Raw genomic sequence first — 72,089 nt, 5'->3', positions numbered from 1 at the left:
GTACTGGGGTTAACATTTCACAAATCAGGAAACCAAAGCCTTGAGCCATAAAACAGCTGCAGAACCCCAGTATGCACAGCTGCCCGGCAGGACAGAAAGATAAGGCACCTTCCCATCTACCCCACCACATCTAAACAAATCATCTCTGAATTCATTCACCTTTTGACCGACATCTGGCTTGACTTAGTTGTTTCCTGTATGTACATATCAATCAGCCACACTTCCTGACCTTCCCATAGTCAGCTCTAGACAAACCCTTGTTTTTTGTGTGTGTGTGTGTTTTTGTGAAAATACTGTACAGAGGGGTTACAATTACATGGGCAAGATAATGAGTACATTTCTTATCAAGCATTGTAGCCTCCTCCTTTGTTTCCCCTTCCCATCCCTTCCCATCCTCACCCCACCCCCCCATCCAATCCTCCCCACTACCCACCCACCCTCCCTCCCCCCTGCACCAAGGTTGTAAAGTTCATTTTTCAACATAATGACTTGTACATCTCATTGTTGCGATGGGTCCACCTGTATCCCTATTTACATGATTTGTTTTTCCCCTTCCCCTCCACAAATTATACCGACATCAAATACAGTGAAAGCAGGTTTTATACTGTGGGGGAGGGACATACAAAGCAACAAAGAAATAATCTTATAAATGTGTTAGAAACAATCTCATGAAAGAAAAAAAATTTGAATACATATCTTAGGGTTCATTTCCCTAACATCACCTTATCTGACCTTTTCTGCTTGACTCATACATATACTAGATAGTGCAAATAAGGGAAACCATGGGACCTATGTTTGTTTGGGCCTGGCTTACTTCACTTAATATAATTTTTTCCAAGCCTTTCCATTTCCTAACAAATGGGGCAATGTCATTCTTTCTGATGGAGGCATAGAATTCCATTGTGTATATATACCACATTTTCTTGATCCATTCATCTACTGAGGGGCATCTGGGTTGGTTCCATATCTTAGCTATAGTAAATAGTGCTGCAATAAACATAGTCGTGCTGGTAGCTTTAGTGTGAATGAACCTGTGACTTTAAATGAGCATCATTATTCCACAATACTGTGAATTTCCGGAAATTAAGTAATCACTTAATCACAATCAAAAAAAAAAAAAAAAAAAAAAAAAGAACCTTGGGGAAGGGAGGGAGGGAGGGGATGGTAGGGAGAAAACAATGGAGGGGGTAACAATGTTCAAGAGGAAGTGTACTCATTACCCCACTCATGTAACTGTAACCCTCTGTATAGAATCTTTACAATAAAAAAATTAAAAAAAAAAAAAAAAAAGAGGCATGGGAAAACAGTGAAAGAGGCATGGGAAAACTGCACTTATGAAAGATGGTTACAGGTCCAAGTCCTCTATATTTGCCTAGAAAATTCTAGCCTTATTGTAGGAAATCTGACTACTAAAAGCTGTCACCCTGGAACATTGTTCCAGACATCAAAAGGGAATTCTGTAGTAGTAAAAGGAAATTGTGCAGCTGCTACTGTTATAAGGTAAATTCAGTCAGTGAGATACAGAGAAGCCACATTTTGAGAGGACAGATTGGGAGTCTTTATTGGAGAGCCAGTGTCTGCAGGTGGACTCCTGTCTCAAAGACCTGTAGCCAGCACCAACCTTTTTTTAAAATGTTTTTTTATTGTGAACGTACTGTACAGAGGTGTTACAATCAAATGAATAAGGTAATGAGTACATTTCTTATCAAGCATTGTTACCTCCTCCTTTGTTTTTTCCCCTACCATCCCTTCCCTTCCATCTCCACAACTACATTCCCCCCCCCCAGATGCCCAGAACCAAACTTTTAAAGACAAAAACCACATGCTTGGTGTGGAAGCACTCAAGCTTAACAAAACAGACCTTTTATGGGCATATTCAGGTACCAGCAGAACTTTTCCATCTAGTGAAGATACACTTCAACCTTTCCATATAGGGGAAATCTTAGAGGCTACTCAGAAGTGGGTGATTCAAGCCATTTAAGGACATAATCAAGGCAGAATCAGAGCATTCTGTATGAAAAGCTTCCCTAAGGCTATGACATCTCCATTTCTCTGAAGCAGAGCTCTTCCTGCTCATCCTTGAGCTAGGTATCTACAATTCAATGAATGGCCTCTCTCACCTGTAGGCTTTTCAGCACTGGATGGAGAGCTCCCTCCACCCAGCAAGAAGCACCAGGATGTCGGTGAGAAAAGGGTGACATTACTTAGATTCAGTCTCCTCACTTCACTACCACAGCCTAAAAAGCTGCCTTAAAAACCACTGGGACCCCTAAATATTTGTTGACTATTTCTGGCCCCAGCCTACCATGCAAGCCAGCATACACAGAGGAAGCAACCAGGACAGCATTGGGAGATAGATTTAAAAAAATAAATAAATAAATAAATAAATAAACATAGTCGTGCTGGTAGCTTTAGTGTGGTCTTGATCAACTCCAAATGGATCAAAGACCTCAAAGTCAAAGCAGACACTCTGAAAACATTACAGGATGGATTAGGAGAAACCCTAGGTCTCCTTGGCACAGGCCGAAATTTTCTTAATAGAGACCCGGAAACACAACAAATCAAAGAAAAGTTGGACAAATGGGATAACATGAAATTGCAGAGATTCTGCATGGCAAAGGACATAGCTAGCAAGGTCAATAGAAAGCCCACGGATTGGGAGAAGATCTTCACTAGCCATACAACAGACAAGGGTCTCATATCTAAAATATACTTGGAACTCAAAAAATTAAATCCCCCAACAACAAATCCTCAAAGAAACAAATGCCCAATAAATAAGTGGGCTAAAGACTTACAGAGAAACTTCTCTGAAGAAGAAAGAAGGATGGCCAATAGACGCATGAAGAAATGCTCAACCTCCCTAGCCATAAAAGAAATGCAAATCAAAACAACATTGAGATTCCACCTCACCCCAGTTAGAATGGCTAAAATCAAGAACTCTAATAACAACAGATGCTGGAGGGGATGTGGCCAGAAGGGAACCTTACTGCATTGTTGGTGGGAGTGTAAACTTGTTCAACCACTTTGGAAAGCAGTTTGGAGGTTCCTCAAAAGACTCCACATAGAGCTCCCCTATGACCCAGCAATCCCACTTTTGGGCATTTACCCAAATGCTTACAAACCCTTGTTTTATCTCTGCTTTTTCCCTGTCTTAGCACATCCATTTATCCAGGTCCTGAAAAGAAGGCCCTTCAGATCTCAGACCAGCAACCACTTATTAGCTTATCAGCTTTCTTTTGGGGGATTTTTTCCCCCAGTCATGGGGTTTGAACTCAGAGCTTGTCCCTGAGCTTTTTGGCTTTCAGGGAATGTTCTACCACTTTGAACCTCTTCCAGTTTTCTGGGGGTTAATTGGAGATAAGAGTCTCATGAATTTTCTTACCCCAGCTTGCTTTGAACCACGTTCCTCAGATCCTAACTTCCTGAGTAGTTAAGATTACAGGCATGAGCCACCAATGAGTCAGTTACAACTGACTTCCAGTTACAACTAGCCAGTTCTTCTATACATTGAGACCCATGTTCACATGAAAACTCACTAGGACTGGGGCTCCTCTTCTCCATCCCTTGTTAGAACCCAGCATACTTTTCATTTCTCATTGCTACAGACAGGATGGACGATGTCTCACTACATCTGATCTACTCCTAGTGAGGGGGAAATCCTAACACTTGCAAAGCCTTGTCACAGTCTTTCCTTTCGCAGGGGAGCAAGAGTAAAATAAAATTATTCCACAGTAAAAGTATTTGCCCCTCTTCATTGTGAATACTACACATCAGGCATAGTTAAGTACCCTCCTTATACAAATTTCATTAAACCTTACCATTCTGTGGATCTGCTAAAGCAGAGTGATATCTAATAGTTGAACAACTAACAAAAGTCAGCCAGTCAGTAAGTTAGGAGATTGAGATTTAAACCTTAGAGAAAACCACTGCAGGCTTGAAGCTATAAGAACTATGAGCTTTTTCTCTCTTTTCTACAGACCTCCATAAATGTTCAAAAATACCATCTTTAACATGAGCATACTGGCCCCTAAATCCTTCTAAACCACAATGAGATTGTAAGCAAAAGACCTTTTGCTTGGGAAAATTTAGGAAGCCAACCTTCCCTCTTCTCTTGGATTCATTTGCTGCTGTGCATGTTCTGGAAGCTGGCATGGAGCATTGTTTAATTCCTGCCTTGCCCTGGAGAGAAATAAAAGGTTCTCTAGTTCACTTTAGCTGGCTTCTCATTATATAGACAGTCTGAGCCATCTTCATTCAATTTATTGCTACATTAGTCCCAAACTTGGTGAGCGAAACACATTAACTTTTAATAACACGCCTTGGATGACTTGTAGAAATCAGTCCTTGGCAGAACCTTTCTTTTTATCTATCCTTGAAAAATCAGGGAGCAGTGGGGCAGAATGACAAATTAAACCTAGTGTCCTTCTGTAGCCAGGTCAAAGAAAGGAATTTGAATTCACAGGAGAACTTCAAGAAGCATGTCCATTTTTTAATCATCTACCAGAGGCACATGGTAGGAAGTAGTAACTTGTTAGCAAGTTCCTGACACGGAAACATACATTTACTCAAAATCCTGAAGATGGCACTAACTAGGGAGTTATGTAGGATCCCTCTGGGAATTGCTCTTTCTGCTTATGATCCCACTTTTGGAGGTGGAGAGCAATTTTGGTTTTATGCATTGCTATAAAAGACCTGAAATTAATTCAAAACCTAATCATAATTAGGGCCTTGAGAATTGACTCCATTTTTAGTCAACATCATTATCATCGCTGTCAACAAATGTTCACTGAGCATGTAGGATGCTAGATGTCTGGAATACAGAAAAGCCTGAGTCCCTCTTTTTTCCCTGGAGAGGATGCAACTGAGAGAAATTATAATACTTATTTAGAATGTGTTCAAGACGAAAGATGGTTTGGAAATAGGCTGAGCAAGGAGAGAAAGCCAGGACAAAGTGATGGGCAAAGGCAGGAGGGTCAGAATTGAGACAGCACATTGTTAAAGTAAAAATGCTGTGTGTGGAACATAGGGTGTGTACCAGGGTTGGAAGACAAGCAGTTCAGAAGGAGAGCATGTTGAGAGACTATTTCCTTCACTTTTTTGGCACTAGAGAATCATCAAAGGGTCTAGATTTGAGGCGTGACTTCCATAGAATGTATTTAGGAAGATCTTCAATGAGCATGCGTAGTACAAGACAGGAGAGAGCTTGAGGAAAGAAGAATCTTATTTAAAAGTGGTCCCCAACTTAGGTAACACTAAGTTGGCTGTAAACCTATGAAATAAAAGACCACTGTCCACACTGATAAAATGAAATAAAATACCCATAATTCTTCTTCACATGCCTCCAAATAATCTGCCATTCCTTACTTCTTTTTACCTGTGACAAGAAAATAACAAATCTATACTTGGAAATAAGTTCTTTTGTTTCTGCTTTCTTCCCCTGGAGTATTTTACTTTCTGTGTTTTTCCATATTTGCAAAAAGGCCTTGTTTTATGAGATTCTCCTCCCAATGAGATGTCTTTCTCAAGGGGCTTCGTGAAAGTGGCCCATCAAGATGACAATATCAATCAAGTGTTCAGTGCTCTTGTAAAGAAAGATGCTGGCTAAGGAAGAACCAACCACAGGCAACAAGGCTTGGTTTGGTGCCTCGAGCTTTATTCTCTTAATAATCCTTGGACTAACTGTGGCCTGTCAGGGCTGATTAATTCTTCTAAACCATAGCAAAAGCAGCAAACATCATGTAGGCTGACATCCTATGTTACAAACGGGTTATTTGGAAGTGTCTGAATTTGTCATTTGAAGGCAAAGTTTTCTCACAGAATGAGAACAACATTCCCTATCACAAATAGCTTGCAAATACCCAGTGATTACTATGGCCCTACTATGTGACAGGCCCAGTGCTCAGCCACATTATTCCATGTATTCCTCACAGCTAGTCCATTGTTGATATGAGAATCACTTGTGTTTTCCTGAGAGAAAATTTAGATTAAGAGTAAAAATGCAACTGGGTGCCAGCAGCTCTCAGTAGCTCAGCCCCAACTAGCCATATCTGATCTGTTCTGAAGCTGGCCCTGCCCATCCACACATCATACCATAGGGATTGGTCAATCTGTGCTAGCAAGCATTCTTATTTGCAAAACTCACCAAATATGAGTTTCAGAGTCACCTGGAGATATTTGTTAAAACTCAGAATCCTGATACCTACCCCAATAAATTAAGATTCAGTAGGGTTAGAGTAGACTCCATTCCCCTGCTTCTCTGTAGCTAGCCTTCTGACACTGAGTAGAGACTAGATTAGAGATGGGGCAGAGGCAAGATCAACCTGAGAGCACAGCTCCCATTAGGAGAAAGAGATGGAAAGGGAAGGGATGGGAAATCAATTCCAAGCCAACACTGGACATGTGCTATGTGCCAGATACTGTGTCTAACACTGCCAGAAGCCCTATGACATGAGTTTCATTATTCTTTCATTTCACAAATAAGGAAGCTGATCCTTAGAAAGTCAATCAGCTTGGTCCACAAAACACAACCAGTAAATGTCCCTGACTATCTTAACCCTAAATGGCTGCAAAATGTATAATCTTTCTTCTATAATTGAAGACAGAGCTTGATAAACCAAGTATCTTTTCCTCACCTCTGAACCATACTTGCATCAATGAGGTCAGGAAGTAAAGACCTAATGATAAGGTAAATGGCCCCAGAAGAAGAAGAGACACAATCAACCTCTCCCCTTTTTTCCTCCCCTTTCTTCTCTTCTTCCCTTCCTCTCTGGGTGTGTGTAGCAAGGAAGGCCATGTGAGAATGTAATCAAGAGATGGCCTTTGCTATAAGCTAATCATGCTGGCATGCTGATTTTGCTAGTCTTAGATTTCATGCCTCCAAATTTCTGTTATTTAAGCTGCTTGTTTAGGGGTTTATCAGTATTTTATGGATTCTTAGTAGGCCATTGTCTGAATCAGTTCTGGCAGCTCTAACAAGAGTTCCACAGAGCAGGTGGCTTAAACAACAGAACTGGGTTTTTTAAGTCAGTGTTTTTGTTTAGTTTCGTCATTTTTTTTTACGAATACATTCTGTATTTTTGGATAAGATGGCATGACATCTGAGATTTACTTCAAACTAATCTGAGAAACTAGGCAAGATGGGAAAGAGTTAAAGATAGAACAGTACTGGTCACAAAATTACCATTATTGAAACTAGGATGGTTACATGTGAATTTTTTTTTTCAATTCAGTCTTTCTTTTTTATTTTACATCTTTGGTATATTGTTTAGCCCTAAAATGAAATGCCATGACCTTAATAGAACGTGTAGTCTAGAAGAGAAAAAAATTTAAATGAGCAAGATGTAATCACAAAATCAGAGTAACAACAAGTAGGAACTACATCTTGCTTTAGAATTCTTAACAGGAAGACTCAATCTCTTATAGGAAGGTCAGAGAAAACTTTGGCATGTGGCTGGAGCTGAAGACAGAAAATGTTACAGAAATGAAGGGGAAGAGAAATAGAAGGAAGAATGTTCTAGCCAAAAGGAACATAACTGAACGTCTAGAGGCCCAAGAGGGAATATTATTCAAGGGGAAAAAATCATCCATGATTGAAATGAGAGAAGTAAAGAGAGATTAATTTATTTTCACCTGGAGAGTGACAGGAGATATTTTATAGTTCTAAAATTCCATGCTGGCTTCACAAGTGGAAAACTGACTAGAGCGGGAGCAGCTCAGGCCTACGTGGTAACCATATAGGGCCTATTGCGCTTCTTCAGACCGAGAAAGGTTGGTGGCTTGCCCTAGAATGCTATTTTTTTTTTTTCTGTTTAGTACTAAGCATTGAACTCAGGACCTCATGCACACCAAAACTGTACCATTTGAGCCATACCCCCGGCCCCTAGGGTCTTACTACTACTTTTACCCAAACTGTCCATAAACTTCTGCCCCACCTCTCAAATAGCTGGGATTACAACCATGTGCCTCCATACCCAGCTTAGATTGGTAGTCTTTTGTTGTTGTTTTTGTCGGTTGTGGGGCTTGAACTCTGGGCCTGGGCACTGCCCCTCAGTTCTTCAGCTCAAGGCTAGCGCTCTACCACTTGAGCCACAGCACCACTTTTGGTTTTTGGAGTGGTTTATTGGAGATAAGAGTCTCACAGATGTTCCTGCCCTGGCTGGCTTTAAACCACAATTCTCAGATCTCAGCCTCCTGAGTTGCTAGGATTACAGGCATGAGCCACTGGTGTCGCTAGAGTGGTAGTCTTGGGTAAGGAGAATAGCGTGTAGATTCAAGAGATATGGAGGAGACAGAAACCATAAAACTGGGCAAAATATTGTATGGAAGGAGCAGTGAAGGAAAGAAGAAAATCAAGAAAAACCCCAGATTTCAGGTGTCAGTAACTAAGCTTCTATAGTCTGAATGTTAGTATCCCCCAGATTCATATATTGCTACAACCCTAAAGTAATGATGATATTTTTAGTTTGGGGCTTCGAATAGTGATTGAATTATGATGGTGAATCCACTATAAGATTAATGCCCTTATCAAACAGACTGAACTGAGTTGGTTGTAAGAAGGTAGCACTTATGAGCCAGGAAATAGGCCTTTGGACCAGAAGCTGAATCTGACAGTATCTTGATCTTTGTCTTTCCAGGTGAGAAGTACATTGCTATTGTTTCTGAGCCACTCAGTCTGTGGAATCTTGTCACTGCAATCCAAAAAAGACTAAGACACAGGTATCATTTACTGAATGCTGACCAACTAATAGGCTTAAAAGAGTAGATAATGGGTAATGATGTGGTGGTTATGGACAAGAAGTTCTAAGAAGAGGATGAAGAGGGGAAAAAGAAAGTAGCCTTTGGTGGGAAAGAGAGAGTGAAATATTTTAAATTAATATCATCAAAGACATAATATGAGAATTAAAGCAAAATTCTCATATTCCTAGGGATCTAATTTAAAAGAAAAATTAGGAGGACACCCAAATGAAGAGAAGAAGAGGGAGAATTCAGTCAAGAATTCAAGGTATATACAACAAAATTAAGAAAAGTGAGAGAACAGGCAGGTTGGGAGGGATGAATGAGAATGTTGAAAACAGTGTCATCAATCAAGACGCATGATATTCATAGACTGTTTTGTTAACTAGCACCTCCTTTGTACAACTACTGAACAATAATAAAATATTAAAATAAATCAAAGAAATGGTATATTGTCATAGGTGTCGTTCTTGAAAGGCTAATCAGGATTCACTAAGTGAAAGTTTGAAAAACATACTCAGATTTTCTGTGGGGAAGAATGTTCTAACTGCTTGACCTCCTTATGTTTAGAAGGGTTGTCTGAGCACATTTATTTGGACAGTTTCTCTGTCACCTTGTTTAATCTTGGCATCCTCTGAGGTAGCTCTTTCTATCTCCAATGTTTAGATGAGAAAACGGGACTTACTGGCTGCTAAAGCTACTATTGCTGCTGGGATTTGGAAGTAGGCCTCTAAGTCTATCTTCTTTCTATCAACAGAAGAAAGCTGAGCTAAGTGTTATCTCTTAAAGGGTCTACAATCCTAAAATAAGGAAGAAAATATGGTTCTCTTCTGAAAGAACTGCTGTGCTCAACAATTCAGTCCCAATCTTTCATTTCTGAGTAGATGAAGCACTTGAGAAAGCAGTTTTTAATAGACATGCATTTCCTTCTTCTGTATGAGTATGTGTGTGTGTATGTGTGTGTGTGTGTGTGTGTGTGTGTGTGTGTGTGTGTGTATACATACCTCTCTGTGAGGAAAGCTTTTTCTAAAACTACTCTAGGTAATGTTTTGGTATGTCTAGTACACAATTCTCTCAGCTTTATTTGCATGGGAATATAACTGAAAGCATTTAACAAGACCATTTGATGTAAAAGTATTCCTGAAAGGGGGAAAAATCAATAAAGAACAAATTCACTATGTACAAAATTAATAAGAAAGCATCTCTATTGGGCTGCAGGCTTTTCAACCTACTCTTCCAACAAGAAGTTTCAGGTGCCATTTATGGCAATAGATGCAGGGCATTTATCATCTAATTGTGTTTGTGCGTGAAGTGTCACTCTTGTTTCCAGGGCTCATCCACACAGGGAGACAGACTCATGCTAAGACAGTTGAACATTATCACCTTTCCCTGGCATCTTCATCTTCATTTCCTAATTTATTTGGTGACTCTTCAGACATGCAGGCATTTTTTTAACAGCATACGTCTATTACTATAGTGATAGGAAAGTCACATTTTACTCTGAAGCCAAGATGGGTGATATATGGCCTGTCATTCTCCGTTTCCTCTAGAGAAACAGACTGTGGAGTCTGGCTTGCCCAATAACAATGTGGGAGAGCCACTGAGGATTGATAAAGCGTAGTTTAGTGAGTATCAGAATATGAAATGGTAATCAAAAAGTGTAGCCATAGTTCTGAAACCCATAATGTCACCTTGAAGGTGTTCATTATTATGATTATTATTATGATTATTAATCTTCCTTTTTAAATGAATTTATCATGATATTCAAACCTTCTGTGATGGGATTGCAAAAGAGAGACAGTGCAATATGCTCAAATCCTGCCTATTTCCACCTCTCAAATCCCAGGCCACAACCACCGCTTCTTTTCCATGGCTCTAGTACCATACTTTGTGTTATAGTAGTTTTCTCTGATCACATTTGGTGTTTTTAGACTGATCTTGATCTTTGCATTTTAATTGAGAAGGAATAAGCAGATGCCAGCCTTCCGTTATAAACTGGGATTAGAGGGAAATGCAAATCTTATAGCTGGATGTACACAAAAAGCCACTGAACTCTGATACCAATGGGTGAACAAAAGATTCTAAACTACTGGTTTGTCAGCAACATGCAGATGCTTCATTCCTGTTCCCCCTCTGAGCTGGCCATTTCCAGCCATGGCTGCCCGAATTCCCACTGCCCGAACCTGCGGTTCTTGAAGGCCTTTTTTCTGATCCCAGGAATTCCCTCTACTCTTGGTTTCACTTCCAGTTGCCACACCTTCAAAGGCTGATGGCTTTCTCTGTCCTAGAAGGAATGGGAAATACCTGAGATGATTCCACCCTCCTCCTCCAGGCCAAGGGGAGTTACTTGAGAAAATCCCAGATTCCTCAGTCATCCTGAATGACTGAGCTGTGGATGTGGAAGATGAAAGAAAATGTTTTGATTGGTCTGTCCTTTGTATCAGGTATTGTTAGGAACATAAATCTCAAACACTAATTTTATTACTGTTATTATTGTATGCTTCCTATATTATTATATATTGTTATTATAAAGCTGATGTGCAGAGGGGTTACAGTTACATGAGTCAGGTAGAGTACATTTCTTTTTGGACAATATTACCCTTTCCCTCACTCACTCCTGTTTTTCCCTCCTATCCACACCCACAAGATGTAAAGTTCACTTTCAAGATCATCGTGTCCAGTGAGTACCAGGGCTGCCTTTTCAAACGCTGATTTTGAATGACGAAATGCAGGACCCATTTTAAAGCTCTTGCCCAAAATCTAAGACTCTTGGTCTTTCTGACCACATTGCTCCACTCTCCCAGCTGGCAATGTATCTTTCATTCTGGATGCTGAAAATTTCACACCAGCACTGACCCACCCAGATCAATGGCATACAAGGAAAATATCTCCCAGGGAATGGAATGTCTGAGAAAAAAAAAATCATCCCTCACGTTCTTTGTCTTCTCTTTCCTTCTCTTCTCTCTTCTCTACTTCCTCTTCCTCTTTCTCCTCCCTTCCTCCTCCTCTTCCTTCTTCCTCTCTCTCTGTCTCTGTCTCTCTCTGTCTCTCTCTCTCCCTCCTCCCCCTCCCCACTCGTCAATTGAGATAGAACTTGAATATCTGATGGTATCACTTAATAGCCTTAGAACTTCTCTAGGTCCCAACCTAGAAAAAACAAGGATAAGGGACTGAATCCCACACCATCTCCCACAAAAATAGTAGTTCCAATCCCCTACTTGTCTTAGATTGTAGCTGCCCCCAAACATGAGCCTGATCCGCAGCTCTTCACCTGTCTTTTCCCCTGCCCTGCATTGGCCTTACTTTGTAGTGGCTTCATTTGTGACTCATTGCAAATTTTGGCCTGAAGTCTATCTCCATCAAGATCTGAATATGGCCTTAGGATCTAGCCCTGGGCCTGGTGTCTCAAGCATAAACCCCTCTTCTCCTTACCAGAGTCAACAGAAAAGTAAATGTCAAGTAAGTGCTCTAGCCTTTCTGTAGCTGTGTATTCTGCTTAAAGACTCCAGTCATTTGTCCACCAGAGATATCTGTGTGTGTGTGTGTGTGTGTGTGTGTGTGTGTGTGTGTGCATGTGTGCATGTGCATGCATCTGTGTACATGGGCATGTATGTGTGCTACCTGAGCAGAAATATTCCCGCTTCTTATCATGCCAACACATTGATATTTTCTTTCAAGGAAATATCCAAATTTTACTCCATTCACTTCCATTAAAACTCATCTTCCATACAAAATGTACTTTTATGCTGCTGTTAAAATGTCAGAGAAAAGCTTAAGTTGCTATCTTAGAAAACTGCACTTTTAAGGCTTTCCAGCATCTTAACGGACACAAGGTATACTCAAGAACTATAGATGCCAAGGTCCCCGGGTGGAAAGGAAGTTTTATCTCTGAATCTCTGTTCGGGGCTGTAGACAGTTCCCTCCCACACTCACAGCTACCAAGTATAACTGATAACACAGGCAGTCTAAGAGCCTTAGCACAATCTTGAAGGACAAGGCCAAGAATACACACGTTTCTGCAATATCTTCCCTAATCCAAGAGCTTTGATGGCCAATTAGCTTCCCCCACCCCCTAAAAATATACTCAGGTTCATTCATTCTGCCTCCAGATTTGATTTAGAATCTGGAGTTGTTGGTGCTTTGTGACTGGGTGGGGACTTGCTGTGAACCATGCTGAGAACACCATTATTGATGGGCAGGGCATAAGTCCATTATTGGGGAGGGGCATAAGTTGTCTGGCTCTATTCATTACAATATTGGTCCCTGCCCTTGTTGAAGACTGTTATATTCTTAAAGACACGTGTTTATTTCTTGACTCGTGAAAAATGAGAGTCAACAGCAAGTCAGCCTTCCTAGGTCTTTATCACCATCATCATCACTTTAATTCAGCCACCTGACATAATAACCAGGAGTTAATTCCATCCTTGGAGCAACTGACAACATTTCACAGGTACCAGCATACAGAGATGCCAAGTTCTCTGCCTCAGCCAAGTCATCTGTGAAATGTGAACACAATTCAAGTTAAATAACAGAACAGTGGCAGCCTGGATTTCTATTTCTGCATGATCTCTGTTTAGTTCAAATTGGAGCCACTAACACTGTCTGATTTCTCAGCAGGCAGTTTAGCCTGTAGGATACATTCTATATCCAATTAACAAATCCCATTTCCTCAAACTGAAGGAGACAACAAAAGCCAGCTGGCCCTTCAAGGCTGTTCATTATACTCAATCCGATCAAGATGGATGGGCCCATTTCTGGAGTTTTTATTTGCACCACCAGGTGGCGATAAAGTACAGGAAATATGTCTCACAATGACCCTGTGTCACCTGGAGGGACGGGAAGATCTTTCACCACAGGGTGCTGAATGTAAATAAGGCAGTAATCACAAAAGCAAGCCTAGAAAGGACCTCATGTAAGGTCAAGCAAATTCCCACTTATCCTTGGTGGACACTTTTGAGCCTGAGTTTCAGGAGTTTGAGACTGCAGGTAAATAAAGTCTGGAAATTCAAAGCTGAAGGAGCAATTAAAATGTTGGTTCAGCAGTAATGAAGGCAGCCAGAAGCAATAGGCCAGATAGTTAATACAATGGGCAGAGAGCTGAAAGAGTCATAGTGTATGTGTCTTTGCACACCTCATCAAGGTTGGTATAAATTCGTGTGTGTGTGTGTGTGTGTGTGTGTGTGTGTGTGTGTGTGTGTGTGTGTGTGTGTGTGTGTGTGCATGTCAATACTAAAACTTGAGTTCAGGGATGGGGCATTGTCTCAGCTTTGTCACTCAAGGCTGGTACTCTACTACTTGAGCCATACATCAATTTCTGGCTTTTTGGTGGGTCATTGGAGATAAGTCTCACATACTTTCCTGCCCAATCTGACTTCACACCACAATCCTTAGGTCGCAACATCCTGAGTAGCTAGAATTCCAGGCATGAGCTACTGGCACCCAGCAAAGTTGGTATCAATTCTTAACAGTGAAACTGCCAGTTCAAAGGGTATGACCATATAAATTCTGATAGATTGTGCCAAATTGACTTCACAATTTTCTCTCCCATCTGTCATCATGGTATGGGAGTGGCTGCATCTCCACATATTCACCAAATGTGTCTAGCTCAAGTAGTATCCTTTTTGAATTGAGGGCTGTCAAAAATGTATTCCCCTCCACCACCCAATCCCCTTCACACCCTTTTTTCTCTTCTATGACTTCCAAATAATTTCTGCACATACAGAGTTCTTGGCTGGATTGGATGAAGACCACCCAGAGCCCCCAGAGCCTGAGTGTGGTCTTTAAGCTATAGTCTTAACACCCTCCTTCCCTGAGGATGATCTCTGGCTGGCAGAGCTACAACTTCAGGTGTGATTCATGCAGGAATTTCCACCAACCTTCTCCCCACTGACTTAAAAAAGGCTTTAGTAATACGATTACATGTTTACAGCTGGAAAACTGGAAGTTCACCTGGACCTCTGAAACCTGCCATACCATAAGACCCTGCTTTGTTAGGAATCAGACTAGCTCCCACATTCTGCAGACTTTGAGGTACTCTGTGTTTCTGGCAACCCTACCTTGATGCCTTTTTGAAACCATAACTTCTCAAAATAGCAACAATCTGCTTTTTCCCCCTAAAATATATTCAGGTTCATTAAGTCTGCCTCCCCAGTGCCAAATTGCCCCATAATGCCTTCCCATCTACATGTAGCTAGAGACTCATTCAATTTGTTTTGACTGGGCATATTAATGTGTGAATTACATCCTCTAAAATTAGTTCTGGAACTTTCTTGAAAATAGAAAAGTAGTTATATAACTCCAGGAACACAAGATGAAGTACTACCTCTTGGACTAATAATGTCACATCATCTAATGCTCTCCTCTCTTGATTATTTTTAAAGAAGCTGCATTTGATTTTCATAGATGTCAATGGGTCCCAATATAATATGATAGACTTGTCACCTCTTGTTCTAATTTGATATATAGACTGCAGAAAAACTTTAATCTAAGGAGATCAGAGAGAGAGAGAGAGAGAGAGAGAGAGAGAGAGAGAGAGAGAGAGAGAGAGAGAGAGAGATTGCAGACTCTGAGGCAGAGTGAGAGTAAGGTAGCTTCAGGCTGTTGATGTACCACAATGAGGGCCAAATGTTATCTTTTCCTGTGACAGGAAGACTGCACAACAGAACAGCAAATTCAGGCTTCTGTTCACTGAAGCTAAATGCAATAGGACTAAATCAGCCAGGAGACTACAACCAAACAGAACCAACCAAACACAATTATGGAGGCATCCTGGGCAGCTCTAGGCCCCAAGGCAATACCTTAGGCACTGGAGTCCTCTGTCTCCTTCTATGTTTCCTCCTTCTCACCTGCAATGTGGTCATCATGAGGCTCAGATAAGAATCTGGATAAAGAAAGCACTTCATATATCAAGGAGTCCTGCAGAATCAAAGGGGCTATTGTTGGACACCCTTACCTATGCAACTATACAACCCAACAGGTACAACCAGAATGCCTCACCCCAGCTTACCCCACACAATGGAAGTACTTTCTTAGGAAACAAGGCCAAGGATCATTCATTCATTAGACAGACATTTCGAGTTGTTATGCCAGGACTGTCAATATGTTGGTAAAGTCTCTCCCAAGTCATCCCCATTGGGTAATGATAATCAAAGGATGAGCCAAAGCAAAACAAGTTGACCCTGTATTTAAATTTCACAGAGTTGTTGGGTGCTAGTGGCTCACAGCTATCATCTTAACTATTCAAGAGGCTGAGACTTAGAACTTCAAGGTTTAAGGCCAACTTTGGGCAGGAAAGTCCATGAGATGCTATTTCTACAAAACCCAGGGATGGAGGCATGGCTCAAGGGGTAGAGCAACATCTGCACACACAAGCTGAATAAGATCAAAGCCTTGAGTTCAAACTCCAGTACTAAAGGGGCAGGGGATCTCATGTCTGGACAGAAACAGAAATTTTGGGTAAATTTGCCCAAGTCAATCAATAGAGTTATCAATGTTTTCATCATTACATAAGGAAAAAACTCCTTCACAGGTGCTAATTTTGATAGTTTCCAACCACTTTTCCCAGTCTCTCTTGAGCCCACTCTCATGAGGCCCTTCCACGCCAATTACTTGCCCATGCCAATGTTTACAGGGACAAATGGCCCTCCACACCGCTAAAACCAATGATGCGTGTCAAGCCCTCATGCCTGCATCAGCATCGCCAACACAGTGGGTCATTCTCTCCTTGAGCCACTTTTTCCTCTCAGCTTACTGACTCCTTTTCAGCCTACTTTGTGAAATAAACTGAAAAGCCTAGCTCTAGTCCTTCCCTTTTCTCTATCCATACTCCCTTCCTGGTGGTCTCATTCCAATTCTTGGCTTTCAATATTTTTCTAAAGAGCCAATGACCCCCAAATCTGCCCAGGCAGGGAAGTTGGTAAGACTCTGTATTTACATACCAAAAGAAATGGAGCTGTGGCCCCAAATGGTAGAGTGTTAGCCTTGAATACAAAAAGCTCAAGGTTAGTGTACCAGGCCCCTGAGTTCAAGCCCCAGGACTGGCACATAAAAAGTAAAAAGAAAAGTGAGACAAACAGATATTGAACTGACTAATACACAGAGATTGTTTGACTTACCTGATGTCTTTGTTTACTTGTTGATCTCTTGGTGATAGTGGTTCCTTTAGCAAAAGTTAAGCAGGCTGACAAGTAGACTGCCTGGTGATGAACCATAAAGAATATATTATATGTACCTCTGAGCAGATGATCGGCACCTAGGCTCTTGACCAGTAGCGTTGGCTATAACCTGACTGCCGATATTAACACACCAGAGAATAGGAAATGGTGCCACATTCACAACAGAAAGCTATGGAGACAAAGGTACATAACCACCAGAGGGCCAGTCTCTAGAACAACAAAGACTGAGCCAGCCTGTCTTCACACCATACTTAATGAACCACCGTGACCCCATTCCAGGAGCCTCAAATCCCTTCTGGTTACTTTTTCATTTCCAGTTGAACCTACAACAAAAAGGTGGCTACCAAGAGAATGATCAGTCTTCTTGGATGTGCTGGTCTTCATACAAATGAATAAATAAAGTCTTTTGGCCATCACATCCATTCTCAGGCATGAGTCTCAGCATGAATGACTTTCCTCCACTGGACTTTGCTGAAGGCTTACCCCAACATGCAAAACTTCTGGCAGGAGCTGGGGTTTTGTTTAGCACACCACACATTCTTGATTTTCCTGATCAGCTTTGGGGCTTTGACGTGCTCCAAGAGGACAAGGAGTTTGCCTTGCTCATTTTGTTATCCACATTTTAGTGCCTCCTTCAAGGTTTGGTAGATGAAAAGAGGAACGAACTATCCAGACCTGCCAGCAGAGGGCCATACCTCAACCACCTTAACATTCAAAAGACATCTTTGTGGTTTCTTGTCAGACCCCAGCCTTGCAAAGGCACTTATTCAGGACAAGATGTAGCTGGTGAAGTATTTAGAATAACATGAAGCCCACAAGAAACCGTCAAGGAAAACAGCTCCCTCCCCCTGGGCTCTGGTGCCTTTTTGCCTTTATTCCAATGTAATACAGGTGTCTTCAGTGGAGTGAATTTCCGGTGAGAAACAGAATTTTCATGCAGGAAATTAACTAGGGAATACTTTTCCAAAAAATATCTTTCTTCTTTGTTGTTTAGGGTCCCGGAGTTATTTGGTTTGGGCCACTGTTACTGATGCCCTATCAAAGCTGCAAATAGTTCAGAATTTTCACATCTAACCTGGAGAAAATAATCACTTACCTTATTGTTTCAAAAAATTGAAAGGAATAAAAACTGAGCATAGCCTAGTTTTAAGATGACTCACAGCAGGACTTTGACCTTAGTTGATAACTTTTATGAAACATGTTGCTTTATAAAAGTTTTCAGAATGGCACCTAGAAAACTAACCTATTTGTGCAAAGGGAAAGTGTAGGACCAGGAATGCATGTAGTACAAAGCAACTAATGCAGCTGTGATCTGCTAGGAACCGAAATCCCAGAAGACTTGGCAAGAAATTGCATTCCCTCAAGAGGAAATCTCAAAGGCATCCTGGAAAGGCAGCAAAGTAAAGACCCCCCCAACTGAAGCCAATTAGTGTTCAGTAAACACATCAGAGCATTCGGGTTTTCTGTCTGGTTCCAGGCCCACCTTCAGAGCAGCTGGCATACAGCTCTTGCAAAAAAGAAAATGTAAAATAAAATAAATCCGATCTTCCATCGCAATCCAACTGACAGAGTGGCGTCGATTAGATTTGTGGAGAATGGGCCTTTGTTTGCTTCTGAGTCAGAGCTTCTGGGTGGCAAGTCTAGAAAAATGTGCTGATTCATGAATGCCTTAGGATGAAGAAGTTTGACAAGATCATGCGTGGAGAAGGATGCTAGCTGGCACAGTCTTTCAAGTTGGGAATCACAGAAGCCGCATTACTCTCCTCAGAGAAACCCTGCACTACAAACACTTGCCAACGCCTGTGCCCAGGGAGGCTGACTGCTCCCCTCAGCCACTCTCCTGCGAATAATGACAGAAAAGATAATAATACCTAATATTTATTGGACATCTATCACATGCCAGTTACATAATTCCCACAAAAGCCCCATAGTGTGTTTTATTAATGAGGAAACTGAGGCTTTCAGAGACTTTAATAATGTGCTCATAGTCACCCAGCCACAGGGACTGAACAAAGGATCTGAACACAGATTCATGAAGGTTGTGATAGCACAATGTCTTATATCCCTGAATATGATCTACGTGTTCACCGAGGTCTAATTATTTCAACTGACTGTGGTTAAGTCTTTACTCCATGTGGGATCTTTCTAACTGGCATTCTTCAAACACAACTAACTATGTAATAAAAAGTCTCAACATTATAATTCAGAGGAAACACTGTCGGGCACTGCTAGTATTTAAACTGTGTATTTTATGTGCAATATAATACTGCTAAGTAGAGAGAGAGAGAGTTCTTTAAAATAGACCTCTCTTTCATTCTTTTGAACATTCTTCATGCTTCATAATCTTATACAGATTGGTGGCAGTTGAGGTTACTTGAGGTCATGAAACTTCTCCACCAGCACATACCATTCAGTCTGACCTCCCAAAACGAGGCCTCCCAGGCCTTGGGGATTGTTCCCACTGGGCCTTTAAAAGTTGATGACAGGATTCTCTACAGAGAATTAGATCACCACCTGGCTATGTAGAGATGCTGGAGGAGAGAGGAAGGATGCAAAGAAAGCCCCCCAAAATCTGTTGTACAACCACAATCAAGGAGAGGGTTCCTGGCAAACACTCATGCCTTACTTTTCTGAGACTCAGCTCAAGGCATTTCCAACATCCACAAATACCTGTGAGTAGCGAAAGAAAGATTCCATTGTAATCAATGTTAATGTATCTTAATTTATTAAGTGTAGTTTCAATTCTTGGAAAATGGACATCCTAAATTATTATTTGCACAATAATGGAAGCTGATTTTTCATAAAAAATTAATTTGAAGCAACCCTCGTAAGTAGGCATCATTCCTTAGTCATGTTGGAAATCAAAGTGCTTTCCTCCACTTCTACAAAAAGAATTCTCATTTTGTGTCTGGAAATTGCTTGTACTTTTATAATATGATGATCATGCTATTTTGATAATTATACTTTGTATTATAAACTGAGAGTCATAATCTCTAACTCACAGGGTTACTATGAGATATAAACTAAAAGCTTGGAACATCTTGCAAATTCTTTTTTGCTGCTGTTTGGTGGTTTTTGAATTTAGGGCCTCAGACTTGCTAGGCAGGCACTCTACTACTTTGAGCCATATTTCCTGTAGTTGATTTTCAGATAAAGTTTCATGCTTTTGTCTAGGCCAGCCTCAGACCTCCATGTTCCAATTCATTATGGAATGACAAGGCCATGCCCAAATACCCAGCTAATTTGTTGAGATGGAGTCTCAATAACGATTTGCCAAAGCTGGTTTTGAACCTTGATCTTCCTGATCTTCTCCTCCTGAGAAGGAAGATACCATCTAAAGGAAAAAAATCATTAAGAACTTCAGCGAGGAGAAAATCAGTCCCCTTTTCCTCTTAGCAGACTATAGGTCTGATGTATTGGTTTGGGGGAAAATGGTCAAAGTAGTTAAGCAAGTTTCCTTTTGAACAGGTCTTATCCAATAATGAAATTCTAGAGTCAGATCATGTATGCTTACAATTCAAGTGTAACTGAAACTAAAATCAAAGAGGAGAAACAACCATACTGACACAACGCAAACAAAAATACTTTATTGGAACTTAAAACTCATTCCCTAGAGAGTGCACACATCTGGTGATATTAGTAGACATAGTAAAGATACACTTCGACAATTATCACAATGGATGAATGTGGTGATGTCAAAAACTTCCTTTTTTTTTCAGGTTACTTAATATCTTAAATGTAATATTGACGTAAAAGGATTCTCGAGGCATAAAAAGAACAAGTAGACTTTTTCTTTTACATGTCATTTATTTTATTTCCTATCTTTGACAGTAACTAAAGAATGAGGTACAGAAATCTTTCCAGAAGTCTGGAGTATGGAGAAGAAATCCAAAGTGCCTTGGAATCCCATTATTGCATTCGTGAGCAAGGTAACTGCTCCAGGTCTTCTCCACATGAGAAAGTCCTACTATTTCTTCACACAGGTGTTGTGAGGCTTCATGCTAATAAAGTGCTTCTGGTGCCTTTGAAGAAAGGCAGCAGAGTAGTATAAAACTGATTTATTTCAAAAGAAATGAAAAGATAATTTTGGCACAATGGGAAGGTGTCCCTGCCTAAAGAGAACTTAGCTGTTTATAAAACCCTAACCCCATGGTTTATTTTTTAATAAATGTTTCTTTATTGCCATTCTTTGCATGTGTGCACATGGATGGCAAGTGAACCCAGGACCTCACACATGTTAGGCAAGTGCTAAGCCACTGGGCTATACCCAAGTCCCTCTATTACCACGCCTATAATAGCCATTCTTAACCTAGGCAATATTATCAGAATCACTTTGAGCTTGTTAAAAATATAGATCTGTAGAACTGGAGGTATGGCTCAAGTGGTAGAGCACCAGCCTTGAGCAAAAATGCTAAGCATTTTTTGCTTAGTTTGAGGCCCTGAGTTTAAACCCAATACTGACACACACAGATTGATAGGTCCTTGATTATAGCCTACATTTTTTAGCTGGAAACTTCTAAATCCAGGCACCCAAATATATATTTTTTAAGTATACATAGAACTCTGATACACACACACACACACACACACACACACACACACACACACACACACCACACACACACACCACACACACACACACATATATATATATGTATATACATATATATACATATATATATGTATATATATGTATATATATGTATACCAAAGTTTAAAACCCATTCCTCTAGGGAAAAAAATGTGTCAATTTAGTAAATATAATTCTCTTCCTAGGATATGATCCTTAAGCTTACATGAGGTTATGCTTTCCCCGTAAACATATGCACACACACACACACACACACACACACACACACACACACACACACACACACACACACACACACACCACTTACTCTTTACTTTTGCTCCTGAAAGAAATTTTGATAGTAGTAAAATCTGACAGTAGAAAATACATGCTCCATCAAAAAGATAGTCAAGGACTCCTCATCCATTCCCACTGTGCCCAAAGCAAATGGAGTTTCCCATTTGCCAAATGGAATGGTTGAAAAAAAAAGTGCATTTCCAAATTGGAAATGGGTAAAATCAGCACTTCTGGGAAACATCAGCTGAGGGACCGCTGACAAGCACAAGTAAGCAAGGGTCTAGTGGCATACCAGGAAGAAAAACAGCCTGGCTACTCCTCTGTTTGGAGTTCTGCCTACATCTAGGCCAACTCCTTAGGAATTGAAACAGTTTGTGCTCAGTGTATCCCAAACACACTTGGGTGCTTCATGGAACAACAAAAGCAGAATGAAAACTGAGGATGGCCATTTAAACTGCCTTTATATAAAGTGATCAGTTTGCTCCACTGCAAGCCTTAAGAATGTTTTCATAACCACTCTTATTTCTGGAAATGTCAGGGCTTGAGGTCTCCTGCTGATGAACGAGTCTAGCACAGAGTGATTCCTCCCAAGGGGCTCTTCCATTTAGCCTATGGGGAGGCTTACATCAGTCTTAGAGCAGAAGAGACCCTGCGGAGTTTCAGCCTTGCAGTGGCACTTACAGAGTCAGCAGCAAATCCTTATTTCTGTACACAGAATAAAGTCATCTGAGGGTAGTCAAAATCTTACAATATTAAAGAGTAATGAAGTACAGTAAAACAGAATCGTCTCATTTCTTGCGGGGAATGGGGGGAATATCTAAGGGATATACATACAGTACATAAAAATTAGGATTTTTTTTAAAAAAGTCTTTCCTTTAGAATCAGCCACAGAGAAATTTTGCTATAAGAAAACAGTCATGACTCTAGAGAATTTGCTTGAGAATGTTTTGTTCTATGGTATAAAACAGTGCCTTCCAATATTCCTCTAGACATTAGAGGCGACTTTGTACAAAAATGTTGTTGGGCTTGGCTTAGGGAGTTGCTTGTTGCATGTGGCCCAACAGGGAAGAGATGTCAAAAGCAGAATAAAACCTCCCAGCAGGACACAGAATCCACTGAAATAAAATGCTATGTCGTAAGTCTGAGTCCAGTCATAAAACCAACCTGAAAAGATATAAGGAAAAAAGTGAGTTTCATAGAAGAAGCACACTCCCTGATTTCATCATTTTTAGGCACTCAGGATCAGGATATGTATACAGTACCCGGTGAACTGGGTCTAGAGAAAGAGCATCTTCCAAAAACATTCAGCTGAAAATTACCCCAGGCATTTTGACTTTCTCCCAAGTAAGAATGAACAAAAAGGTCAGTTGGCTTTTTCAATGATATCAAAATGATCTTGCATAAATTAATACCTTGAAATATTCCAGACAGATTTCCTTTGTGCCAATCTATGCTCTTATTACAACTTAAACATCACATCTGTAACTGGAGGTTCAATTCTTAAGAACAGTTTAACTGAGTTGACTTTAAGATAAACAGCTTACCAACAATTGGTGGTCCAAGGCTATTCCCGAGTCCAGCAAAGAACATTAATATTCCATAGGCATGGGCCAATTTTTCAATTCCCACAGTCTTCGTGGTCACATATGGGAAGATGGACCAATTACCAGTCAGAAAGCCCATGATCCCAGAAAGTACAGCCAAGGTGACGTAACTTTTGGCAAATGGAATTGCACACAAGGCCAGGCCCATCATTATTAAAGTAGCAACATAAAGATATAAGGTATTTATCCACTTGAAGTCTGCCAGTATTCCTAAAAGGAGTTTACCAACTGCTGTCATAATTCCCAAGATGGAAATTAGAGGCATAACAAATTCCTCTTCTTTCACGTTTGAACTTCTTGCTACGTCTTCCATAAGTAATGAAGGTGGAAAACCTCCAATGTCAAAAAGAAAGATCGCTATGAAAAGGGCTGTGAAGACTTTGTTTTTAAAAAGAGACACAGTTTCACCACAGTAGACTTTATATAATTGCCACTTCCTCTTGGCAAACTGTTTGCAAAAATATGTTTGTTCTGCAACTTTCTTTTTGTATGTTTCTGGCTCTTTTGTGTGTGCCATGGATGGAGAGGTTTTATAAAATAGTATCTCCTGTTTCCAGTCACCATTGGTCAAAGTATTCTTGCATTTTTCCTCACTACTGTAGTTCTTGTCAAGAATGTTTATGTTTTCTTCCAAGTTCTTTTCTTTTTCATTGTAAATGGAGTATTTATCTGGTATATTTTCCATAGCTGTTTTGTCAGGTAAGGGACAGCCAGAGGGCTGGAGGGGTCTCATCAGACTTCCACAGGCTAATATATTTAAAGCTAAAGCACCCACAATCAGAAGGCATCCATCCAGCCCATAGAACTCAATCAGCATCCTCTGCAGAGCAGCATAAATAAAAAGGCCAACACTTGAACCTAGAAAGGAAATGGGAGCTGTTTAGTCTTAATCTCTTCCTTTTCATATAGGGTTCTCAGCACAAGCTATAATACTATGGCAATCCAACTGATTTGTTATACTTGCATTCACATTCGCCTTCAATTTAAAATCACAAGTATATTAGCAATAGTCATCATAAGACATATGGGGTCTGGGAACATGTCTCAGTGGTAGAGTGCTTGCCTCGCATGCATGAGGCCCTGGGTTCAATTCCTTAGCACCACATAAGCAGAAAAAGCCAGAAGTAGTCCTGTGGCTCAAGGGGTGGAGTGTTAACCTTGAGTTGAAGAGCTCAGGGACAGCGCCCAGGCCCAGAGTTCAAGACACAACAGACAAAAAAAAAAAAGACGTATAGGATACTCATTTTAAGAATTATCACTGTAGGGTTGGGAATGTGGCTTAGTGGTAGAGTGCTTGCCTCTACCACTAGAAGCCCTGGGTTTGATTCCTCAGTACCACATACACAGAAAAAGCCAGAAGTGGTAGAGTGCTAGCCTTGAGCAAAAGAAACACAGAAACAGTGCCCAGGCCCTGAGTTCAAACCCAGGACTGGCAAAAAAAGAAAAGAAAAGAATTAGTACTGTAACACACATTGTTTTGCACAATCGTGTTATTCCTTGTAATGATTCTATTGACTTGTACCCATTATTATACCGAATATACATGAAGTATCAATGCCTAGCAAGCTTGAGAAATTTGATACAGATCACAAAGCTGTTATCATAAGTAGAATTCACATTCTGTTGAGACAGTCTGACTCTAGGAGCCCATATTCTTAGCAAATATCATTGTGCAATTACTTTTGCCTTGCATTTATTATATACCAGACTCCACGATATATATATATATATATATATATATATTGCCTTTGGCCAGACAAATTTTCATATTACATTTTGGAGATGAATAACAGAGTTTAGTTTTAAATATTTATAATGGTTTGATAGTTAAAACTGACTGCTGAATCACAAGATTGAGTTCATATTTTTATATTTTTCCTATTTTTTCATACTTTTAATGAATTAATAATTTGATAGAGTATTTCCATTACAAAGTATGCTGATCTGCACACAGGTATCAGGATAACTCTGTCTTTCAGCTTTGACCTCACCAAACACACTGGAATACCAAGTTATGTCGACCCATGTCATTTATACTGTCTTCAATTGGTTCTGATAGCATATTTTTTAAAAATTGACTATTTTGAAATTTAAGTATCATTGAGAGGAAGTATCAATCAGAGGAAAAACTAGATCTATTTTAAAAAAGTCTAAACAAGGTGATTATACATTTCACATGCTTGCTATAAAAACTCATTAAAAATTCTTGCCAATAACCAAATGGCCCTGTGTCTTTCAGTTGTGAGGAAACACTTTTTTTCCCTGAGAATCTGTTGTTCCTTCTTAATATTTTTCCAAGTTAACTCCTTCATTCCCTAAGGGGGGAAAACTTGGCCTGCAGATGTTAATGGATGGCTATGTTAATATACTACTGGTAGTTAAAATACCATCTTCTGGTGGTTACTCAGTCTCTGCTGACGACTGAGAAGTCATACAGCAAATTTAATCCTTCTTTCATTGTAAATGTGGCACATTTTTCTAGTATTAAAAACATCAAAAAAAACCAAACATGAAATAATTGCTAATAGATGGTGGCTTCACAGACTACAGTGCTACCTACATTCACTCATGGTTTATTCATTTGTCTCCATCTTGTCTTTGTTTTGTTTTTTGTGCCAGTACTGATGGCTTGAACTTAGGGCCTGAGTACTGTCCTTTAGCTTTTTTGCTCAAGGCTAGTGTTCCAACACTTGAGTTACAGCTATACTTCCAGATTCGGGGTGTTTTTTTGTTTTTTGTTTTGTTTTTAATGGTTGCTTTTCGTTTTATTAGATAAGAATTCCACTGATTTTTCTGCCTGGGCTGGCTTCAAACTCTGATCCTCAGACCCTCAGTCTCCTGAGTAGCTAGGATTACCATCATGAGCCACTGGGCGCTCAGCTCCATTTGTCATTTTTATCCTTCATTATTCTTTGTACAAGTTTTTAACAAGGTGCCACACTGTCTGACATTTAAAAATGCTCTTAATATTTGGACCTTAAAATGAGAAAACTATTTCCCATTGTTCATCAATCAGTCCATCTGTTGTCAAACACCATTAAATATAATCAACAGATAATTATTGAGCACTTTTGATTCACTAATTGTGTGACAGGGCAAATGACCCTCTTAAGGTCACATCTTACGATAAAGTCTAAGGAAGTTGTTGGAATTCTTCCAGAGTAATGGAGAGTTATTTCAGGGTTGCCTTGTATTATTTGTAAATTGTAAAATTATTTATTAATCTTAAAAAAAACAACCCTGCAACCATAGGTTGTACACTACTACAGGGAGGGAAAATATCAGCCTCTCAAGGAACCTAAAACAGTAAGGGATATACTCATGCATTGGTTAACTCCTGCTTCAGCCATCCAAAGGCTGGGATTACACGCATGAGCCACCGTGACTCCTGGCTTGCATTTACTGCTTTTTTATTTTATTTTTTATTGTTATTGTAAAGTTGATATACAGAGGGTTGTAGGTATATCAATCAGGTAATGAGTAATGAGTACAATTTTTTTTGAACCAAGTCTCCCCTTACGTCATGCTCTCCTGATTTTTCCCTCCTATCCCCACCCATAAGATACTCAGTTCATTTTCCATATAGTGTCTAGTGAGTATCACTGTTGTATTTGTTCATCTTTGTTTTACCTTTTATGTGTCCTACCTTACCCTTCCAAGTACAAACAAACAGGACAAAAGGAAAAGAAAGCAAAAACAGCAACAATGGCAACTAAAAAATGTTGCTTGCTTCCTTTTCTTAGAGTTAATTTCATAGTATATTATTTTATATGATCACCTGTGCATAGCTATTGAACTTTTGTCAACCACTCCTATGCATATCCTCCTTTGGCCTCAGTTTGTGAAGGACTAGAGTCCTATATAATTATTATGCCCTAGTGTGTGTGCATATATATGTATATGTATATATATATATGTATATATATATATATCATTCAGTGTGTTTAGATTAACCCTCCCCCCAAAAACCCCTCAAAAAACCAACAACTTAATCAATAAATGGGTTAAAGACTTAAAGAAAGACTTCTCAGAGGAAGAAAAAAGAATGGCCAATAGACACATGAAGAAATGTTCAACATCTCTGGCCATAAAATAAATGCAAATCAAACAGCATTGAGAGTCCACTGCAGTTCAGTTAGTATAGCAATTGTCAGGAAAACCAACAATAACAAATGCTGGGGGGGGGGAAGCAGGAGGTAGGGGGGAGGGAGAGGATGGGAAGGGATGGGAAAGGGAAACAAAGGAGGAGGCAACAATGCTTGATAAGAAATGTACTCATTACCTTGCCCATGTAATTGTAACCCCTCTGTACAGTATTTTCACAATAAAAACAAAACACAAATGCTGGTGGGGATGTGGCCCAAAGGGAACACTACTACACTGTTGGTAGGAATGTAAACTTGTCCAACTGCTCTGGAATGCAGTATGGAGGTTCCTTAAAAAACTAAACATAGAGCTCCCCTATGACCCAGCAATTCCACTTATAGATATTTATCCAATAGACCACAAACCAGGCCATACTAGAGCCACCAGCACAACTATGTTCACTGAAGCATTGTTTACCATAGCCAAGGTATAGAATTAACCTAGATGTCCCTGAATGGACGATTAGATCCAGAAAATATAGTATCTATACACAATGGAATCCTATTCATACATCAGAATGAATGATATTGTACCATTCATAAGGAAATGGAAAGACTTGGAAAAAATTATATTAAGTGAAGTAAGCCAGAGCCAAAGAAACATAGACTTCATGGTTTCCCTGCTTCTTTTAGCAAAGCTTGTATGAGCAATGACTTTCAGTGTAGTAGCCCAGCATCTTTCTTTTATATGTTACATTGAACATCTCATATGGCAGGGTTTTCATTTATATGTCTTAAGCATTTTTTTGAAAGCTACTTCCAATATTTATGGTTAAAAACAAATCTTCTAGGAGTGTAAAAATCATTTTCTGCTTCATGGGTAATGGTTCATTGAATGTATTGAGGCCTAGTAACTTTTAACTTCATTTAGAAGGTGAATAATGACAATATTGTACTGATTTTGAAAACATACCTGTTGAAATCAGGCCAAGCGCAAGACCTCGGCGGCTGTCAAAATACTGACACGTAATAGTCACTGTTGCAGTGTATAATAAACCACATCCGAGACCTAAGCATAAAAAGACACAGCATGAATTAAAACAGAACATGTGATCTCAATAGGAAAGAAAAGAAAGGAATAATCAAGTATCTTCTGTCTTCTGTAGGGCACTCTTTTTTTTGTTTTGGCGGGGTGGGGATAGGGGGTATTGTTCCTAGGGCTTAAACTCAAGGCCTGGACACTGTCTTTGAGCTCTTTTGCTCAAGGCTAGCACTCTACCACTTGAGCTACAGTGCCACTTCTGGTTTTCTGGTGGTTAATTGCAAATAAGAATCTCATGAACTTTTCTGCATGGACTGTTTTGAATGGTGGCCCTCAGATCTCAGCCTTCTGAGTAGCTAGAATTATAGGCATGAGCCACAGGTGCATGGCTCAGACCAGAATAATTTTAAACCAGCAGTGATTAAAGACTTCATTTGAGTACAGTTTCAGAGATTGCTCATGGGGGCTACAGAGCTAAAATAATTTTCAAAAAACATTAAAATGTTTCTTCCATTATATATGTACACATATGTACATATATATATATGTGTGCATATATACACAAATGTATGTATGTAATATATATTCCATATATATTACACTGATAATGTAAGAGATAGTTGATAAAATTGCAAAATCCTTACCATACAACAAGGTATTTGTGTCAAACTTTATACCTAATGAACTTTATCACCATTCATTGACAGTAAAATCAAACTGTTTTAAATGTTTTATTTGAATTAGAAAAACTGCTGCAAGGAAAAGCATTTATGCAGCTATTTTAGTAGCCAGATAAAATAACCACTTTTTTCATATAACCTGTTGGGTTTTTCTTTATTTGAAGACAATGTCTGACAGATACAATATTTATTCTCCAGTAGAATTGGGCAGACTTTTCCTGCAAAATTAACAAAAGAGCTGACAGAAATTGTCACAAATGATAAAACAAGATTTCCAGCAAAAAAATTGAATTTTAGAAAATATACTTACTACCACAAATTTGACAGCTCCCTAAAACATGAAGATTTTTGTAATGAGCTAGTTGATAATATTCGTGTAAGTGACTTTCCTTATTTTTCTAAGGGAATGTGTCAATATTTTCAAATTACTTCATTACTTCAAGAGACAATACTCTTCAAAAAATAATTTAGGATGTTACAATTAAATTCTAAAACTTTCCAATTTAATGTTTAAATTTATTTTAATACATTAAAATTTAACAAATTAAACAGAAGCACAATCCAAATATTCAAAAGCCTCTTGAGGCTCTAACTAAGAAAGTAAAGGACCCCTTCCCCCCAGTAAATATTTCAAAACTACTTCCTAAAAGCATTCCTTGGTCTCCAGTCAGTTTTGATCATAATCTAACAGTTAAAAATTTCTGAACACCATCCTCCAGTATAAGCACAATAATTTTAAAATTAAATATCCATACTTCTGAATATTTGGATGACTAAAACATAATCATTTCCCTTTATTTAAATAGTTAAAAGTTAAATATATGTCAAATATGCAATATATATCAAATGTGTAATCCTCTCATTTCTGTTTCTTAAGCGCCATAGGCTCCATCATATCTCTTCCACATTCTATGTGCCCTTTCACAGTCTTAGGTGAGACCACAAATCTCTAGGCCTTTTTTCCTCACCTCTGTGGAAGTCATCAGAATCCAAATGGCATCATTTTGGTCAATCTCTAACCAAAACCTAAATAATTAAATTGAAGCATTCACAAAGGGTGGGTTTCATACACATGTGCTTGTAACCATTCTTTCAAAAGCCGGAGAGAACCACAATTTTTCACAAAGGCCACGACAACCTTATGCAGCAAATACTTCACAAGGACATCTGATTAGCAGTGTTTTAATCTTGGACTGACATCACCTTTGTAATTCATCTTTGTAGTCAAGGACCATTATTTCAAAACACCTTATATAATACTCCTCATTGTACTGTAAAAATTTGCCCTTGCTGCAACAGATTTTCTTTTCTGGTTTTTGGTTTTTGGTTTTTGATTTGTGTGTGTGTGTGTGTGTGTGTGTGTGTGTGTGTGTGTGTGTGTGTGTGCGTGCGTGCTGGTACTGGGACTTTAACGCAGGTTCTTGCACCCTTGTTCAGCTTTCTTGCTCATGACTGGTGCTCTACAACTTAAGTCACATCTGTAGCCCAGTATTTTGTTGTTTAATTGGAGATGAAGGCTCTTGGATTTTTCTTTCCCAGGCTGGGCTTCAAACCATAATCCTCCATATCTCAATCCCTGGAGGAGCTAGGATTATGCTCATGAACCACCCACACCTAGTTTCACTTACAAATTCTACATGCTATTCCCACCAACCTCAAGTGGTCTTTGGAGACTCTCTGATTGCTACTTAAGTTTACACATCAAGCACTAAATCACTCCTACTGCCTAAATTATCAACCTCCATCTTTCTCTCTCTCTCTGCATCACTACTGCCTCAGTTTACCACCACAACTTTTCTGATTTGAATGCTGGCAACCTAATAAGTGGTCTCAACCTCCCATATTCCCCACCAAGCTAGGCTGGCTGCCCTATGATGCTTCCCACATCATGTGTCTTTAATAAGGACCACATATAATCACACCATGTCTCATCCAGCCTCCATTATACTCCACTTTGGTATGTTCACAAGCCCCAGGTAACTGGTGCATTCCTTAAGAAATACCTATGAAAATGTTACTGTTAGCCATTGCAGCACATTCTAGAGAGTGTCTGAGATATGGCACATCCTCCTAATGCCATCCTCATTCCTCCTGCCACCAGTGTCTACCTGGCCACATCCTACCTGTTCTTCAAGACTCCACTCAGACAAGTACCTGAAAATCTTCCCCCCACACAGACACAGTATACCAGCTCTGGGCAGCACCCATGTCACAGAATTACCAGGTATTCATTTACAAGTCTATCCTACAACTAAGGAATCAGCTGTAGAATTTTTAAGAAAGTCACTTAGAATCCCACAATGTACCTGTAAGAAATAAAAGACATTCAAAAATGGAAAGATTCAGTATCTATGCCTGGAATACAATACGTTTTAAAGATAGCCATTGTATTGCTGTGATTTTTCACCTGATTATTGTGGCATTGTGTAGATATAGCCTCAGATTAGATTCGAAAGTCGTGGTTCCCAGCTAGGTGCGGTGATGCATGCCTTTAATGTCATCCCTTGGGAAGCTGAAGCTACAGGATCTGGAGTTTCAAGCCATACCTACATAGTGAGACCACATGACATACTGCCTTTGCCATCATTGAATGTTTATGAATATGGGTTTTGTCCACCCTCCCTCCCCATTTCAACCTATTTAACCAGATAGGAAAAAAATGAAGGAAGAGAAACTGGATTTTTCTAGAAAAGCAAGGAATGAACGTTAATAAAATGATAATTGAGTAGTTAAGAAATAATAGATGGTGACAAAGAGAGAATGCAAGGAATTGATGGTGTTGCATTTCTCAGAAATATAGAAAGAAGCAATTTTCAAAAGGGCTTGAGCAATACAATGAGAACACATTTCCTGTTCCATTCCTACTTCCCGCATCATCTTGTCTTACACTGCACTCCTCCTGACTGAGAAAAGTTATGGAGAAAATTAAAGCTTGAGCTACCATATTTAGCTGCATGGTTCACAGTCACTTGAAAACCAGCACACCATCATTTTACTTGAACTATAATGCTGTAAACAATCTAACACATTTTCAAGATGGTATTTTTTGAAAGTTCAGTTAAGTGATAAAACAGAATTGGGCCAAGTATTAGGCTTTAGTGTTATTTTGACAGTTTAGATGGCAATTAAGCATCCATATAGTTGTAACTTCATTTCTGGTACTTTGTTAATATGTTAACACAAATATTTCTGATTCAACAGAACCTCTTTCACAGCTGGAGTCTGAACTAATTGGTTAGAAAGAGCCTTGAAGCCAATGATGGTAGTGTATACTTACAATCCTAGCATTTGGGAAGAGAAGTCAGAATGATCATGAGTTTTGGGCTTTCCTGAGTTCAAAACAAAAGTAAGAAACATTGGAAGAAAAGAACAAATATGGGTTAGGATCACAGTTTGAAGCCAGCACAAGCAGAAATGCCCTTGAGATTCTGTCCAATTAACTAGCAGAAAAGCTGGACAAGAAGAATGACTCCACTGACCATCAGCCATGAGTGCAAAAGATGAGTGAAACTGCAAGCCCCTGAGTTCAACCTTCAATATCAGGGCATGCGTTTTATGCACACATGCGCTTGCACACACACCTGCCCATATGTAAGAATAAGATTCTGTCTGGAATTGGTAATCAGTAGAGGTTACCATTAGACCAAATCTTTCTTGTTTCTATCTAAGGAACTCATGCTAAGCAAGGAGGTAAATTTTGATGGTGCAGTATTTCTTGTCAATGATTTTTTAACTCACTACTCAGCTTCAGATGGGAAAAAGAAGGACATGTCATCCATTTTTATCCCATGTATTTATCTGATGAATATTCTCTGAGCCCCATACCATGAGCTTATGGAAATAAGTCAGGCCCAGGGTGACAAAGGATGCATGCTTTAGCTTACCCGTGGAACCTAGAATTAATCTATAAATATATAAGTAAACATTTCAAGGTGCTATTCAAGTGTAGATAAGTAGTATTAACTGAATTCTGGTAGATTCAGAAGAGAACTCAAAACAGCCTAAGTCCTTAGAAAGGCTGACTCAGAACCCAACAAAATAAACACTAGGAAACTGGTACTTGAAAGGGGGATTGGGATCAAGGGGACGGAAGTAGACAAATGAAGAGAAGAAGGAGAGAGTGTAGTTATAAAATTCACTGCATAAAAATTGGTTAACTACTTGTAGAAAACTAAAGATAGATCCTTATATATCACCCTGCACCAGAATCAACTCCAAATGGATCAAAGACCTCGAAGTCAAAGCAGACACTCTGAAAACATTACAGGATGGAATAGGAGAAACCCTAGGTCTCCTTGGCTCAGGCCAAAATTTTCTGAATAGAGACCCGGAAACACACAAATCAAAGAAAGGTTGGACAAATGGGATTGCATGAAGTTGCAGAGCTTCTGCATGGCAAAGGGCATAGCTAGCAAGATCAATAGAAAGCCCACAGATTGGGAGAAGATCTTCACTAGCCATACAACAGACAAGGGTCTCATATCTAAAATATACCTGGAACTCAAAAAAAAATTAAATCCCCCAACAACAAATCCTCAAAGAAACAACTGCCCAATAAATAAGTGGGCAAAAGACTTAAAGAGAAACTTCTCTGAAGAAGAAAGAAGGATGGCCAATAGACACATGAAGAAATGCTCAACATCCCTAGCCATAAAAGAAATGCAAATCAAAACAACATTGAGATACCACCTCATCCCAGTTAGAATGGCAAAAATCAAGAACTCTAACAACAACAGATGCTGGAGGGGATGTGGACAGAAGGGAACCTTACTTCATTGTTGGTGGGAATGTAAACTTGTTCAACCACTTTGGAAAGCAGTATGGAGGTTCCTGAAAAGACTTCACATAGAACTCCCCTATGACCCAGCAATCCCACTTTTGGGCATTTACCCAAATGTTTACAAACAAGACCACACTAAAGCTACTAGCACAACTATGTTTATTGCAGCCTTATTTACCATAGCTAAGATATGGAACCAACCCAGATGCCCCTCAGCAGATGAATGGATCAAGAAAATGTGGTATATATACACAATGGAATTCTATGCCTCCATCAGAAAGAATGACATTGCCCCATTTGTTAGGAAATGGAAAGGCTTGGAAAAAATTATATTAAGTGAAGTAAGCCAGGCCCAAACAAACATAGGTCCCATGGTTTCCCTTATTTGCAATATCTAGTATATGTATGAATCAAGCGGAAAAGGTCAGATAATGTGATGTTAAGAAAATGAACCCTTAGATATGTATTTTAATGTTTTTTTTCTTTCATACATGTGTTTCTAATGCATTTATAAGATTATCTCTTTGTTGCTTTGTATGTCCCTCCCCCACAGTATAAACCCTGCTTTCACTATATTTGATGTCAGTATAACTTGTGGAGGAGATAAGGAAAAACAAGTCGTTTAAGGATACAGGTGGACCTGTTGCAACAATGAGAAGTACAAGTTGTCATGTCCTAAACGAGCTTTACAATGTAGGTGTGGGGGGGGGGGGAGGAGGGGATGGGAAGGATTGGGATTGGGATTGGGATTGGGAGGAGGGAGGCTGGGAAGGGATGTGAAGGGTAAACAAAGGAGGAGGCTGCAATGCTTGGTAAGAAATGTATGCATTATCCTGCCCATGTAATTGTAACCCCTCTGTACAGTATGTTCACAAATAAAATTAAATTAAATTTAAAAAAATTCACTGCATATTCTACAAAATTAAAATGAATCAAGGGAAGGTTGGGATTGCGAGGAATTTGATAGAATGATAAAAGGGATGACACTGATCAAGGTGCATTGTATTTATAAGCTGCTTTGTTGAATATCAACTTCTTTGTACAACTACTTAAAGATCATTTTTAAAAAATTAGTTATTAACATGATCAAGAAATGAAAATTCTAAATTTTTAAAAGGAAAGAAATGAAAGTTATGAATTTCAAAAAATGAAAACCATGAAGAACTGTCCGAATACTGTTAACAATTTGATACTAAGGAATAATAATGTATTTTCTAGTGTGAGAGCTTTTTAAAAAAGTTAATTGAAACTCAACTGTTTTATTTACTTTTATTTTTGCTTCCTTGTATTTAGTCTCTATCAAGATCCCTATACAGTGGAATTCACAGCCTATCTTCCTAGAGGAGAAAGAGCCATTTGTAGGTTTGTTAAAGATCACACAGCCAACATCTAACCTGAAATCCAGTACACAACCTAACAGCTTTGTCCTGGTCTCTGGGATTCAGAAATTAACAGACAAGAGCTTGGGATTTTGGGGGGAAGAGGTTTTTTGTTTTTGTTTTTGTTTCTTTTGTCAGCTGTGGGGCTTGAACTCAGGGCCTAGGTGCTGTCCCTGAGATCTTTTGCTCAAGGCGAGGGCTTTGAGCCACAGCTACACTTCTGGTTTTTGAGGGATTAACTGGAGATGAAGAGAATGAGAACTTTTCTGCCCCAGCTGGCTTTGAACCATGATCCTCATATCTCAGCCTCCTGAGTAGCTAGGATTATAGGCGTGAGCCACCAGCAATGGCTTCAGCTTCTGTTTTCTGACCCTTTAACTTAAAGAGATGATGGCTGGCACTGTATCATAGAAATTATGCCTTCAGGTTCTGGCTTTTTTGCTTGTTAACTGGATCTAAGAGTGTCAGATTTGTCTTTCCAGGCTGGATTTGAACATTGACTCACAGATCTCAGTCTCCCAAGGAACTAGGATTATAGATGTGAGTCAGATGTGAACCTGGGCGTATAGTTTATCTTTAGCAATAATAGTAAGTGCTTTAAATTCTGCATTTTTTTTAAAGACAGGCTCTTGATTTGTAGCCCAGGCTGTCCTGGAACCATCTATTTTCCTCCCTCAGCTTCTAAAGAGGTATCATTAGAGACATGCATCAGAATGTTTGGCGAAATTCTACTTTTTACTTCTATAACTTTTGACTGGGCCCTGGCAACTCAAAAAGCTATTTGTGAATACAAATGGCTCAACAGAGTGCTGCTTGATTGCCTCGTAGGAAGAGTCACTTCCTCTGTGTGTGTGTGTGTGTGTGTGTGTGTGTGTGTGTGTGTGTGTGTGTGTGTGTGTGTGTGTGTGTGTGTGTGTGTGTGTGTGTGTGTGTGTGTGTGTGTGTGTAGAGGTACTGGAGTCTGAACTCAAAGCCTAGTGCTTGCTTGATTCCTCGTAGGAAAAGAGTCACTTCCTCTGTGTATGTGTGTGTGTGTGTGTGTGTGTGTGTGTGTGTGTGTGTGTGTGTGTGTGTGTGTGTGGTAGAGGTTAGAGGTACTGGAGTCTGAACTCAAGGCCTAGTGCTTGCTAGGTAAGTGTGGCACCACTTAAGGCCCACCTCCTGCGGAGACACTTTCTATGAAATGTGACAGTTGTCCATGATTATCTAGGTTTTGTTTCTCCTCTCTCATTTTCCTTTACTGTGTTTTGAAGAGCCAAGTGCTGAGATGAAAACACTTCCTGTTGCCTTGAAGGAGAATTAGTGCTGACTGTTAAAATGTGCTTACATTTCAAATATTCAAATTCAGGCAGGCCTAGTACTAAAGCAACACTTTTTAGCAAAGTCAGTTATGACAGATCATTTCCACTTCTTATGGTAACTGAAAAATAAGGTTGATATGGTAAAATGAATAGAAAAGTTAAAGTGACCAAGTTCCTTACCTACAACAATGCCATAGGAAAAGAACAAGAAGTAGATATTAGGGGCAAAACTGCTCAGCATCAAGCCTCCAGCCACCATGAAGCCACTGAAGATTGTAACAGGTCTTGCTCCGAAGGATGAGACACAGACACTACAGACTGGACCTAAAAAGGAATTGAATAAATAGAATATTCAACACCTTTCCCCACAATCTCATGAACCATCCATTGTACTTTTAAAATTATATGTCTACCAAAACATCATGACAAAATAAACATGAGCAAATCTGAGTACTTACTATGTGTTAGATAGTATGCAAGGACTTCATATGTGTAATCTTACTTATTTTAAAGTTGCTTTTCATAGGGCTCAAACTCAGGGCCTGGGAATTGTCCTTGAGCATTTTTTTTGCTCAAAGCTAGCACTCTACCACATGAGCCACAGTTCTACTTCTGGCTTTTTGGTGGTTAATTGGCGATAAATCTCACAGACTTTGCAGCCTGGATTGGTTTTGAACCAAAATCCTCAGCTCTCAGGTGCCTAGGTTGTTAAGATTACAGGCCTGAGCCACATGCCCAGCCTCACTTTGTTTTACTTTTACTGTACTGATGGAAGGTAGGCACTATTATTACTATCAAGTTTTTGAAAGGAAATTAAGGGATGGCAAAATCATTTGGTGAAGAAATGCAACTTCCCTGTGTCAGACATACACTACTACACCCAGCCAATGATTGAAATGAAATCTTAAAAACTTCTTTTTGCCAGGGGTGACTTAGAACCATGGTCTCCTAATCTCCCTCTCCCCAGTAACTAGAATTACAGACTTAGGCCACAGTACCCAACTGTTCTTTCTGGTCCCTTCTCCTGGAGAAGTTTAAGGAGTGTTGGTATTTAGTTTTTCTTTACAAGTCTGGCAGGATTTGCAGTGACTCCACCAAGTCCTGTGCTTTTCACCAAGTCCTATGCTTTTCACTGTTGGGAGATTCTTTATTATTGTTTGTCTCATTGGTTGTTAGAGATCAGTTTAAGTAGTTCATATTTGATTCAATTTTGGCAGGTCAAATTCATCTAGAAATGTATTCATTACTTCTTGATTTTCCAATTTATTTGGAGTAGGTTTTCCATTATTTCATGATTCTCTGGATTTCATAGATACTTATTTTTAATTTCTAAGTATTAATTTGGGTCTCATCCTTCCTCTTTTTGGTCACATTGAACATATTTCCTAATCTTACTCATCTTCACAGAGGACAAACTTTATGCTTCATTGATTCTTGGCAGTTTTTTAGTCTCCATTTCATTCATTTGTTATAAGCTGTATCATTTCTTTCCGTCTGCTACTTTGGGGTTTGGTTTGTTCTTATTTTTCTAAGAGTTTTGGCATACATTGACTATGTATTTGAGACCACTCTGGGTTTTGGGTTTTTTTCCTTTGTAGGCACTCATATCTATAAGCTTTATCAAAAGGTGAAAGACCTCTATCACAAGTGCGATAAAATCTGAGCGGGAAAAAAAATGAAAGGAAGACAGAATACAGAAATGCCTCCCATGTTCATGGAGTAACATAATTAATAAAGTGGAAATGGCTACACCACTGAAAGCAATCTATAGACACAATGCAGTGCTCATCCAAGTCCCAACGTCATTCTTTCCAGAAATAGAAAAAAAAATCAATCCTAAAATTCATAGGAAAGCATAAAAGATCCCAAATTGCAAACTTTAACCTCAAGCCAAAGAGCAAATGGATTTCAAATTGTACTACAGAGCCATAGTAACAAAAACAGCATAATATTGGCACAAAAGCAGACATGAAGACCAACAGAATTGAATAAGAGCCCCAAAAATATACTTAGTCCACTACAGTCATGATTTTTGACAAAAGAACCAAAACACACTGGGCCTGTGGCAAGACAGAACATCATGGTAGAAGGGTGTGTTTCCCATGGTTCCCAGGAAGTAGAGAGAGGAAGAGGCCAAGGACAAGGCACCTTTTAAAGCATGCCCTACAGGATGTGAGGATGATCTGGGTACATTTGTCACTTCATTGATCAGCCAGATAGCTTCAGCTGATATGGCTGGTTAGACAGGTATCCCCTTCGTCCATTACCACTCTGTGTATGTTCCTCCCTGAGCTGTTTGTTCAGTTGTACAAGATGACCTTCCTACATAAGAAAGGGACATCTTTAGTCAAGAGTATACAAGTACTCGTGCTTCATTGGTAGAACCTCCAAGTTCTCAAAGGCTGTGACCTTTACCCTCTAGCTAGGCCTCACCTGTCAAAGTTTCCCAAACAGTGCCACCAGTTGGCGATCAAGCCCTTGGCACATGAGCCTGAAGGGGACATCTCAAAACAGGTAGCGTTGAGAAAGAAATTATTCTCTTTGGGGGGAAAAAAGCGTAACCTCTTTACACTTCTCTTCTCACGAACGTTTAAGAGAAGCTGGGTGTTGGTAGCTTACACCTGTAATTTTAGCTACTCAGGAGGCTGAGATCTGAGGATCATGTTCAAAGGCAGCCAGGGCAAGAAAGACTCTTATCTCCAATAAACTACTCAGAAAAAGCCAGAAGTGGAAGTTTAAGAGAGATCCAAGATCACAAGCCTGGCAACATCTGCTGTATTAAAGCCATCAATTGGTGTATGGTATGATAGGCACAATGGCAACCAGGTTGTGGACCTGCCACAACTGAGGATTTCCTGACCGAGGCAATCGAGCCCCTGAGACCACCATCCCTCCAGTTCTCATGGAGGAATCCCACCGCGTGGCCTCCTCCAGGCTGTTTGGTTCCTCCTGTCTTGAGTTAGCAGACATCATGAATCTCAAGTACATTAATATGAGAAAGAAAAAGGCACTCACTCAAATCCTTATTGTGATTGAGTTTCTTGCTGATGGCTTGGTTTGGTGATATTGATATAGAAAAACCAGATATCCCTTTTTCTCACCAGTCCTGGAACTGCCTGGTGTACAGGAAACTGGCCAATGTGATGGAATCCCATGGGCATCAATTCACTGTTCACTCCTGAATGAGTGAACAGTGCTTCAGGTAATGCTCAAGCCCAGCTCCGCTGGCCATACAAACTCATCTTATTTACCTGGGAATAAGTTTACTGGCTCATATGAGCAATCTGAAGGCTGGAAGAATGGAGGTGGAGAGACAGTTAAATCTCTCTTGACTACAAAACTACAGAATGCCAAAAAAATAGACAGAAAGACAGACAGACAGACAGAGAGGGAGGGAGGGAGGGAGGGAGGAAAGAAGGGAGGAAAAAAAGAAAGAAAGAAAGAGAGAGAAAGAAAGAAAGAAAGAAAGAAAGGAAAGAAAGAAAGAAGGAAGGAAGGAAGGAAAGAGAGAAAGAAAGAAAGAGAGAAAGAAAAAAGAAAGAAAGAGAGAAAGAAGAAAGAAAGAAAGAAGGAAGGAAGGAAGGAAGGAAAGAGAGAAAGAAAGAAATTGAAAAAAGAAAGAAAGAAAGAAAGGAAGGAAGGAAGGAAGGAAGGAAGGAAAGAGAGAAAGAAAGAAATCGAAAAAAGAAAGAAAGAAAGAAAGGAAGGAAGGAAGGAAAGAGAGAAAGAAAGAAATAGAAAAAAGAAAGAAAGAAAGAAAGAAAGAAAGAAAGAAAGAAAGAAAGAAAGAAAGAAAGAAAGAAAGAAAGAAAGAAAGAAAGAAAAGAAAGAAAGAAGGAAGGAAAGGAAGAAAGGAAAGAGAAAGAAAGAAAGAAAGAAAGAAAGAAAGAAAGAAGAAAGAAAGAAAGGAAGGAAGGAAGGAAGGAAGGAAGGAAGGAAGTCCCTTTTGTTTCAGCTACTAGGTTGTCTGAAAAGTTACCCTATTCTTGTCTTTGAATTTGAAGTGAAAAGGTGTTCAGGCTTATCTTAAAATACCACAAAACCAAGGTAGTCCTCTAGTTCAGCTCCCTTCCATTTCTCCTGAGAAACAAAACCAACAGGAAACATATAAGAGATTTATTGCAAGGAATTGGCTTAGGCGACAGGCCAGGTGAAACCTGCCTAGCTAGGCAAGTCCAAGGTCTACAGGGCAGGCCATCAGGAAAGGCAAGTTGGGACTCTCAGGTAAAAGCTGAAGCTGCAGGTTTTGGATAGAATTTCTTCCTCTGAGACAGCTCATTTCTGCTCTTACAGCCTTGCAATAGATTGAGTCAAATCCATCCAGATTATCCAGGATAAACTCCCTTTCTAAAAGTTAACTAGTTTCTGACCTTGTTCACATCTATGAAATACCTTCACAGCAATACCTAAGTTAAATTGCATAACCAGGGAACACAGCCTACTCAAGTTGATGAATAAAAACTGTCTTCTCCACCAGAAGGATCGCCTGAAGTGTGTGCTCTCGGTCTTTGCTTTCAGGGATTCTGCATGTACTGTCCTCTCTGCCTATCCACCTGCAGTCTAATCTCCTGTCTGGCCTACCTCAGACTGTCTATAAAATCTGCAAAGGAAAAACAAAATGAGGTAGCTCTGGTTTGGAGCACTTAACATGGCATGGGGAGGCCATAGTTCATCAGCTCTCAGACACACCCATTGACGGCAAACACACCCACCCGAGGGTGCAGTTTGATCTCTAAAACCTTGTTAACCTCTGCTGACCTTCTTTTAATGAACTTCTTCCCCTAAACTGCTTAGAGACTAAGACCACATCCAACCCTTCCCTTTCAGGACTGCCCTTTGCCAGCCTAATCATAATAACTGACTAACAAATGATGTGTCTGAGAGTATTCCAAAGCATGCAAAAGTGAAATCTAAATAGAAAAAGCTTAAGCCAGGCACTGGTGGCTCATGCCTGTAGTTCTAGCTACTCAGAGGCTGAGATCTGAGGAGGATCATGGTTCAAAGCCAGCCCAGGCAGAAAGTCTGTGAGACTCTTATCTCCAATAAACTACCAGAAAACCTGAAGTGGCACTGTGGGTCAAGTGGTAGAGCACTCACCTTGAACTGAAGAGCTGAGGGACAGAGCTCAGGCCCAGAGTTTAAGTCCTATGACTGACAAAAATAAATAAATTAAAAAAAAAAAAAGCTTAAACCAGTGACAGTTTCCAATGAAAAATCTCTTTGAGACTTTAGGAGGGGAGTAAAATCCTGATGCTGGGCTGAGAAGGTGGTTCAGTGGTAGAGTGCTTGCCTTGCATTCATGAGGCCTTGGGTTCGATTCTTCAGCACCATATAAGCAGAAAAGGCCGAAGTGGCGCTGTGGCTCAAGTAGTAGAGTGCTAGCCTTGAGCTGAAGAGCTGAGGGATAGTGCCTAGGCCCAGAGTTCAGGCCCCATGACTGACAAAAAATAAAAAATAAAAAAAATCCTGATGCTGAAAGTATTGCTCAGTGGCAGCAGGTACTCTTTGTCTCATTGATAAGAACTGAAACACTAAGAACAGGTCTACATATGGTCTCTATCTCTAAGCCTGTCCAAGTCTTCTTCAGTGTCAATAGTATTATTGATCTTGTTTCTCCAGAACAGAGTTGTCTTGAAAGTGGATGATCAGAGTGGCTCACATACTGTTTATATGCTGCTTGTTAATATAATACAACCACAATATTCAAGATAACTTCTAATTTATGAGTACAAATAAATAAAGAAGACCAGCATTGAGTATGTCCAGTAGAGTCAGTTATGTTAACAACTGAACTCAGTGTCTGACGTGTGTATGTGCGTGCAAGTACACATGCGCTCCTACAAGTCTTAGCTCTTTGACCAGATCCAAGGGCCTCTTCAGACTAGTAGATGAATCAGACCTAGAAAAGTTAAGCAACTTGCATGAGATCATCTAGCTAAATTGTGGCAGAACTAGGACTTGATTTAGCCTGACTTCACTATAAGTTCTTTGGAGTACTTATTCTCTCCTAAATTTTGGTATGATTTGCCATCTCTCTAGCCCCTACAAACCATCTTCCTTCCTTCATTCCTTCCTTCCTTCCTTCTTTTCTCTTTCTTTCTTTTCTTTCTTTTTTTCTCTTTCTTTCTCTTTTTCTCTCTTCCTTCTTTCCTTCCTTCCTTCCTTCCCTCTCTCTTTCTCTCTCTCCCTCCTTTTTTCTCTTCCTTGGATTTGTGATCTAAGTAGTTGTACAGGGTCCAGATCTTAGAAGGCTCTCACTCTTGGTTTAACGCTCTGCTATCCCTATCTTGAAAGTCTTAATTTTTTTAGGGATCTTGCATTTTGTTTTGCATTTGTCCTACAAATTATGTAACCAATCCTGCTTAAAAAGGAAGGTGGCTTCCCCTGGCCTTCAAGACGTGATTGCTCACCTAGAAGTGTGACAAAAGTATAGAGTTACAGGTCAATTTCTAAGGGATGGTCAGCCCCAGCTCTGACACAAATTTCTCATTCCCCACTACCTTTAACCCTGATATCAACTACTTGATAGACAGATGAAGTCTTGTTCTCTAAGGATATACAAAGTGAGACATCATTTCAATATCTTTGGCCCTTGTGGGGAGGGAGGGGAATTGCATTTCTATTTAAGTCTATGCTAACAGAAATGGTGAGTTAGAAATGTTTCCAAAATTCCTCTCCACAGCCAGGCACTAATGGCCCAGGTCTGTAATCTTAGCTAAAAGGATCATAGTTCAAAGCCAGCCTGGGCAAGAAAGTCCATGCAACTCTTATCTTCAATTCACCATCATCAAAAAAAAAAAAGCTATAAATAGAGCTATAGCTCAAATGGTAAAGCTATAGCTTTGAGCAAAAAAACTCAGTGATAATACCCACGCTTTTAGCTGAAGCCCAAGGACTGGCACACATACACACAAAAAAATTCCTCTCTATGGGTTGGTTTCTAGAAAGCAGAAGTGTACTTTTAGTTCCTTTACAGACATATCAAATTAACATTTACTTGTACTTTGAGAGCTTTGTAAACAATCCCTAGTTTAAAAAACTGTCTCAAATAAATCTTGGGCAATATAGCACTGTTGTTTCATTCGTTTATTATGCTTAGTTCTCTTATTTGGCATGGCCAGCTGCTCTGGCATTGTTTTTCATGTCCTGTGTGTCTTGTTTTTAATTTGACAAAACAGTACAAGAACTAGATGCAATTATTTTTTATTTAAATATCCAAGAAATATTATATTTAAAAGAAGAATGCTATTGTACTTTGTTTTAAGCAGAAAACCCTTAGAAAAACCACATTTGATATTCCTATTTTCTCCACTAGGTGAATATGGTAACTCATGCTTGTAATCCGGAGGTTGAGGCCAGGCGGGACTACATGGTGAGACCCTGTCTCAAAAAGCAAGGACTGGGGCTATAGCTGAGTAATAGAGCATTCACCCAGGGCTGGGAAGGTGGCTTAGTGGTAGAGCATTTGCCTTGCATGCTCGAGGCACTGGGTTCGATTCCTCAGCACCACATAAGAAAAAAGCTGGAAGTGGCTCAAGTGGTAGAGTGCTAGCCTTGAGCTGAAGAGCTGAGGGACAGCGCCCAGGCCCAGAGTTCAGGCCCCATGACCGGACCCCCCCCCCAAAAAAGAGCATTCGTCCAGCATGTATAGGGCCCTGGGTTTGATCCTCAGCTCTGCCAAAAGAACTCAAAACAACAAAAGAATAGTAATTATGATTTGCTCAAGGAGTCAAGACAAGTTCACAGCACACAGGATGAGAATTTGGGTCTACAGCTCCCATCAGCACTGAAATCAAACCAAGTAAGTTAGAGATGAAACCTAAATATTACTATAGAGTTAACACAATGGCTCCAAAAATTGAAGTCACATATAATGGTAACAGGAATGAAAAATCCTCTGCTGTTCTCTCTAAAAATGATAGATCACCATGGTGTCATATGTAACCATTTAGCAAATTGTTATTTGCTAAATAACCAAACCAAAACACATATCTCTTACACATAATTCTGTAGGCTAAACCTTAATAGTACTATCTTTGTAAGACAGGACTATGACTTTTTAGAACATACTTTTCTAATGAAGCCGTAAAAGCAGGGCATGTGATTTGAACCCAGTGTAGCTGGATCAGAAGAGGGGGAGGGGGCAGGGGGGAAGGGGGGCATCATCCAGTCCTTTGTGTACTCACATATCTTGGACATAACTGCCACACTACCTTCATCTCCCTCACTTGTTTGAGTTCATGAATATATATTCCTTACTAGGCAGTGCGCCCCTTAAGCGAAGGAATCATATGCTTTCAATTTATCTTTTCATTTCTAGCATCTTACGTAGTACCTGGTACATAGTAGTAAGTACATGAATAAATGCTAGGCCTGAAAATAAATGTATATGTCAACTCACACAGGATCATAGATATATACACACACATATATAGAACATGTTTGTAACTGTGAGACTATCTGAGGAATTTGGAAGCAGAGGAGAAAAGAATGATAGAGGGTGAAAAATACAGAAATACATCATATCCATAAATACTGATAACAAAATGGAACTCACTGATTGCTATTGAATAATAGAAGCAGTAGGAACGAGGAACATGAGAAGTTGAGAAGCAGTCAATATAATTAAATACAAAATTTGCATGTTTGAAATACCACAGTGAAAACTGGGCAACATACACTTAATTAATCAAAGGATTGTAAGCCAGGTCTTGTCTGAACTGTGAGTACTTGTGGGGGGAGGGGGCAATAGAAAGAGTAAGGAACATAGATAGGCCCAAATGCTCCATGTACATGTGTGAAAATGAAATAATGAAGTTTAATGAGATTGATTTGGTAAGGATAAGAGAGAATGACAAAGGGAGTGAGTTTGATTAAGGTACATTGTATCGTGTCAAGATGATAACCAGACATGATAGCAACTCATGATGCTAATAAAAATATTTGAGAAAAAAAGAAATGAATGAACAAAATGATTGACTACAATTACAGAATTTCTATTCTTTCATACCAATTTATTCAGTAAGACAGTGGTGCTGTAATCCCAATGACATCAGGAAAATATATACTGTTCTTTAATTGTTTAAAGCTTTCTCAGCCTTGTACAATGTTTAATGATGAAGCAAATGTAATTAAATAATAAATGAATATGAATAAACATATATTTTTCCACTTACTTGCAAGCAATCCAACTCCACTTGCCAGAGATCCGACCCAAGCTGTTTTTCCTTTCCCTTCACCAAAGGCATCCAACCATTCTACATACAACACTCCAACAGCCAGTGGGGAGCCATAACACAGGAACTGAGTGAAGAAGGAGACAGCCACAATCACCCAGCCCCATCCACCATCAGGTGACTTTTTAAATTCCATTGTAAGGTACAACAAAGGTGGTGTGTCTCTCTAGGGCCTAGTGAACAAACACACAAAAGAAACAGAAAAGTACATTTAAGACTGTGGTACAGTATTCTGAATTAAAATATCTTCTAAACTAAAAAAGTAAGATTCTCTACACACATACACGACAATCACAAAACCAGGGGCATATCAAGTTCCAAATTTCACTTATGCGTTGTGTAAGTCATGCATTCACTTTGCATTTTAAATGTAAAACACAGGAAGTGAAATGTCTGCTTCCACCCTTATCACCTGCCATCACATTCCTATCTTTTCCCAGCCATGGGAAGGATTTTTTGGTTTTTTTTTTGTTGTTGTTGTTTTGTTTTGTTTTATTGTGAAAATACCATACAGAGGGGTTACAATTACATGGGTAAGATGGTGAGTACATTTCTTATCAAGCATTGTTGCCTCCTCCTTTGTTTCCCCATACCATCCCTTCCCCTCTCCACCCCCCACCCCCACACCTCCTACCACCCCCCACCCTCCCAACCCCCCACCCTGCCAAAGTTGTAAAGTTCATTTTTCAACATAACGTCTTGTACATCTCATTGTTGTAATGGGTCCACCTGTATCCCTATTTAAACAGTTTGTTTTTTCCCTTCCCCTCCACAAATTATACCAACATCAAATAGAGTGAAAGCAGGGCTTATACCCTGGGAGAGATACATACAAAGCAACAAAGAAATCATCTTATAAATATGTTGGAAACAATCACAAGAAAGAAAAAAAACATTTGAATCCTTATCTTGGGGTTCGTTTCACCTAACACCAGCTTGTCTGACAGTTTCTGTTTGTCTCAGACCTATACTAGTTATTGCAAATAAAGAAACCATGGGACCTATATTTCTTTGGGCCTGGCTTACTTCACTTAATAAGGATTGATTTTAGTTTCTCAGTTTTTCATTTCTTGAGCACCCCAGGATGAAGACTAGCAGCAAGCCGGGGACTTGTTAGATCTGTTCTTGAGTAGGTGCACACCACAACCTTCACCAAGTTGAGAGTCTATGCAGTTTCTTTACACCTATACAAGCCAAACCAAGCAAATGTTCCAAGGTTTCCCTCTTTCAACAAGCAACAGCATATGCACCTAACATTCGGCACCTTATTTTCACCTGCTTAATATCCTTACACACAAAATTAGAGAGTCTAAAATGCAGGCACTAGGGCAACACACTTGTGTAAACAGAATAATTCAAATAAGTCAATGATTTCCAGATACAGAAATTCTTTGAAGTAATTAGACATATTCCTGCATCAAAAAAAAGGACTCTTTCTAGTATGTGCTCTATTATAAAAGTAAACCATACAATTCCGGTCCTTCTAAGGACAATTCAGCACTTTAAAATTCCCACTCATAATCTTTCTTAAAAAATATAGTTTCTCTTATTCTTGGCAGTACTCAGGTTTGAACTCAGGGCCTTGTGCATTCTAGGCTGATGTTTTACCATTGAGCCACCACTCTAGGCCTTCTATTCATTGGTTATTTTTGAGATAGGGTCTTATTTCCTGCTGAGCACACACTTGGACTGCCATCCTCCTATTGTTCACTCTCCTTTATAACTAACATGACAAGTGTGTGCCACCACACCCAGCTACTTATAGCTGAGTTGGAATCTTGCAGACTTCTCTACCTGGGCTGACCTGACACTGCAATTCTCCTGTGGCTTCCCACGCATAGCCAGGATGACAGATGTACAACACTGCACACATCTACTGGTTCAAAGAACTGTTTTGCCTGGGCTGGCCTGAAGCTAGGCTCTTCCTGATCTCAGTGCCAAGTTACTAGGATTATAGGCATGAGCCACCAGTATTCAACGAGGTAGCATAGGATAGTAATAGCCAAACATCTGAAGAGATTATGAGGGTGTTTAAAGACAAATGTATATGAGATCATCCTTCATTTCATCCTTTAAATTATAGACTTTGGAGAAAAGCACACAATAACATAGGTAGAGCAACAGAATCATAGAGAACAATAGGATTTTCTGGAAGGTGATCATGTCTATCGCCAGTTCTCAAATCTATGTTGACAGAAATTCCTGTCTACACCAAATACCTTAGCTACACCTTGCTTTGCCATACCATGACTTACATGCCATTTCAACACATTGGATGGGAGCCAGAGAAATTCTCACAGTAAATATTTAGGAGAGCAAACCTTTGAACTAGGAAGTGCCATTATATACTAACTTGTCCTACCAAGGTAAGCTTTTATGAAGTTGACTACTTCCTCCTCATTCATCATGTCATCGTTTAAGACATGTACCATCTTAATAGAACATGCTAGAAATGGCTGAAATCACCACCGAGTGATTTCTTGTTTTCATTTTACTCCTGTAGTTTTCTTTTGTCGCTTTAGGTACCTTTCACCTGCCATTTCTCTCACAGTCTATTCAAGGTAACTGCACAATTAGGCTGGTCTTCTGTATCAGTCAGCTTTGTGTCACTGTGACGAATAGTTGAGAGACTAGCTTAAAGAGAGGAAAGTAACCACAGACTAGCTTAAAGAGAGGAAAGTAACCACAGTCTCAGTCTGTGATCACTGGCTCCATTACTGTGGTCATAGTGGCACCATAGTGGTATAGTTGTGGGAGAATGTAGAGGAGCTGCTCACTTCAGGGCTGCCAGCAAACAGAAACAGAAGTATAGAAAAGGTCAGGTCTCCAATACATCCTTCCAAAGCAAGCTCTCAGTGAGCTTTCTCTAAATAGGCTCCACTTCCTACTTTTCCCCAACCTCCCAATAATACCATCAAATTATGAATCCAACAAGAATTGACCAAGTCAAGCCCTCAGAGTCCAGTCATTTCCCCAAACACATTAACTGGCAGTACACGTTCCCAATACATGCACGAGCCCATGGGGGATACTCAAACCATAACATTTTCATTTCCCCCTTTTTTGTAATGGTACTAGACTTCCTTTAGGAGACATGTCTGGCCCCATGAGTAGAGGGTTGGTAGAACTGTTCATCAAGGGCCTAATCCTTAGGGAGTAGGATGTCTACCTATGAACTGGCAGTGAATATCACAGATATTCTGATCACAGCTCACTCTGCGCCTACCTACCTAGAAGTAGAGGCTAGAGCTGGCTGTTCTGTTAACTTTACCCTGCCATCTATATTGCTCAACAGAAAACTTATTTACACCTCAACAATCTTTACCCATCATCACATCTAGGTTTTAAGTAGAAAGAGAAAAGGCAGTTCTTGCAGGCAGCAAGTTAGGAAAGCTGAACAAGATGCTGATAGGGAATAGCCTCTTGGACTGCTGACCTTAGTAGAATAAATTCTGGCCTACAACAGCATCTTGCTGACCCATAGCTCACAGAAAACGACAGCTCTGGGCTGACCATCCAAAGCCAAGAAAGGAGGACACACCCCCTCAACCCCCATGACAGCATAACCTGGTCTCATAAGGTAAGGACACCCTACCTAGTTTCTCAGGATTCATCTGCTCCCTGCCTGCAGACTTCAGAAAAGCTGGAGGTCTTGAGACCCTCAGCACAATTGCTCCTTCTTGAGTCTGACTGCTCTCCCCTCTGGATAGAGCATTTTTGCCCTGCATTCACTCTGTTTATATTAATAATTAAGTCTCCTCTGCATCTCCTCTGTATCCCTTGAATTCTTTCTGCCCACCCTCAACTGGTCAACTGAATCCTGTGACATGATGACCAAAACAAAAGGTTTTGTCTATAAAATGTTTGGGGAAGGAGGAGGGAGGAGTCAGGAGGTGGGGAGGGAAGGGATGGTAGGGGAAAAACAAAGGAAGGGTAACAATGCTCCATAGGAAATGTACTCATTACCTTACTCATGTAACTATAACTCCTCTGTACAGTATCTTTACAATATGTGTGTGTGTGTATACATATATATATATATAATATATATATATATATATATAATGTTTTGGGAAATGAAGAAGGGGAATAATGTCTGTGATACAAGATTTAAGAGATAAATACACCCACTTATCTGCATATTAGCAAAAGAGTAATGAAAATAGAATAACTAATAGAATTATTAGAACTTTGCATGAGAATATTTTTTTCCTAAGGGCTCTTTAGCACAGATAGTAGTGGACATGGACAGATCCTTCCCTATACCTGGCAGCCTGGAGTAGAAAGCTGTCAGTCCTTTCTTTGATAATTGGCCTAAGTGTTCTCATGGAAGCCTGGATGTTTTGAATCCACTTTAGAGACATTCTAAGACTTTAATTTTGAGGGCCGCCACAACTCCTGCTCCAAAAGACTATATTCCAGTCACAGCTACTTCAAAAACCTTGTTCCAGCCTTGGAAGGCAGCATCCGAGGGGAAACAAGCCTGGGCAAACTTTTAGATGACCCTTCAGCTATTCTTTCTCAAGATAAGAAAGAAAATACCATTTCAGTAAGTCAGCAAGAAGCCAGTGATTGGAGATACTAGACGCTGTGCTATGATTGGTATGAATATAGTCCTTCATTTGCATATCACACCCATGCACACACACTCCTGGGTGCTTAGGCAGGCTGTTCATCTCACTTTTCAAGCCAACCAGAAGTTAATTTCTCTGTACTGCCCCTGTGTTATTGCAACATTAGACCCAAAAAAAGACTTCTCCTGGATGATCTTTTCTTTGCCTACTTCTGATTTGTCTCATAGTGGAACAGTCTGACCTGGTAACAGGAAGAGGAGATAGTGGAGCAGTGAAGCAGCAAAAGTGGTTGCTCTAGTCAGAAGCAGTGGAAGCAGAAGCAACAGAAACAAAGAAAGAAGGCAAGATGAGGCAGAAAGCCAAGAAGGCAGTGGACAAAACACTAGAGCTTTCAGTCACTAGAAAAGTTCTTAGAGCCACTGAACCTTGAAGACCAAGGGTCCCAACACCTAAGCCTCAAGAGCTGCGATACTAACTGATGTAAATGCCGAGGGCCCCAAAACCCAAGGCTTAGGACTATAATACTAGTTGGCACTGGCTGCTGCTGTCCCTAGTTTCTACTTAGAGCCAAGGCTTTCACGAACTACAAAATGCTGGCTGCTGGCAGTCAGAACCCAAAGAAGCAAGCTTCATACCTGAGCATCCAGAATTAGCTCTCTGACTTCCAAGGCCCAGTTGCCATGAAGACTCTAGATCTCCATGAGTGGAGCTTAATGGTCTCTGAGTCTGTCAGCCCAGCTCATAAGCTGTTGGCACTCAAGGACCCAGGACTACCAACAGTAGAAATTCTATTTCTATCAAATTGCAGTTTCTTTACCCACTTATAATTTCCATCCAAATAGAGAAAAGATATACCAGCTAGCTCACTGGGAACATGTCCATTACTAAAACTGTAATGTGCTTCAAAAATTCTAAGAGAAAGAAAAAACTGATTTCATAAATCTATGTCTTGCCTATATAATGCTATCTATTTGAATCTTTAAAGACCCAGCTATTACCCAAGTCTTGTTTTTCCTATAAAGGAAAAGGTCTTGTAAGGAGCAGGAATCCAGTCACAAGCACAAACCTGTGCTCCTCACATCCAACCACATAACCCAGCCTTTGGACCTTCAGGCCCCAGCGGTGAGAGGCAGCTGGAATAGCCTTCTCCAACCTGCCTACTTGACAAATTCTTGTTCTACTTTCAAAACTGAGCCCAATTTTTTTCCTTGACACTGTCATCAAACTCTCCAATAGTTAAATCTTAGTCCCTCTGGGATCTTACAGCAAGGCTGACCTTAAAGAGATAACATTTATTATCATTGATAACTACTATTTTTAAGGGCTCTAACCCTAAAGCCCAGCCTATAGCCCTAGCACTAAAAATAATGATTGATGCATTGTAAAAGCTCAACAAATCTTTAAGAAATGAAAGTATGAATGCATAGGAAACTCACTCACCTAAATCCCTTGTATCTTTAAATAATTAAATGTCTTTCAACAAATGGCTTTCAATTCAACAAAATGAACTGGGTACATTCAGAAGTATTGTGGGTTACGAAAGATGGGGTCCTTGCCTGTGTGGAGCTGAGTCCACAACACTGTCTCTGAACGTTAGCCAAAGGCAATGCCAAAGACAAAGAAATTTGACTTTAAAAAAATTTTTTTTTCTCTTTTAGTTCTGGGGCTTGAACCCAGTACCTCTTTATCAGCTTTTGTGCTCAAGGCTGATGTTTACTACTCGAGCCACATCTCCACTTCTGTTTTTTGTTTGTTTTTTTGATGCTTAAGTAAAGAGTCTCAGACATTTGTCTTCCCAGGATGGCATCAAATCTTAATCCTCAAATCTTGATCTCTTGAATAGCTAAGATTATAAGAGAGAGCCATGGGAACCTGGCCACAACTAATTTTTCAGATAAATCTATGTTTGCTGACTGAAAAATTACCTGATTCTTCCAGATTTGGTTAAACATTCCTTTTAGCCACTTTGAGTGAAATCTTGTCAATTACAATGTGGATGGAACTGGAGAGTATTATGTGTAATGAAATAGACCACAGTCAGAAAGATATATAGTTCATGATTTTATGTGTTGAAGCTATATCACCTCATAAAAGCAGTAAAAAGAACAGTAGTTTCTAGAGACTAGGAAGGAAGGTAGAGAGGGGGAAAAAGAGAAGTTGGATAATAGGTATCAAAATTCAGTTAGATAATTAATTCTAATGTTCTATTATAGTAAGGTAATTAGAATCCAGTGTAATTTATTATTATATATCTTTTTTTTTTTTTTGCTCGGCCGTGGGGCTTGAACTCTGGGCCTGGGCTCTGTCCTTCAGCTCTTCAGCTCAAGGCGAGCGCTCTACCACTTGAGCTACAGCGCCACTTCCGGTTTTCTGGTGGTTTATTGGAGATAGGAGTCTCACAGTCTCTCCTGCCCGGGCTGGCTTTGAACCGCGATCCTCAGATCTCAGCCTCCTGAGTAGCTAGGATTATAGGCATGAGCCACCAGCACCCGGCTATTATTATATATCTTAAAGTAACTGGAAAAGTTCAAAAATATCCAACATAGCCGGGCGCCGGTGGCTCACGCCTGTAATCCTAGCTACTCAGGAGGCTGAGATCTGAGGATTTCGGTTCAAAGCCAGCCCGGGCAGGAGAGACCATGAGACTCCTATCTCCAATAAACCACCAGGAAACCGGAAGTGGCGCTGTAGCTCAAGTGGTAGAGCACTCGCCTTGAGCTGAAAGAGCTGAGGGACAGTGCCCAGGCCCAGAGTTCAAGCCCCATGGCCGACCAAAAAAATATATATATATATATCCAACATATAAAAATGAAAAATGTTTGAGGAGATAGGAACGCTATTTTTCCTGATGTGGTCACTATCATTTGATTATCTGTAAACACGCATTTAACTCTCATGTTGTACCCCATACATGTGCACAAATATTATCTGTCAATTAAAAAGAAAATTCAAATGATAAACAGTTGTTTACCTCCCAGACATGTTCAACCTTTGGTGATAGTTAGCATATTTTTAAAGTGCAAGGAAGTACTAAGTCATTAGAGCCTCGGCTGAGCACAAGGACAAACAGGCTCAGAGCTATCATCCAGAGCCTGTGTTTGTCCTCTGGTGGTCATCTTAGCCTGTGAGGTATGTTCTGTGGCAGTTATGAACATGCTATCCTGGTTTTGTTTGCTCAGATGTTTCCTTCCTATTGTCAACATCTGCTAGGGACTTCAAGTTAGAGTTAGACCAAATCAGGCTCCTCAAAGTGGAGTCAGTTAATTTGCCTGTTTGGGAAATATTTCATTGACATAAAGCAAAGAACTTATTCCAGTCATCCAAATCTAAGAATGACATCTTCAACAATACAAAGCCAGGTAACCAGCAGCTCACACCTAGCCACTTGAAAATCTGATCCTAGTTAGAAGCTAGTCTGATTTTTGAAACTCCATCTTCAAAATAACCATGAAAGCCGGGTGCTGGTGGCTCATGCTTGTAATCCTAGCTACTCAGGAGGTTGAGATCTGAGGATCATGGTTCAAAGCCAGCCTGGGCAGAAAAGTCTGTGAAACTCTTATCTCCAATAAACCACCAGAAAACCAGAAGTGGCTCTGTGACTTAAGTGGTAGAACGCTCGCCTTGAGCTGAAGAGCTGAGGGACAGCGCCCAGGCCCAGAGTTCAAGCCCTATGACCAAAAAAAAAAAACCTTGAAAAAGCAAGGCTGGAGGTATGAGCAAGTTAACCTAAACAATCAAACTACAACGCAGTCAAAAAGAAAAGAAAAAAGAGAATTTGGTTATAGTAAAAAAAAAATTACACTACATTGCTCCTAAGAATCATAGTTATTAAAGAAAATTTAGGCTTGAAATAATAAGAAAAACTATTATTTTTGATTTTTTTCTTTATTGATTCATCCAGATATTCTTTTATAAAATCTATATTACCTCAACTCACAAGAGCCAAATCTTTAACTTGTTCATCTCTGTGGAATTTTGATAGCTATGGTTAGAAGAGGGACACTATACATGATGAAATCTTGCCAGGTTGAAGACAATAACCATAAGTCAAGTGTACAAATATTTTGGACAAGTAGAAAGCTAGAAACAATTTCTTGGTATTTGGTTATTTCGCTTTGGGATGAGAAAGAAGAAGAAGAAGAAAAATGTTTAAAGAAATATCTCTGGGTTCTGGGATTACATCATACTAATTGTCCCTAAAATGAAAAATTAACACAAGTAATTCTCTCCTGGAGCCTCTGAATTCAATCAGCAATATGTTCATCATTCAGATCTAGCTCAATGATATGTTTCAGCAAAAGGGAAAGAGATACATTAAGAGACCAAATGGATCCAAGATAGGATTACACACACTGAAACCAGAAGAGATATAGGAAATAATCTAACCACACATTGGCAACAAGAAGGCTATATCTGGTCTCTAGGTGTGTTTTACTTGACCTGCTCAGTGTTAACATGTTTATTTAAGAAAATTTGAATAGGGCAACCTTTTTAAAGCTAGATTTCCCATTTTAAAAAATCTGAATTTCAGAGTTCTCTCAAAAGATCCAAGTCTTGGCAACACTATGCTCTCATTCTAATACAACCATTAACTAGAACTGAATCAGTTTCACCCTTATTAGATGTCTCCAGTTCTTCTACTCCCTAATGCCTCCCTAACACAGGACCAAGTCTGACTTGTAGTTAAAGTTTCTCTGGGTTTCCTCCCACTGCCTCTCCCCCATAATTTTGGCTTCTATGCTCATTTATGATACCTCATTCACCTGAGTGAACCTTGTGAACTTGTCATCCATTAACCTTACTCAACCACTCAGTTAACACATGAGAAAACTAAGGTTTCAACATGCCATGCTAAGGGAGAGAGCAGTATTTAGATCCCTCAGTTAACAATCCATTAAATAGTCATCTAAGTCCTGCTCTCAGATGAGAAAACGGCAGGATATGTTTATTATTCAGAGTCAGAAAATTAGGAAAAGTTTAGAATCTCAAGAGAATTCAATACAAGCAAAATGAGGGCCAGATGCATAGGTAAACGTTTAGCATCTCGTCTCTATAGCTTGTCCTGCTCATGGTGCTACCAGACTCCTCCTGTAGTTTATCTTCATTCCACACAACCCTACCCAATGCTTGGTCCCAGGAGATGTTCTGATAGAAATATATATATATATATATACACATCTATATGATACTAAAGACACAGAAGTATTCTTTTAGCTTTGTATATGTTTTACCCAATTTACATATAATTATGCATGTCCAATCTGTTGCTTGAATACATTCTTTAGCAAGACATTCAGACATATAGAGCTGTATGTGTGATGATAAAACACAAAAATATCTGCTACATTTGGAGATACAACTGGGAATAATGAAATATTGGAATGTGAAATTGGAAATTTCACTGGTTTGCTCTTCATATTTAAAGCTAATGTTTTTCTCATCCCAAGTCCTGTCTCTTCTTAAAGAGCTTAAGAATCTATTTTGAGTGGATCAAATACAAATTCATATCATAGTTTTTGTTTATTTGTTTAGGTGATATTGGTTTGGGTGAGGCACAAAGGGTCCAGAATGGCCTTGAACTTATAATTATCCTACCTCAGCTTCTCAAATACTGTTTTTACTGACATGTGCTATCCTACCTTCTCTATGTAATAATTTTAAGATGCATGAAGACATTGAAATATGCCTTAACATTGACGGCATAGAGTGAAAACAATCCAAATTGTGAGAATGATGACAAAAAGAAAGAAAATATGCCTCCTACAGGTACTAGACCGAATTTTTAACTTACACTAAATAGTTATTATGCGGTGCCTGATACTGGTGGCTCACACTTCAATCCTACTTACTTAGGAGGCTGAAATCTGAGGTTCATGATTCAAAGCCAGCCTATTCAGTAAAGCCAATAAGACAGGTTTTTATCTCCAATTAACTAGCAAAAACCTAAGTGTAAAACAAGTGCCTTGAATGGCGAAACACCAGCCTTGGGCAAAAAAGCTAAAGTCTACAAGCCAGTCCCTGAGTTTAAGTTCCACTATCAGCACATAAGAATAGTTGTGTGTGATGCCTTATTATGTAACAGCACAATAGTTCAAAGGACAAGCTCTGGAGATTAATTGGGTTCAAACCTTGGCTCTATTTATTTGAGCAAACTTACCAGATTTCTCAGTCTAAAATTAAAATGGTGTGTCTTAAGATAATAAAAAATATAGGGCTACCTTGACATGCATGTCTAATAACTGTTACTCCTGTTACTAACAATTAAAACATAGAACAGAAAGTGGCCCAGGAAAGTGTCAATGGTTCCCCATCCAAGATCTGATCAACCTGGAAATTATCCTATCATAAACTGCAGGTTTGAAGGAAAAACAGAGCTGAATTTGAATAAAGCAATGAAAAGTATTCTAAACATGCTACTCTTTTAATAGCAACATTTATGGAAGACAAAATCAGGGAGATTTTAATCACTTATTTTAAGAAGAAATTCACAAAACTAACTTTCAAGGCAAGCAATATAGTTAGTTAACCCTGTTGCAATTGTCATCAAAGATATAATACTGATACTCAATGTAACTTCTTAACATAGGATACTTGTCATTTTTCCCACAATCTAGCCCCATTCCCACCTCCCAGTCTTACCGATTTTAAATTCCAGGTTCTGCTTCCTTTGTGTACAACAGCCTTCCACACTTGTGCTATGCTACTTCCCCTCTGTCAGGGAAATCCCCTCCCTCTTCAAGTCCTCGCTGAAATGCTGCGCCTGCCACAAAACTTTTCTGCTTATAACCTCCAGTGAACCTCTCCTTTTCTTTGTCCTTCAGTAGCACACAACTGATGCTGTCATGTGACTTCATTTGTGCTAGTTTGTATTATAGGTATTTGTAAACATGCCCGTCTTCCTCACTAGACTAAACTCTTTAAGGAAGGAACCAGGCCTTGTTTTTCCTTGAATTCAATTTTAAGTTATAGTTCAATCCCTTTTTCCACAGAGAATGTATTTATGTCTACAAAGAGGCTCCCAAAGAAAACATCAGGGAGCTCACAATGCACACATTTTTATATTTATTTTTGCAAACTTTAGTTATAATCTAAATCAGTAGGAGATACTTCCCTAGGAAATATTTTTCTCTGAAGCAAGCTACTTTAGTTCACCTTCCTCTGGCCCTTCTATACTCAACTGTATTCTATGAATAAACTCCAAAATCCTCTCACTTAAGAAAGACTATGGATTTTTTTTCAGAGTTCAAAAGATAAGGGTGAGGAATTAAAACTTGTAAATCTCACCATTTCTAATGTTTGTCTAGTTCCAGTTTCATGACCAGACCCATCTCCTAAACATTATGTTCTGTTCCACTAAGCATGCAGATAACCAATGCATAAACACTATTGTCATTGATGTCTCAAATCCAGAAGCTAGTAAAGACTTCCTAATACCCTGATCTACCCTCCACCCCTTTTCCCTTCCTGATATTTGTCCTTTAGACATAAAGAGTCCCAGAGAAGGAACCAAGAAACCTCTTCTTAGGCCATCAGTGGTGCTGAAAGCATGAATTGTAGGTTAAGCAATTTTATTATCTATCTTCTATTTCCAAGAACTTTTTTTTTTTTTGGGGGGGGGGTTGTTTCTGGTAGTGAAATGAGCACCAAACCTGTTATCTGCAATATTGCGTATTGTTTAATCTGTAATTCTATAATGAGTGATCTGTCCTTTCACTTCTTAACTTCTCCAGCTTTACTATCAGCTGGCAGAATCTTTGAGTGCAAGAATCCATTTTTTTAAAAAAATTTAAACGTTTATCCAGATACATCGAGATTTAAAAATAAATATTGCTAAACTGTAGTCCAGGAAATTGATTCAAAATAGCTATACCGAATAACTTACTAGGTAAGTTAATATATGTAGTGTAAATGCTGACTAAACTTTTAGAGTAGTTGGTGCTGGCATCCTTCGAATGAAGGCAAAGCACTGATTTGCTTTTGAATGGTCAGATTTAAAAATGGTAAGTAGTTCTCACAAAACCTGTGGGAAAAGTTACCAGGGCGAGCATAGTAAGCACCAAGTGCTCCCGAGTTCTACTCCTGCCTACATCCCGAGCTGACCTGGCTGAACCTGGTACTGCAGGGCACACATGCCCGCCTCTACCCCACCCCCACACCCCCACGTGCTGTTTTCCTAGCAGCCCAGGAGTACCAGGGGCGCCCCAACCCGACTCTTCCCTGGGCACCCGCGCGCACCTGATCTTAATCTGGGGAGCTGGAGGCCTGGGGGACCTTCGAAAAATAGGGTCCCAGCTGGGTGGCACAAATGTCTTTGTTCTGCCACCAGCAACCTCAGAAACTCTTGGGGGCGTCCCGGGACAGGACTCCGCCCTGACCCCCATACTATCTTCCCCTCAAGATCACCTGTCTTTTTCTCTAACAGTCCATTCACAAGGCAGCTCCCAGATTTCTGGGGCATTTTGCCCACCGCGGAGAAGCACCCCTATTTAAAAGCATAGAGTGCCAACCGGGTGAACGCAAGTGCGAGGCGGACACTCTCAGCCCCAGATCAAGAACCTGGCTGCAGGCTGCCCGGCCCGCGGGCCACGGCGGCGTCGCCACCACCTGGGGGCTCGGTCCAGAGTCGGAGGAGTTACTTGTCGTCTCCGGGAAGTCGCCCCCACCGGGGCGATCGCCGGCGCTGGGGACCCTCCCCACGAGCCGCAGCCTTTTACCTGAGTCCCGGCCTCGGCGGGGGCTCCGGGGCGCAGCACGGAGCGCAGTGCCCCGGGCAGGCCGGGCGGATGGGGCGGTGGACACCGGTAGGACACCGGTGGACGCCGCTGTCCTCGCAGCTCCGGGGCCGGGCAGCTATTTATCCCGGGACCCGGCCCCCGGCGCGGTATTGGGCGGTCGGTCCCGTTACGCGCGGCTCCGGGGGCCGCCGCCCTCCGTGCCCGCGGCGCCCCGCCGCGGCGGTGGCCGCGTGGAGCTGCTGCTGAGACCTGCCTCTTCCAGGGGCGCCCCCCTCCTTCTCCTCCCGCTCCCTGGGAAGTTAGCCCCTGCCCCACACACACACACACACACACTCCCCTCTGGGCTCTCTTCTTTACAGGGCACCCTGGCCAGTCTGAACCGGTTATGACTGAGCGCAGGCTGCAGGGGGAAAGAGGAGGAGGAGGAGGTGCAAGAGATGGAGCCGGAAAAGCGGGCGGTAGGGGCGCTGCGCCTGCTCTCGTGGCTCCCAACTGGGCCAAGAAGGAGGGAGGGCATGGCCCGGCCCCAGCCCGGCTCCGCCGGGAGTCACCCAGGCCGCGGGAGAGGTGGGCAGGGCGGGGCAGGCGTCGGTCCGGGCCTGGCGCGCGCGTCTCCGGGCGCCGCTGGTCGCCCGCCGCCCACCTCGCGCCCGGGCCGGGCCCGCCCTTCACCCCGATCGACTGCGGACAGCTCGGATCTGGGAGTGAATGCCAGCCGCGCCGGGTCTCCCGGGTCTCCCTGGCTCCCAGGGACACCAGGCTCGGTCCTGGCCGGAGCTGTCTACTCTGTAGCTGGCAGGGATCCCGGGGCACCAGGCATCAGCACTTTGAGAAGTCGGGGCTCCTGGGCAGTGGGGAGTAAAGATGCCAAGTGCTGTTCTTTGTGACCGCTGCGGGGCAAAGGAGGGCGCCCCGCAGTGCACACTGCACGCTGAGATGGAGGGGGAGGGGACAGGGACATGGGGGGGAGGGATGGGAGGAGGACCGGGAGAGGGAGGGGGAAAGAGGGGGTGAGGGAGCCGAGAGGGGGTCAGGGGGAGGGAGAGGAAGGGGGGGGAGAGAGGGAGGACCTGAGGACGCACTGTCTGTCCGGCAGCTGACCTTACTGACAATACTATCTTTGGCTTGAAGGTAAGGGGCACAGGAGCCAGCATGGCTGAGTGCTGTGTTCCCCACTGAGTCACTGCAGCCGACTGGGAACAGCACCTAAGTAACAGTGGCTAACGGGGAGTGAAACACCCGCCCCCCCCCACTACCTTTCCAGTATTGCTGATCTCGCTTTCTTCTTACTCTACCTCTCTTCCCACCTCTTTGTGGTGTACACTCAGATTTCTGGGAAGTCACATTGTGCTCTACGGGATCCTGAAAGAGGACCCACCACCTTGGTGAAAAATCCCTGTATACAGGCAAAGACAGTACCCTAGACCAGGTGGAGCTCTTACAAGGAGATCATTTCCAAAGGCCAGAGTCAGCCACCTAATCCCTTTGAGCCTGTTTCCTCACCTATTACATCAGAATGAGATTCTGAGGCTTGCCTGCATGTGGAATCTATGTGAGATGAGAAACAATGATAATAATAAAAAAAAAAAAAATCCCTGTGGACCTGGCCACAGCTGTCATGTTCTTTACAGTGCAGCCATGGTGAGATTCATCCTGTCTGCCTCTCCCATTTCCTATTATTCCATTTACTGAATTCTAGATTAAAGGGAAGAGAAGAGTCAATAGTATTGTGTAAAAGAACAGAAAATTATTTAAACACACACACACAGTAAGAATGGAAGAGACATGGTCCCCAAAAAAGTAGTTTCTGGGAGGAAGAAAATGAGCAAAGGATGCTATGCACACCACAAAAACGTATTTCTTTCTTACTTTTTTTGTTATTGTTGTTGTTGGTGGTGGTGGTCATGGGTCTTGAACTCTGGGCCTGAGCACTGTCCCTGAGCATTTCAACTCCAAGGTGGGCATTCTACCACTTAAGCCACAGTGTCACTTCCGGTTTTTGGCCGGACCCTGGTCTTTCCTGCCTGGGGTAGCTTTGAAGGTGATCCGCAGATCTCAGCCTCCTGAGTAGCTAGGATTACAGGCATGAGCCAACAGCACCCAGCTAAAAACTTATTTCTAAAAAGGAAAAAGGACTCAGTAGGGACTGCTTATCTTGTACTCTATTTTTAACCTGGTTTGTGATTATTTAAATGTGTTTACTTTGTGATAATGCAGACTGATAAGTTGTATGTTTTTCTCTAGATGCTTTAATAAAAGATGTTCCAAAAAGCTTTTTATTTTATTCAAGTAAATCCTGACAAGAATAGTTCGTGCCAGCTGGGCTCTTGGTGGCTCATGCCTGTTATCCTAGCTATTCAAGAAGCTGAGATCTGAGGATAGGGATTCAAAGCCAGCCCAGGCAGGAACATGTATGAGACTCTTATCTCCAATTAACCACCAGAAAACCAGAAGTGATGCTGTGGCTTAAGTGGTAGAGCTCAAGGTGTTTGCCTTGAGCTAAAGAGCTCCGGGACAATACCCAGGCCCATAGTTCAAGACCCACAACTGACAAAAAAGAAAAGAAAAGAAAAAAAGAATAGTTTATGCCATCTCAATGGTGGGTCAACCCAAAAGATGTATATGACATTTTACTTCACAACAAGCAAATCCCACTTGAAAAATACCATCTATGTCAGTTAGTTTTTGAACTTGCAGTCTCCCTCTTCTGAGCTGTACCAAATTTTCCCAGATTTCTTTTACAGACCTATTTAAAATAGTCAGTAGTCCCGTTTCTACTCAGGCTTGTCCAAACCTGTCCACACAGAATGGAACGTAAGCTTGTCCTCACCTAAGCTTTAGAGTGAGAGTGGATTCCAGCAGTAGAAATCCCCAACAATTAAGTTTGCTTCATGAATGGAGTGGCTGGAAAGCAGCCTGGAGAAGTTAGTATAGAACCAGGCTCTGGGTGGGGTGAGGACCGCCTGGCTTAAAGGATTGTTGCCACAGTGGAATGTGAAAAATGTCCCCATCCTCTAAGGTTCATTGTTCAATCACAGAGAAGCAAAGCCCTAAGACACTTGTGGGAGAAGCTAGACATTTAGTTCAACTCTAACACTGTACCTACAAAGAGAATTTGACCCCGAGAAGTTCAGAAAGGCCTTGCCAAGCTCTCTGGCAGGAAATGGCCGGTAGGTATGTGAAGAGAAGACTGAAATTTTCTCCTTATGTTCCCATATTTTCCTTCCCAGCAGCATGAAGATGCAAGACCTGCTGTTCTAGTGAGGGTCAGATAAGCTAACTACTGTTGGCAGTACTGCAGCTCTGTGCAAAATCTCCCTTTGGCTGTTTCTGGGCCCAGGTATCAATATATTTTCAACCAATGGATTAAGAGCAAAAGGCAAGTCATTAAATAAACTGAATTTAAATGAACCTGTTCAGGCAAGAAATGAAACCTGAAGCCAGGCTTCTAAAGAGGGACTGGTACAGAAGTGATATCCAGAACTAAGTGAAGGAGTTCATTCCTTGCTTTGTATTACTACGATTATGGAATATTTAGGAAGGAATTTGTCACTTATGAAGCATTCTGATATTTTCCCTTTCTGAGCTATTTGTTATCTCATTCTGAGAGAATAAGATGGAAAAATTAACCTAAAAGTGTTCTATGATCCTTATTCCATAAAGAAAGCAGTAGAGGGAACAGAGGAAGGGTGCCAGGGGTGAAGGTGCTGGGTAATACTCAGCACCTGAGTATCTGCTGACAAAGTTCTGTTCTTACTGACGGATTGCACAATAACACATGTTCTGCCCTGTTTATAAAAGACAGCATAAATAGGCTCCAGCAGCTCACACCTGTAATCCTGGCTACTCAGGAGGCTGAGATCTGAAGATCAAAGTTCATATCCAGAAAAAAAAGTTCATCTCATAGAACTGTCTGTGAGACTTATCTCCAATTAACTAACAAAAAGCCAGAGGTGGGTTTGTGGCTCAAATGACAGAGTGCTAGCTATGAGCAAAAAAGCTAAAGGGACAACACTCCATCCCTAAGGTCAAGCCCCAGTACTGGCACACACACACACACACACACACACACACACACACACACACACACACACACACACACACGACAGCATAACTACAAATAAAAATAAAGAAAGTAAGAAAGTAGAATCAAGAGTTTTATAGCAGTTCAGAGAATTATCATTTAATTCATTCCAATTCATTATTTCATATTCAAACAATGATCAGAGAATAATACATGTGGATAAATTATTCTCTCAGTAGAGGGAATAATTATAGAACTTTTTTTTTTAAAAAAAGGCAAGTTTTGAATGCTAAAAATGTGCTCTGTGATATTTTTACTGGCAATTTCCAGGAATATCATTTCAACTTTTGTTGCCTTTAGCTTTTCTCATGCTACCTGATTCAAATGCTTATTATTATCATTATTATTATTTACTAAGTAGCAAAGGGGTTTCAATGACACCAATCAGGTTATGAGTATAATGCTTCTTGATCAGTGTCACCCATTTCAAATGCTTCTTAAGCCTTTAGGAGGGAAAGGAAGAAAAAGAAATGCCTTTCTCTGAAAGTCTGCTGATTATCAAGAAGTACAGTATCTCATTTACCTCTTAAAGCAATTTCTCATGCTTAACTATGTTATATCCACTTTACAGATAAAGAAACTAGGTTCAGAGAGGTTGTTCCTTGTGAAGTCACTCAACAAGTTATTGGTTGAGTAGGTCTGTGCTCTTTTTAGTCTTCCTCAGAAAAATGACTCAAGGTTTGTAGGCTAATCCTGAGCACCAACATCTCTAATGTATTAACTTATCTAAGGTTTCCCTAGAAACTTCAGGATTAAGTTTTGAAACTAAAATGTGGTAATTCATATATGTAATCCCAGCTACTTAAGAGGTAGAGACAAAAAGATCACAGGTTGAGACACACTTAGGCAAAAACTTAGCAAGCAAGATAGTTATGGTAGCATAGTGGCAAACTTGTAATTCCAGATATTCTGGAGAAGAATAAAAGTCTGAGGCCAGCCTTAGGCAAAAAATGTAAGACTTTATCTGAAAAATCATAACTAAAACAAATGGAAGTGCTTGCCTAGTTAGTACAAGGCCCTCAGTTCAAAACTCTAGTACCATCCCCCAACAAAAAATTACATGCTATTATTATCATCCATGCTTTACTGAAGATTAAATGAACTAGAGAAGCTAAAACATTTGTTCCCCCCCATCACAGTTAGTTAGATATAAGGCTGGGATTCAAATCCAGGCAGCCTGATTGCAGAAAACACTACTCTCAACTGTCACTCCATGTTGTCATGGAGTCAAAATCAGGAGCAATAATTTATAGAACAGGTATATATTTTGTGTTTATGTGTATTGTGTGTACCTAGATATACATTTTCTATTTCACATCTTTTTGATTTCCATTGAATGGATTCAACTCTACAACCTAAACCACCCTACTGTCATATGCACCAGTCTCCATAGGTAGGATTAGTGAAGCTCATTTATACTCACCACGGAAATGAGCTTTTCTCTGTCTACACATTGAAACTTCGTGCTTTCCAGACAAGTGTGGAGCCTAGCCTTTTCAATCCTGTTCCAGCACAGCCTCTGGAACAGAGATCATTTTTTCAAATGAAGGAACAAATAACCATATGAACAAACATGTGAATGCATGCTCAAACTCTCAGTAATTTCTTTCTGTGACAGATGATTAAAATTACCCAATCATTTTGTTCTGCGGAGCTCTCTTCTCCTCTAAGTAATTACAAGTATTTCTTTATTTAATCACACAGGGCAAATATTATTAGCTTGTATTCATGTTACAGAAGAGACACTGAGGCCTAAGTGAGCTGCCCAAAATCACAGGGCAAACCCACAAGGACAAGACACAAACACACGCAAAGTGAGTTGGAGGTCCATTTATGAAAGATATGGCCTCTTTTTTACAGCCTGACCCTAGGATCAAGGGCTTGGAACATAGTAGGTTCTCAAAACTGTATTGAAGGGCCAGAAGGAGAAAATTCCTTCACATATGTAAGAAAGTTCAAGGTCATTCTCATGTTTAAGTCAGTGATAGGATCATGTATATCATATTTTCAGCACTTACATGATGCACAGTATGATCATTGTAGATAGTGGGATAAGAGAGAAGGGTTTACTCCCAGAGGTAGGCTGTTCAGTTCAGATGGATCCAATTTCTTCTTGTGAAAATACAGGTGGAGTCAATGAGTTATTATTTCAAAATAAACATAAGACCGGTGAACTGAAGCTTTGCATGAAACAATGCCAGTTTCTTTAAGTGGGTATCTGACTTTGTTATATTACATAAGGTTTAGACAGCTCCAATTTTTCAGTTCAAAATGTGAAGGCTTATCCTTCTCCTCTTTCTTCTCTGACATAAATCAAGAGAAAGAGCATGCCAACAGGCTTTCATAGAATCCGATATTTGTGGCTTGTCCAAAGACTTTATTCCATAGTTTCAGCAAGTAAAAGGGGCCATCTTAGATTTATTTATTACGGGGCAATAACAATTTCTTAAGTATAATAAAAAATATCACAGCTACCTTAATGAAGCTAAAAGTTAAAAAAAAATAAAATGCATACCCCTGAGGGGAGCAAATACAAACTCAAGCTTTTCCCTAACCGTTTGAACCCAGATGAGATTGACACAGCTAAGATTGAGTCTAAAATAACGAGTGCTCACCTAGCATGATTTGCTTGTGTCTATCCCCAAAACTCACCACATTGTAGAGTTTCTTCATCTTTTCCATCCCAGTACTTGAAAATTATTTCAAACTGGAAGCAAAACAGCTCTCTGTAGACATGAAATACACTTGAGGTCCTCTACATTATTTATTTATTTATTTATTTATTTATTTATTTATTTATTTATTTAGCATACTTATCTACTTATTTATTTGTTTATTTCCAATGCTGGGGCTTTATAATCTTGCTCAGCTTTTTTGCTCAAGACTGAGACTCTTCCATTTGAGCTATCCTTCAATTCTGACTTTTCTGTTGTTGATTAATTGGAAATCAGTCTCTTGAATCTGTCTGCCAGAGCTAGCATCAAGTGTCAATTCTCAGATCTCAGCCTCTGTAGAAGCTAGGATTATAAATAAGCAAGAGCCACTGGCTTCTCACTTTCTCTTTATTTTAAAAACCTTGTGAATCCTGCCTTCTGCTCAATATTCAGATTTGTTTAATATAACATTAATAAGTATTAATACATATAGATATTTGTTTAAATAGTTTATTTAAACAGTTAATGTTAATACTCACTATGTGCAATGATAACAATAGCTTGCATTATTAAGCAATTCCTAGGCACAATATCAAGATACAAACAGGAAACAGATTTTATCTATCAAACAAAAGATCCTTAAAGGTGGGGGCAGGGGAGGGGAAACTATAGATCTGATCTGAAGAGGGTTAAATGAACAATCAAGAAGCACCCAAAATTAGGGACAGTGGGGATCTATAACTGCTCCTGGACCTTATTTATGACAAAGGGAAACTCTAGCGTTCCCAGCTCCTGTGAGAAGAACACCTACAAAAGAACCACCACCTGAGGGGAGCTGGAATTATGGAAAGATACAGTAGTTGGTTTTTTTTTGTTTTGTTCTGTTTTGTTTTGTTTTGTTTTTTGTCAGTCATGGGGCTTGAATTCTGTGCCTGGTCTCTGTCCCTCAGCTTTTCACTGGAGCCACAGCGCCACTTCCAGCCTTTTCTGTTTATGTAGTGCTGAGGAATCAAACCCAGGTCCTTATGCATGCGAGGCAAACACTCTACCACTGAGACACCTTCCCAGCCCCTGAAAGATACAGTTTTATGGCCAGAGATAAAGTGCCAAAATGGGTGTGGAGAGAATATCCTCACCTTTCTTTCTATCTCTGTGTGTGTCTCTCTCTGCTCTCAAATCTCTTGATGGTGCCCACCTTTGGCCAGATCCAAGCAGAAGCTACTGAGAGAATCAAGGAATTTCTGCCCACATGAGAGATAGCTTTCAAGAACAGAGGGACAAAAGGGGCAGCTACAGGGTTGGACTGGGGAGGGTGAATGACCAGAACCATCAGGCACTGAGCTAAGCACTTAACCTGCATTGTGACCTTATATTCTCATAACAACCACCTTATGAGGTAGGTTCTATTTCCTCCATTTTGCAGATAAAAATCCAGAGGTGTGGAATTTAAATCCATGCCTGACTATAGATTCTGTGTTCTTTATCTCATCAGAATTTTAACCACAAGTTATTAAAATAACAGTTAAAAACTCATGTAGTTTCAAAACTAAGTAAGGAAGCTGTCTTCTTGTCACAATCTTGTGCTCATCACCACCCTCTTCTGGTGTTTGTCCTAATTTTCATCACTATTTCACCCTATGGCCAGTCTTATGCAGTTTATGATGGTACCATTGCCTTCGATGTGCGACCCTTTCTTGAATTCTGTAGATGTGCCCCACTTATTACAGAATGTAAATTCCCGTGCACAAACAATAAGGCCTACCATCCATAGTAATTTATCTATTTATCAAAACTTCCAGACCTCATATGAAAGAAAAGGGGCTTTCCGTAAAGGAGGGAAGACAAAAGATAATTACTCTACTGGGTTAACTACCTCCATCAGGGTGCATGTCTTAGGTTAAGGGAACACAGAATCTGGAGCTCTTCTTAGGTAGAAAGGGAGGCATTCTGTGACAGAAGAATATTTGCAAAATCTTCATGACTTGAAAGACTCCTGTGGCATGCTAAGAGATTAAAGGTTCGAGTAGTTGGGAGAAGTATGAAATAAATAGAAATAAGGCTTTTGGTTTGTAAGCAAATAGCCTGTCCTTAGCAAGATTGCATGAATTGGAAGACATATGACTGTATCAGGAAATTAATGAATTCTGTTGGATATCTACTCCTTGCAGGAGTTTGCTCAAGACTTAAAGTCCCAAAGAAAGTGTATGACTAAAGTGGGTGGGCCATGTGGCCATCGCTAGAGTAGGGAAACATAGGATTCTTTGAGAGTACAGTACTCAATAAGGGAGGTATTGGGCTGAGTATCCAAACACAAACAAATACCCTTGATGGTAGTTTAGACTGGGAATGTTATTATCTTCATATTTAAGAGGCAAACGAAAACCGTGAGAGCATCCTAACCAAAAGAGCAACTTGGCTCATTTCATTCGTTTCAAATACAATGATTCTTAGATGCCATGTTAGGGATGGACCAGAAGGGAAGTCAGGAGGCTGATTTAATAGTTGAGGTGAAACATATGAAAGCTTAAAATCAATGAATTGTGAAAAGATAAATAGGTAAGCCTGATAGATTAAGAAGTAGTGCATCTGATGAATACAGGGATACGTAAAGGTAAACACAAGTCTAGAACAATTCTCAGGTTCTTGGGAACTGCTTGATATTTTTAGAGGTGTGTCTCAGGAGTTTGCCTCCACAATCCTTCAGCAGTGTGGAATCCAAATATTATATCTCCTTGTTCCTGTAACACATTAAAAAATTAAGAAACTCTAACATTGTTAAACCTTAAAATATATTCCAAGGGGTTTTGTTTTGTAGCTATAAATGGTACACGTTCTGTCAGACTCAGTTTCCTGATTTGTGGAATGGACTATATGACAGTAGGTCACTGAATAGATGAGAAGCAAACAAGAAATGTGACATCTATTAGATACCAAGAAAGTGAAATACAAAGCAAATGCTACAGTTTTACTGGGAATAGGGGTCACTAGCCAAAAAAGAATCAAGAGTTGATTAAACTTTCAAAACTTCTTTGGGGTGGGGGGAGAAAGAGCAATATCTTTTGGCGGTATGAAGCAATCAATCAAAACCCAAATATAAACCGAGTGCTATAATCCTAGCTACTCAGGAGGCTGAGATCTGAGGATCATGGTTCAAAGCCAGCCTGGGCAGGAAAGTTCATGAGACTCTTACCTCCAGAAAACCAGAAGTGGCGGTGTGGCTCAAGTGGTAGAGGGCTAGAGTGCAGGGACAGCGTCCAGGCCCAGAATTCAAGATCCACGACCGACAAAAAATTATATTAAGTGAAGTAAGCCAGGCCCAAAGAAACATAGATCCAATGGTTTTCCTTATTTGCAATAACTAGTATATGTCTGAGACAAGCAGAAACGGTCAGACAAGTTGATATTAGGTGAAATGAACCCCAAGATAAGGACTCAACTGTTTTTTCTTTCTTGCTATTGTTTCTAACATATTTATAAGATGATTTCTTTGTTGCTTTGTATGTCCCTCCCCCACGGTAGAACCCTTGTTTTCACTGTATTTGATGTTGGTATAATTTGGGGTGGGGAAGGGAAAAAAAACAAATTGTTCAAATAGGGATACAGGTGAACCCATTGCACCAATGAGATGTACAAGATGTTATATAGAAAAACAAACTTTCAACTTTGGCTTGGTGGGGGGGAGGCCAGGGGGAAGCGGGGGTGGGGGTGGGGGGGGAGATGGGAAGGGATGGTAAGGGGAAACAAAGGAAGAGGAAACAATGCTTGATAGGAAATGTACTCGTTACCTTGTTCATGTAATTGTAACCCCTCTGTATGATATTTTCACAATTAAAAAAAATTTTAAAGAAAAAAAGAATAGATAGATAGATAAAGATAGATAGATAGATAGATAGATAGATAGATAGATAGATAGATAGATAGATAGATAGATAGATAGATAGATAGATAGATAGATGCAGTGCAAATGTACAGCCAGCTTAGATAGTAGCATGCCAACAGTCTACTTACCTTCAACTGAATCCATTTCTACATACTTAGATAAAAATCATTGTTTCTGAATCTACAGAGTAAATTGACCCACAGTACAAATATATGGTTTCATCACTCAAATCCTGGTACCCACCAACTTATGGCTGAATAACTCATTAGTCTCATACTCAGTGATAATTAGAGTCATCTCCATCTGTTAAACCTGGTCTTTCAAATATCATTAGAAGCACACAGGGGATGATTCTGGGTATTTTAATTCCTATGAGATGTTATGTCTTGTTTTATTTTTAAATCATTTCATCTGTAAATGGAGGAAGTCATTTGTAACTCACATAGTAATTATGAAGAAGTGTGAATTAAAGTAGAAAACAGTGCTTCACAGACTAACTTGGTAAGTGCAGTATAAGCACTTGCTTTTATGAGTATTCCAAAGAACCTTACAACTTATGTTCTGATCCATCATTCCTATATGTCATTAAATGAAGACTGATAAGTCCATTAACAAGCTTACAATGACCACGAATGGATGTCCTATATCCTTTCGGGTCTGTCAGCAAAACCACTTTTTGAGACTCATGAAGATGTTTCTGTAGGCAAGTATGACAAACAGTCCAGAGAACCAACCAAGTTAAAAGATCCACCAAGTCTTAGAATTTTCCTTCAATCACTCCTTAGGCATCACTCTCATTCTAAATCACAAAAAGTTTCTAAGCTCAGTACTTCTTCCATCAACTTTGTTCTTTGGGAACTACAGAGCTAGATTCTACCTTAGATGTGATTCTTGGAAAGGTTCAACTTTTCTTTGGCTGATCAAGATTATTTTTCAACTGGTTCTTTAGCCAGTAATATTACCAAATATCACCAGTAAATCAAGGAATGAAGATGTCTGTGATGTGAAATAGAAAAATATCTAATTCCTGTGGTTCTAATAACTATAAATTCAATAAGTTTGTGGCTCCTGTGTCATATTTTACAAGAAGTTACTACCCAAAGCCAAAATCCCAATATGCAATAGGTGGGTTTATTAAAAAAATGGCCCATAGGAATTGGTTCATTGTAGTACACTATTCCTCTATCTATACATCTGATCAAGTGAGGCTCTTAAGTATAAAATGTCAAGAAAAGTAAACAGCATCTCACAGGCCTAGAGTAGGTAGGTACCGGATGGTGATTAGGTAAGTAAGCTAAACATCAATAAAAAAGTATCTCATGTCAACTTGGATGATCACCTGATTTAAGATATTTGAAGGAGCTATAACCAGTTTGTTATGTAATTAGCTTCTTAACATGAAATGGTAAATAAGAAATTGTATGACATGATTGACTTGAGTTGCTTAGAATAGGGCAACTCTATCGAAAAAGTGAGACTGGCCGAAGGAAAGGAGAAAGACAACTATAAATGGATTTTAGTAGAGCTCCTGTTTGGGGTCATGACAAAGTTTGGGGTCGTGCATTTTCAGGTCAACTGCATGTCAGTTGAAAATGGTATTTGAATTATATCTTCATCAAGCTATTATTTAAAACACAACTTATAGCAGATACAATTTTGGCTTTGCTTGTGGTTTTTAGAAGCTGTCCTAAAACACACTTGTAAATTCATCCACCTAAATAACAGAACTGCCTGATTGTGCCGATGCTAGGGCTGGAGATAGTCAACCTGGGGTAAACTATGGAAAAATTGCAACCCTCAAAGAAGAGTTCATGGTTAAATGTAAGACATGATAGATGCCAGCCTAAAGAAAACCCAACACCATTTAGGGGTTCACGTTTTCTGTCATCACAGAAAAGACTCAGTTGGTAGCAGGACAAATACTAGAGAACTTCCATTAAAGCTATTTTTTTTTACTCAATCCTGAAACATCAACTCCGCATTTGTTCACTCCACTATAATTATACAGTCTTCCTTGATTTTTCCCATGGGTTCACTGACCTCAGGATCTTCATATTTGCTGTTCTCTTTGAGTCTTCACTCTTCCTCCACATCTCTACTTCACCAGTTTTTTCAACAATCAAATCTCTGTCCTAATGTTACCTTCTCAGGAAAGTTTTCTTAGATTTCCCCCTAGTTAACACATTCTTCCCCCATGTATACCTTCTGTTCTATCATTCTACTAATTTTCTCCCAGACATGAAATTTCCCTGTGCTTATCAATTTATTTGGCTCTCTCAAT

General features: G+C 40.1%; 1 protein-coding gene across 3 annotated transcripts; it reads right to left on the bottom strand.

Annotated features, from left to right (window-relative positions):
• Window positions 1-20,469: 20,469 nt before the first annotated feature.
• On the bottom strand, window positions 20,470-67,081 carry Slc16a9 (solute carrier family 16 member 9). 3 transcript variants are annotated; one of them, XM_070021056.1, is made up of 8 exons: window positions 67,065-67,081; window positions 65,927-66,000; window positions 64,698-64,793; window positions 45,822-46,054; window positions 36,826-36,969; window positions 28,437-28,532; window positions 23,319-24,236; window positions 20,470-22,938 (listed from the first exon to the last, which is right to left on the bottom strand). In XM_070021056.1, exons 4-8 carry the CDS (start codon window positions 46,015-46,017, stop codon window positions 22,760-22,762), a joined length of 1,533 nt encoding a protein of 510 aa, XP_069877157.1. In that variant the 5' UTR covers window positions 46,018-46,054; window positions 64,698-64,793; window positions 65,927-66,000; window positions 67,065-67,081; the 3' UTR covers window positions 20,470-22,759. The 3 variants fall into 3 exon arrangements, with proteins under 3 accessions (XP_069877157.1, XP_069877156.1, XP_069877154.1); XM_070021055.1 differs by lacking the exons at window positions 64,698-64,793; window positions 65,927-66,000; window positions 67,065-67,081 and adding an exon at window positions 59,170-59,534; XM_070021053.1 differs by lacking the exons at window positions 64,698-64,793; window positions 65,927-66,000; window positions 67,065-67,081 and adding an exon at window positions 57,095-57,603.
• Window positions 67,082-72,089: the final 5,008 nt, after the last annotated feature.

The sequence above is a fragment of the Dipodomys merriami genome, unplaced genomic scaffold (genome assembly GCF_024711535.1).
Source record: "Dipodomys merriami isolate MVZ:Mamm:240054 unplaced genomic scaffold, mDipMer1.0.p SCAF_14, whole genome shotgun sequence".
In the NCBI taxonomy this organism is placed as follows: Eukaryota; Metazoa; Chordata; class Mammalia; order Rodentia; family Heteromyidae; genus Dipodomys; species Dipodomys merriami.
Note: the sequence above shows the minus strand (reverse complement) of the source record. Positions and strands in the feature narration are given on the sequence as shown.

What these genes read in the sequence shown, in the direction of transcription:
- Slc16a9 (XM_070021056.1), bottom strand. Translation starts at nt 46,017, where the DNA reads ATGGAATTTAAAAAGTCACCTGATGGTGGATGGGGCTGGGTGATTGTG. An exon ending in TGGAGTTGGATTGCTTGCAA is followed by an intron (nt 36,970 to 45,821) that starts GTAAGTGGAAAA and finishes ATTCCTTTTTAG; the next exon opens with GTCCAGTCTGTAGTGTCTGT. An exon ending in TTCCTATGGCATTGTTGTAG is followed by an intron (nt 28,533 to 36,825) that starts GTAAGGAACTTG and finishes TTTTATGCTTAG; the next exon opens with GTCTCGGATGTGGTTTATTA.